General features: G+C 31.5%; 3 protein-coding genes and 1 non-coding gene across 4 annotated transcripts; 2 read left to right on the plus strand and 2 right to left on the minus strand.

The window, feature by feature from the left end:
• Positions 1–9: 9 nt before the first annotated feature.
• On the plus strand, positions 10–1,406 carry LOC121131517 (histone-lysine N-methyltransferase SMYD3; the record flags this gene model as incomplete). Its single annotated transcript, XM_040726941.2, has 3 exons — positions 10–286; positions 366–910; positions 963–1,406. Coding segments are annotated over 3 exons (1,248 nt in total), but the record flags the coding sequence as incomplete, so codon positions are not given.
• A 34,015-nt stretch (positions 1,407–35,421) lies between these two features.
• On the plus strand, positions 35,422–37,673 carry LOC121131514 (uncharacterized). The gene is made up of 5 exons (XR_011784238.1): positions 35,422–35,526; positions 35,589–35,853; positions 36,902–37,118; positions 37,185–37,510; positions 37,568–37,673. It is a non-coding gene; the product is annotated as an uncharacterized protein (transcript).
• A 7,988-nt stretch (positions 37,674–45,661) lies between these two features.
• LOC121131513 (trypsin epsilon) lies at positions 45,662–47,985 on the minus strand. Its single transcript, XM_040726938.2, has 5 exons — positions 47,832–47,985; positions 47,503–47,768; positions 46,258–46,474; positions 45,866–46,191; positions 45,662–45,808 (listed from the first exon to the last, which is right to left on the minus strand). Exons 1-5 carry the CDS (start codon positions 47,896–47,898, stop codon positions 45,779–45,781), a joined length of 906 nt encoding a protein of 301 aa, XP_040582872.1. The 5' UTR covers positions 47,899–47,985; the 3' UTR covers positions 45,662–45,778.
• An 8,232-nt stretch (positions 47,986–56,217) lies between these two features.
• LOC121131516 (trypsin epsilon) lies at positions 56,218–60,303 on the minus strand (the record flags this gene model as incomplete). Its single annotated transcript, XM_040726940.2, is given in 5 exon segments — positions 56,218–56,369; positions 56,433–56,758; positions 56,813–57,029; positions 58,797–59,062; positions 59,126–60,303. Coding segments are annotated over 5 exon segments (906 nt in total). The 3' UTR covers positions 56,218–56,339.
• Between the last annotated feature and the right edge of the window lie 4,460 nt (positions 60,304–64,763).

Raw genomic sequence — 64,763 nt, forward strand, 5'->3', positions numbered from 1 at the left:
GAAATCTTGAGATGTAAACCCTTCTCATATGGGGTTAAAGAGGAACATCGTGATAAAATATGTGACTTTTGCTTTTCAAGTGGACAAGCAAAAATTTCGAGATGTTCCAGGTGTTGCGTCATATATTATTGTGGAAAACAGTGCCAAAGATCCTCTTGGAAGGAAATTCATAAACACGAATGTAAATACTTGAAAATCTTAGATTTACAAGAGCCTCATATTACTTTGCTTTTAATTATTCGAACACTCTGTAAGCTTCGATATGATGGTGGATATTCAAAGAAAGGTAATAGAAAACTGAAAATTTTAACAAATATTTATTCAAGTGCAAAAAATATAATTTCACTCAATTTTGAAAAATTTAGTTTCTTTGCCCAATGGCCGTTCAAGAAGATTTGGTGACCTAATGTCTCACAAGGAAAATGTTCTAATGGATCCAAAGCTTAACAAAATGTTTTTTGTGTTTTTAACAATGATTAGAAATAAGCTTGGTGGAGCATTGGAAACGAATGAATCTGAAGTACTTGATATATTTACGAAAATATCAATAAATTCTGCCTCTATACTAAATGGAAAGTTTTTAAACTTTGGAACATGTCTATCATTAGAATTTTCAGCCATAGATCATTCATGTAGACCAAATGCTGTTTATATGTTTATTGGTCGTACATTAGTTGTTAAAGCTCTGTGTGATATTGCTAATTTCGATGAGGTAAGAATATCTTATGTAGATATAACTCAAACACGGACCATGAGGCAAAAATTCCTAAAAAATCAATATTTTTTTGATTGTAACTGCGAAGAATGTACTGAAGATCCATTGAATCTTGAGAAGTTGAAATCACATAGTCCATGCTGTCCAGAATGCCAAAACTTAGTGGATGGAAATAAATGCATGAGCTGTAACAAGGTAAAATTATCATAGAATTCAAAATATTTAAAAGTATTTGATTTTATCCCAGGAAGTTGATTTGTCTCAATATTATCAATTAAAAGAAATTTTGATAAAGGAAGAAGAAGTCAATGTGAAAACTTGTTTGTTATTTAAAGAAGTGTTTCAGTATTTTCATCCCTTTGACTACGTAGCTTTCAATTATTGCCATGAACTGGTACGTTATGATTACTTACTCACGCAAAATGAATTACAAATTTTGCATGAAAGGATTATTTTGGCAATGAGGAAGTACGTTTATGCCTATGATATATTAATGCCTAAATATTTGATAAATCTTATGGATGTACTTATTTCTAAGAATGAATTAAAATCTTTACCTAGCTTATTATTAGAAACTAAGACAATAATGGATGTTATATACCCAAAAAGTCATTCCATGTTTGAGGAATTAAATGTTGTACGTCTCATGTTCGAAATGGCTAAGAATAAATAATATTGTTATACAAATGAATTACTGTATCTATTCATTTCTAGACCTACGTTTAATCAAGAAATATTTCATAAAAGAGGTAAAGTATTACATTATTTTAATATGGATTTGCAATTAGATTCCTTAATTGGGAATGTAATGACTGTATTTCTCATATTGATAGCTGCCACAAAGTAGCTAGTATACAAACTAACTGAGGTAGGAAAAAGTCATTATTAGGGTTGTGTCAAGTCTTAATTTAGTACTGCAGTCTCTTCAAGTTCGGACTTGGTTCAGTCCTAAAATTTAAAAAGTTCGTCCTTAATGACGTTACTCAAGTTTATTTCTTCTTTTTAAAATCAGGTGTACTTAAGATGACTTTTAAGTTACCTTGATAGTACTGAACATAGGGAAAGAATGGTACTAACAGTCTTAAGCACCGGTCCTGAGACCTGACTGGACCAAATAAATGAGGAATTATACAACACTAGTCATTATACAATAAGTCGAATCTCAAGTCTTTGAATATTTTCATTGAGCACATATTAAGCTCCCAAAAAATAAAATCTTCTCTAATGTAGGGACTCCAACCATCGAGTCAGGAAGAACGTTTGAATTTCATTAGGTGGGTGTGGATGGGGGGGGTAATCGAAAGAGTAACTAACTTATATCCATGAATACTACAATACTGTTTTTAGTATTCCTTACTTATATCCAATGAAAAAATTGATTTGACTTTGGAGTCCAAGTCCTGCTTCTGCAAGCTACAACTCAGGTTTAAGGATATCAGATCAGGGGCTTGATTTTTTGAACTTTTTTTTGGAAAATAAATCTTAAAAAAAGATTTTTACCTCTTTTTTATAAAAATGTTTTCTTCATGAGCGATAATGTTTCAAAAATTATTTATTCGGATGGGGATCTACTTCATTGTCTAGAGATACTTATTGTGGAAATGTGTAAGTTAGATTGGAATGGATTACGATAAAAAGTCCATGAAACACATATTTGTGTTCACATTGGGTATAATTGCACTTTGTAGATTACAGATTTGTTCTTTCTCTAATATTGTAGGTTATAAATCTGCATGCTAAACATTGATTTGATATTTCAAAACCAAATCCAATATTGAAAGTCTGAAATATCTTTACTTAAAGCAAGATACAAAATATTTTGTAGAAAAAAACAAGAATCAATAATACTTTATTCTTAAATGTATTAATTTAAAAATGTTAAAACCTCTCACCCACAAACCAAGTGTTCTCTTTTTTGGTAGTGGCAATATAGTCATTCTATTTTAATATCCATATCACCTCATATCTTTTGAAATTATGTTGAGAAGCTTGTAGTTGTAATTTTGTTTCAACATTACATTGTATTTTAAGCAACTATTCCATTTCTTTACATCTAGTTCCCATGAAGTAATAATTAGGGCATATGAGTTAATTACTCACGGAGTCAGTTTAGAGCACAGAAAATAAGCATATTTATCTATGATTTGGAGTCGAAAATTTTAAAATACCTATATATTTTGAGCCCCTAAAATTATAAATCATAGTAAACAATTTCATTAAAAATACTCACATCGAATCAATTATTCTTAATTTGTAGTTTGTAATAATATTTTGTGATTTTGGCTCTGAATCCAAACATTTGTACTATTCGACTCCAAATCCATTTGACTAATTGTACAAATATACTGACTTTATGAATTAATCTCATTACTATTGAAAGGTCAATCGAAGAATAATATTTCATATTAATTAGTTATTTGAATGAAACTTACTACATAACTATCTTGTACAAACACAAACTGAAGTTGATAAGTTTTACTTTCGCAGGACAAATTCATCAGTTTAAATAATTATTTCAATAATTTAGTTCAGTAAAAATAATATTTCACCCTGAATACAGAAATGAAATGCACATATATTTGCTACAATGTTATAGATACAATTTTAATATAAATATAGTAATTTTTGGATTTAGACACATACAATGAATTCAAGATACATTTGACACTCTTTTATTTGCTCCAGAATCAATATGTCTCTTGCATTTTCTATTTTATTGGAAATTAAAAGAGGGACTTTTAACAATAAAATTAAACGTTTTCTAAGCTATTAATTCAATCAATTTCAAATTAATCGTATAACTTTATTACGCACATATCACATAAAACATGGTTCATTGTTTATATTAGTCTTTCTCTACCCTCCGTCTAAATTCAAATTGAGTTATTTATCTCAGTTTGATCTAAAGTTATGGTCGATTGATTATGCATTTTTCACGTTTTGTGTTACCTTGACCTTTCAAAGTTTAATGGCATATTGCCGTGGCGATATATAATCTTCGTACCAAGTTTGATCAAAATCGATTTGTAATTTTTGCCATAATCTTTGTAACCAACAAAGTAACTAACAAACCAGTTAACAAGCTAACTAAGAAACGAATAGAAAATAATCTCCGCTCAACGAAATTGAGATACATAACTTAATTTGATTATAGGCGGAGGCTTGTGCTCTTCCGAGTGGCTTAATGCAATTTCAAAACCATAAACCATATATAAGTTTCTTATTAATTTCTATAAAACATCAATTTCACAAACATTTTAATGACAGAAACAATAGTTGATATTTTACTTGTACTGATAACGGATACAACAATTCCAGATCTAATAAGTGGTTATGGCTCACCGGTCCCCAGACCTACTTCTAATTGATTTTTTTGTTTTTTAAATAATCTACTGTGTTTGTCAAGCTAAGCAATAACTTCACCTGAAAGTACTATCCATAGACATTAACTTTTTTATTTATACTTAATCTGTTCAGTTTTACCATGAAGTAGCTAGAAGACAAACGTAAAGTCATTGCAGAATTGTTTGAGGGAGCAACGATGCTACGGCAATTATAAAAGTAACAAAATAGGTTAGGAGCACCGTCTATGAAGTCTTCAAACAACTGAAGGCGGCCAAGGGGGTTTCCTATTCTTAATGTTGTTCACACAATGCAAAAAAGCGGACTGGCCAATTCCTAGCTGGAATCAGAGGAAGGCGTCACCTTCTTACCACAAAGATGAAGGACATCAGGTTGCAAAAATTTAATAAACTCTGCAGATTTTTAAATCAAATCCAGGTATTATAAAGGTATTCAGTGATATGTCAAACTTCACCTTGGACCCTGCTACAACCCAAAGAATGCCTGCTGGCTGGCAGAGGATAGTGGTAATGTTCCTCCTGTGATGAAGATCAAGTTCCCGTCCCAGATAATAAAGTTTGGCTTAATAATCAGTGACAGGAATGTCTAGCCGGCTCAAATTTTTGACAACGGTCTCAGCTTGATTTTCAAGAAGACTTAACTTTCTCAGTTGATCTCTTCAGTGTTCTTGGATCTTCTTAAGAATGTTGTGATGTCATGGCTGGAAGCCACATACACTCCAGATACATGGTTAATGTGGGTTCAAGACTGAGAGCCTTGTCATTTTAGAAAAACTACCATGTATTACCTCGATATCCAGTTGCACGTCGTTATCAAATCTGATGAGAGGCCTTTCAACAGCCCTAATCTTACCCTGTTTGATTTCTAGTTGTGGTCAGAACTGAGAAGGAAGGTAAACTAAAATCTTCATAGTTCCTTGAGATCCCTGAAGCTCTATATGAGGAGGAACATATCCTGCTTCAACAAGAAATATGTAATAAAGAGCAGCTTAGCCTTTATGTCCTGTTTACACAAGGCGTGCGACGGAAGTCAACAAAAATATCATGCCAGGTATACATCTTGGGGACTCTCGAGCTTACAATGTTATTGCAACTGCTTATGCTTTCATAATACATTTTTTTATAGTAATGTCTGAATTAATTGGGGGTTTTGGTAATTGATTAGTTCCTTTAATAAATTGGGGGCTCCTTACATATCTTTCCCTCGGCTAAACAATGTAAGATTTTTATTTATTAATTCTTCATTGAGTTTACCGTTAATAAGGGATTCGGTAGAAAGAGAGTCAGGGACTGGTTGAACAATATATCCTCCGCTCTCTTCGGGAGTGTTTCATTCTGGGGCTTCTATACATTTTACGATTTTTTCCACTTAGCGGAGTTTTTTAAAGCACATTGTAAAAATGTTTTTTTATTTATGGTTAAATGTATTATTATTTACAGTTCCTCTCGTTCACTGTTCATTACTGTCTCGTTTAAATTTCACATTTTCATTAAGACAATGCAATGTAATTTAAGAAAAACTATCTATGTGAATTATGTTCAGGATTCGCGTAATCTCGTTCAAATAATTTAGAATATAAATACCCCTCTTAGATTATTTCTACTATGTATTTTTGTTTTAAAATAACAATTTTTTAGAGCATAATTACAATTAAGATACTATGAAATATGGCTTTAATTAATAGTTTATTTTTCTGGTTTATTCTAAAGAATAATAAATAATCCTCTCCAAAACGTTGACTTCTTTTAAATTATATTAGATGAATCTTTAGAATAAACCAGAAAAATAAACTATTAATTAAAGCCATATTTCATAGTATCTTAATTGTAATTATGCTCTAAAAAATTGTTATTTTAAAACAAGAAATAATTCACATAGATAGTTTTTCTTAAATTACATTGCATTGCCTTAATGAAAATGTGAAATTTAAACGAGACAGTAATGAACAGTGAATGAGAGGAACTGTAAATAATAATACATTTAACCATAAAAAAACATTTTTACAATGTGCTTTAAAAAACTTGGTTGACTTCTCAAGCGATACAATAACACAAAAACCCCACATCAAAATCAGGAAAACTCAAATGAAGTGTATGAGCTAGGCTCATGCTTCACTTCCCAGTCACGTATGTCCATTTCTTGTGAGGCTCTTCCTTTCAGAAAACTATTCATGATGATATTGCTTGTGCCTTGCTCTTTTTGAAATCAAATGTATTTTAGCGGTTAAAGGATAAAACAATAGTACAGTCACAGTGACCCAGGTGGGCTATGGAGTTTGGACATGCTACGTTATTGGCTCTGGGCACTTGAAATAGATTTGTACTCTTAATTATATGTATTTATTTATCTCATATGAATTTAAAATTGTATCTTTTGATATTTAAAACGAATGTATTTCTCTTTGTATTCAAATAGAATATAAAATGTCAGATTTTTTAAAAATTACTTCAAATTGCTTGTAGAAACATGTAAAACTAATAGGAAGAATTATGTTAATGCGTTCCATATTTAAAACGACCAATACTGATCTTAATTGAATAATATCTAAGCAAGAGAGAATAAGAAGAAACAGAACCACGAAATCTCTTTCTTTCAAACTGCATGATGGGGTGAAGGAGGAATAAATAAAATGATTTAGCACTTTTTGTGAAAATAGTTAGTGTAATAAATAATTTTGAATGAACCATTGGGAATGAACAAAAACCTAGTAAGTGTTGCTACAGGAGGACTTTAATTTTACATGTTCTATGCTATTACCTAGATTGGGCATATTATTGTTGCGTTGAACACAAATAATAAAATAAACAATATACATATTCTATAAATTCGCTATGCCTCTTTACTATAATGGGAGTTTCATTTTCCATAATAATGTTAACTCGACCTCTACAGCCATCTCTCTCGCATTTCCAATGAGTCTTGTGATATGTTTTATAAGCTACTCAAAAGATGTGGTTGCAGTCATCCACAAGTTTTAGACCGCCTCTTCTCGTTTTTATAAGGCATACCATATATCTTACTCCACTTGTAAATATGAACTAACCAAATTGTTTGGTTATCATTAATAATGTATTTGTAAAGTACGCCACTTGAGGGTGGTTTCTGTACCACATAAGTCTAACTTATAGTCAATAACAATACATAGCAAATATTGAATTCTGAAGGAAATAATTGACTACTTTAAATTGAAGTAATTTACACTGTTATAATTTTACTATACAAAATTAAATAATTGGCTAGACAGTGGAAGAAGATCCCAAATAGCTGAATCCATTACTACTGAAAATATAAAAGTAAAAAGAAACCATGTTTTGATTACAAATTTCAAAAAAATCTTGATGCCATCAGACGTAACCGTCAGTTATAGAATAAGCAAGTCAAAATGCTCAAAAAATTCATCTGAAGATGATGAGGAAAAGGATAATAGTCGTTAATAATAGTTGATAAATGAAAAAATAATAACTACACCTATATACGTATTACTTTTGCAATTGTTCAGCAATGAAAATGAAAACAAAGTTTATTACCATTTGAACAGATGTATCCAACTTATTCATTAAGACTCTTACAGCAACAACTTTAAGCTCCATGTATCCAGCTATTGATAATTTAACTATTCCGACTAGATGGAGTTTAACATCTTTGATCAAAAATGTTCAAATCTAACTCCACGCCTCCGACTAAGTCATCTAGTATTTTTTTTTTTTTTTTCAGATCATAACGCGAGTTCCATTTAAACGATTTTATAACAGGATCGTACAAACTAATAAAAAAAGCATTTAAAAATAAATCATTTTATTAATAAACAGAACTGTATTCGAGTGGGAAAAAGTAAATAAAAATCAATACTCCTACTAGGAGTCTAATGTAAACGATGGAATTACATTTCAAGACCTAACGATGGAATGAAAAGATTTGTTTCGATTTAAATCCTACATGACGTATTTTATGAAAATGAATTAGTCCTGAACCAATTTTAAAACTATATTGATTGTCCAAAATAGGCGAAGAAAGAGGAGAGAAAGATTGATTGCCTTGTCTCAGGGAGCCCACGTTCAGGTGAGCACTCTTGTTGGGACCTTTTATTCGAGCCGCAGATGTAGGAATTGAGAGGCTCTACAATCCGAGCTTTAAATGTGGCTTGACACACCCCTCGCCCTCTAATGGATGAAGACGAACAGGACGTGCCCAGATGCCAATTACTTAGTTTTGTCTATGAGAAGCACGTCCTCAGGATCCTACGCAAACTACCTGTCGTTCATGTGACACCTTGGTTTCCACGGAGATCTTCTCTTCCTAAAAGAGACATAGCCTGCTTGAGCGACAAGAAGAGGTCTAAGGTATTACTGGAATACTACTTCTTAATGGCCTAAAGATGCCCTGCTTCAGTTTAAACACGTAGAAGTTGTACAAGTTTTAAATTATATTAGATGAATCTTAGTCAAAATACGTTATATAAGGTATAAACAATGAGCTGCGCAAGAGATAAAAAAGCCCAAATACAAAGTTAAGACGAATCTAAATTAGAGATAAGAAAAAATATATAGTCTTTTTAGTTACTACACTACCAGAGACGAAAATAATGCAATCCACGGGTATGCTAAAAAAAACTGAAGATTACACCTGACAATTTGAAAAATGTTTTGGAGAAAAGCTGCTTAGCTGTCAGAATGTTTGATTTGATAAGCTGTGAGAAGACCTAAGGGGATTGAAAAGAAAGTAAACACAAAATCCACTCTGTATCTATTAAAAACGTTGACAAAAAATTACTTCAAAGTTGAGCCTAAGCCTTTAGTCTTAGTTCAACAACTATTTTTTATCCTAACTTCCCAATCAATGCTGTATAGCCAAGAATAGTTACCATATTAATTACTTATCTTATTCCGTTTTTAGTAAGTTTGAACGACTAATCAAATGTTCAAATTTGAGGAAAAGGCTCCAGTCCTGAATCCTTTGTGTACTAAAATAGTAAAGCTCTCAATAAAGATGGGAAGAGTCGACGATACGGATCCTTGATATTACAATATTTAACTGCCATGTCTTTTAAATATTTAAATCATATTACCTTCCTAATAATAAAGTTGTTATTGCAAAGAATCGAATTCAATATTATCAAGGATGTCAAAAAATAATTCTATCGTTATCATCAAGACCCAAAAAAAGACAACCCAAATTGTTTAAATGTACATATAATTGTGAGTCATATTACGGAAATTTGATTAAAAATTAAATTAAAATTATGTTTAATTTAAAAATAAAAGTTAAATAATTATATTGCTTGTAGTCCTCCTTATATTAAGATAAAATAAAAAAATATTTCCATTTGTATAAAATATAATGCGTATATAATTGGTAGGTCGATTTTTTAAAATGTATTTATTCTAAGACTCTTTGTACCTACAATTCCAGTATTACTTATTTTTCTTATGAATTGTTTTAAATGAAATATTATACATGTAACACGATCAAATAAATATAACTATTATATATAAATTTTATATCGGATATGAACACGATGTATGTCTCTTACAACGTATAACACTCCATATTGATAGTCATCCAAATCTTGTAAAATTAATGGAACTTTATTCTGGCCAAGCCCTTTCTTCTCACTACGCTATCACAAAGTCAAAGGAGCCCAAAAATTAGGTATTGTTGTCAAACATGAAGAAAACACTTATGGGAAATGATTATCTTCTTGTATTAGACGAAACTACGACCCATGACCGCAATGCTGATAGGCTGGCCTTATTTAATAAATTTGGAAGATGTTAAGATGATAGAAAATGTTATGTATTGAAGTAAAAAGTCATAACAACGTTTTGGGCACCGATTTCTGAGACGAGAAACTAAAGGTTTTCATGATCGATGGTGTAGGACATTGTGTTACGTAAAGTAAAAAGTTCTGAGTATTTTTCGCTAGATGTCTATAGTGATCTATATCTCCCAATTAATGCATTGCATCAAAAAAGGCTTACCATATTCCTAAAGGTTAAGCCTACATTTAAAAAAAGTTCATTTACAGTTTTGTGTTCGGCGGAGGCAGTTGTGTGTTACAGCGTTCAAAGGGGAACTAAGAGAAAAGAAAATTCGAAACATTCATCAGTATCACTACAAACAAGGTGAAAGCTGGAGCAGGCGGCCCCCCCCAAAAAAAAAAAAAATACATTGTTAAGAGACGCAATGCAGTATCGAATTTAAAAGTAAATCGGTGGCTCCAACGATTTTATTCAGGTAATATGGACGTTGAAGAGAGGATCGCTCTGGCAGGCCAATCATCGAAAATATCGATAAACTAATGGGGATCTTCGAGTTTTGAAAATGAAATTGCCTTCAAAATGGACAAAAGTTAACAAATAAAACAGCACATCGGATAAGCCTAAATATGTTAATTTTATTGACAAAATAAAGCGAAAAAGTCGGCAAAACTTTCAATAAACATCAATAAAACTTACATAATACAATCAATATAAGAAGCCCAAAATTAGGATTTATTTATAATAAGATACTGGTATCTACCTATACTCATAATTCTCATTAATCATTATGTATCTTCACTATAGATTCTTTTCATATTCCATAAATAATTATTAATTACTCATTCTAAATAGTAAATATTAAATAGGAATTTTCTTTAAAATCAGTATTTTTAAGGTTTTCCAAATACAATAATTGTCCATGCTTTTTCTAAACACAATTATAGCGATTCTTTTCTCAGAGATAAGCTTCAGCTTTTGCGAAGGGATTTCATGTTTTTCAATTATGTAAATTGTTTCAAATTTGTCTTTTTCCCTGGTTGACAAATCTGCTGAGGGACTAGATGATCTTTTCCCTCCTTTGAATACTAATAGTAATTAATTAATATAATTTGAAGTACATACATTAAACTACATAATATATTTACAAAGAAAAAGTTATCTTCCAAACATTAAAATTAATCGGAACTATAAAAATTACTATTGCTATGATAGTAAAAAAAAATTACAAATAAATTAACATTTCTCAAATATGGTTTGTGCTAGCTTCATGAAATTTTGTCAGGTGATGGATGATAGTTATAGCTTATTAGTATAAAGTGTAAAAATGGACTGAAAGTACCACTTCGAAAATATAAACGATTATCCCTAACTACAATTAATATTAGTTATTATTACATAAAAATGTCTTCTTCTAAATCTGAGTTAGTTTTGCACGTCCTCTACAACATTTTTAACATACCTAATAACAACAACAAAAGCCGACACTCTTTTATAATTGCTTTTTTTGCATCTCGAGTTACAATTATGCCAGAAATAGAGAATATCCACTAAGCAGCAAGCCAACTAAAAAATAATAAAATTGTTATTAATAATTAATATCTCTTTATTGAACAGTATAGAACATTAATATTATTTGATCCAATAAAAAGAAGATCGAAGGACTAGGATCATGGTGTATAAAAAAGGGGATCAAATCCTGAATTGTTATCCCTTCTCATAACCCTTTAAAGAGGAACATCGTGATAAAATATGCGATTTTTGCTTTTCAAGTGTACAAGCAAAAATTTCGAGATGTTCAAAATGTTGTGTCATATATTATTATGGAAACAATGCCAAAAATCTTCTTGGATGGAAACTCATAAACACGAATGTAAATTCTTGGAAATGTTAGATTCAAAAGAGCCTCAAATAACTTTGCTTTTAATTGTTCGAACACTCTGTAAGCTTCGAAATGATGGTGGATATTCAAAGAAAGGTAGTAAAAACTGAAAATTTTAACAAATATTTATTTAAGTACAAAAATATAATTCAAAGAATTTCCCTTGTTATTCCTCAGTATCAACAATGTGTGTTTTATCTAGTTCTCGGACTCCTACCCCCTGGATGACTACACCCAAGCTAGTACCCCTGTCTTTTTACGCTCTAGCATTTCAATCCTTGATCTATCTATCTCCAATAACAATAAATAGCAACCATGCCATCAAATATTCAATCTTTTAACAACCATATCATTAATGTAATCATTAATTCAGTTTAATGACGTAAGTATTTATGATTGATCGGACTTCACTTGACGCATTCACTTGTCAACACTATTTATTTAAACTGTTTCTACTCTTCCTCTCCCTCCAAACAGCTACACCCTGTCATTTTACACACAAACGAGCCCCCCCCAACATTTCACTTACGAGCCATCTATCAGCCCCCCCCCCCAACAGCAATTTCACATTGCATATTACAATAAATAACAAACATAAAACTAAACATTCAATCTTTTAAAACTTTTAAACGTAATTATTACTTTAATTTACTGACATAGGTATTAGTGATGTATCAGGCTTCTCTTGAAGTCATCACTTGTCATTGTTATTTATTTAAAAATTATAATTATTTATTGTTTTGTCTGAGATCTGGTAAATCTTCAGTCCAATTCATACTACTAAGAGTCAAAGAAGTTTCCTAGCCCTCGCCACTTTTTAGGGGCTCTTTAGATACAACGTATTATCTCATAGATTCTAATCATGGGGTGTACAAAGTTGGGTTTTCTACATTATCCAATTTTTCCAATCATCTTAACATGAAGTTTTAATATATCTCATCAAATATGAGATATTAATGATATGCATCTATGTCAGTATTTTGAAACCTTCCATTACGAATATGTCGTTGATAAAACTTGAGAAGATTTTGGATGACTCCTTTAAACTTTTGTAATTTATAAATTATAAATATATTAAAAATTATATATAATTAGCCTATTTAAATATTTATTTTTAATATTCATGACTCTATTTCAATGTATTTAAGAAGTTATCAGAAAATCTCTTCGCAGACATTTATTATAAAATCATTTTTATACTCCTGCCAAAATTGATCCCCAAATTAATTGAATAAAATAACCTTCTGAAACTCAATTTTTTGTCATGGGATTCAGCAGAAAATTTATTTAAGCTTATATGTCATACCTATGGCGACATAATCAGGATATCTATTTCAAAATGAAAATTGTTCTTACTTTAGTATTAAAATTTTGATGATTTAAAGAAGTCATAATTCCAATTCGAACTTGAAAGTTGAATTGCCATACAACCTTTGAACTGGACTTCTCAAAAATAATGATAAAAAATGATTGTAGGTCAAGAGTTTGTGTGGTAGATGGCTCGGGGCTTAAATGCATAGGGGTAATGTCATTGTTGGGGGTAAATATACTGTTTCCCTTTTATCTCTATGTATTAAACCCACCGATGAGGTTGTATAGTAGATTTGGTGCTATAGAATGGTATTTATTGAACTTATTGCTCTATCCTTCTGTTGTGTTCTATAATCCATGATTCCGGAAATTATTTTTATCATATCACGAAATCTTCTTTACAATACACATTTTTATAAAAAGTTATATAAAAAAAAAAATGAAACATCTCTTGAAATAATCATTGTAATGTTTAGTTGCATTAACTTGCCTAATTCTGACTATATTTAATTTTTGGAGCATCAAAGTACTCAAATGAGTTTTGTAAATGATTCCATCCACAGAAGCAATCAGACTTTAGACAAAATTTTGACTAGACCCTCATATCCAAAATACTTGGAGTTTACAACTCTAGTCATCTCTATCAGTGTAAAATAAAAGAAATAAAATGGTCAAATAATCAAATACTATATTAGTAGTGTATTAATTAATACAATCTATCATAATAACGTCTACTAAAACTAAACCACTTCTGCCAATACTACATACGATGAATTGAATAAATTAATTTATGACTGCGTAACCAGAAAAAATATTTGCATGATAATGGGATCGTAAAGCCTATACAAAACAATTTCATAAGCAAGGGCTTCCAGAGGTCATAATATATTGGGAGTTAGCATCACATTTTCGATGACCTACTAAAAAATAACATGCATTTTTTATTCCAATTGCTATCAGCATAGCCTGATAGCAAAAGCTAAGAAGGGTTGTGAATGAACAAGGCTGAGCACAGCATTGATCCGTGAGCCCTGCTCGTTTCCTCATGTTACTACGAAGATTACTCATACCCATCATTTCTTCTGAAAAGCCATCTGCAGACCTCTTTCCTCGGATTGAAGAACATGCGACTCTCAGAGCATTGAACAAGTTGTGTCCACAGAGTACCATTTTTCCTTCTCTCTTGACTCTTCCCTCCTCAGAGTATCCCATGAAACTGTGAATTATCTCCATTGGATTAATCTATTTGCCACTTTCATAATCTGACCAGGGGAATGATTCTCCTAGAGTCATGGAGAGAAAAATACAAATGAAAAAAAAATGTAATGCTTGTTTGACATTATAATGATTATTGAAACTTTTTGTATCTTGGAATGGATTCACAGACTAGTTGTGTACTACTGATGTTTGTTTCAAATGTTTTAGAGCAAATTAGTTTTGTCCTCATTGACGATGATCATTCATTGACATAAACACTTGAATTCACCTTCATAATTACTTTTTCCAAAGATAATGAATTTCTTAAATACACATATTTTTCACTTTTATTTTTGTAAACTTTAATTTCACCTCCTTGAACGTAAATATTTTATTTCAATTCTTTGTGTATTTGAAATTATCGGAAATTAGAAAACATACGGTGGAAAAATGTGTGGAAAATTACCAAAATTATCATAATTTAGATAAATGTAATCAGTGTTTTACAAAACGTATGTTGATTTTTATGGTGATTAAAGTATCTCCATTTTGAAATAATTTAAAATTCCAATTTCAACACTCTGTTTATTCACCCCAAAGAGAGAAATATTCCTTTAATGCCTTATGGGGATCATATTTTAGTACCAGCATCTATAATTAGTAAATTTCTGATTTATCATTTACTTCATTAGTTTCTGTCTTATTAACAAATGCTGTAATTAATTATGATCGAGGTTTCAAAGATTGATTTTTTTAAGATTTATATTATTTATCTGATTTAAAAAGAAATAGGAAAAAGTATAATCGTGAAGGAAGATAGGTGGATGTTTTATTCTGCATAATAGGAGGCAAAAACAGACAGCCAGACCGATAAAAATAAATAATATAAATCGAAGAATTACTTTTCTCTAATTATCATATTTTTCTCATCTCCAAATCGATTAATAAAAGGATTGTCTAAATATTGCCATATCAGAAGGGTTTTGTATGTATTACTTTGATTTAACTATAACAACAGTGTTTACCATTAACCAAAAGTAGTATTTAATACAACTGTAAACTCTTTTTCTTTATTCTTAAAGCCATTTGACGAAGTTTTCATCACGGGCTGTTGGAAATTTAACAATTTTATTTAAATAAAATATCGACTATAAGCTCCTACATGTCGCTGCCTTCAACTTTGATGACGTTAGTAAAAACACTCTATTAAGAACTTTATTATAATATTTTGGAGAAAAATTCAATATTTTCATTTGTTCTTTCAACTCAGAAACAAGTAGAATATTAGTGCCTCAATTTTTGTAGAATATAATATTTATACCAATCAAAGAGTCGTAATACGTCGTTTTTTAAGGGATATTTTGGAATATTTATAGTCCCAATTTCAGAATATTTTTGAAGTTCATAGATATAACAATTTCCTGGAAAACAAAAATCATAAGACATTACTCCTGTGTTCAAATCACAAAATATTTGGGTCTATGTCTCAAATAGTTTTAAAAGTTTATAAAGGATTGGTACCTAATGGTTTAGGAGGAATTTTTTTTTTACTTTATGTCTTGTTCCGTTTCTCTTAAAACTTTGTTTTTGATTGAAAAGTATGGAAAATTACATTCTTCTATAATACATTATAAATTAGACGGTACTCAATTTGGTCATTGGAGGCCAATAACAGTTTGAACACAACCTATAAAATCCAAGCAGAAGTAACTTCACAATAGATGGAGCCTATCCTCAACGAAAAGATAAGGAACACCAAAAAGGATTCCTAAGAATTAGGAAAATAACTGATATATCTAGAAATATTAGGGATTCTGTTGATTCTTTGAAGGAGAATATAAAATTTGGGCAATACGGTACATTTCCACAAGGCATTTTACTCTCTTTAATTTTTATCATTTTTATTTAGCACAGCCATATACAGGCTGATCCATTGAAATCTGAATACTTCCTAATTTAATAATTAATTAAGGTTGGGTAATTGAAATTTATTCATATTCTGAAGCCATAAACAATTTGTTACAAAACAGAACGAATATAAGCTCTCTAGCTGACGTACATGTCGAAAAAATGACAATTGAACGTGATTGACAGTTTCCATTCCCCACTCTTAAGCAGTTGGGCGTCTCTAGAACCACCGTCTAGGTCGTCAGCAAGTAGGAAACGTTGGAAAGGAATAATGGCTCTTTCATCAAGATCAAACTAGACTTGGAGGAGTAAAAGAAAACAGCCCAGGCCAATCCCCTCAAGCCTATGAGGGCCCATGCAAGAGATCTTGGTGTTTCACACCAGACTATCAAGAGAGTTATTAAAAAAATGGTTGGAAAGAGCCTAGTTAGGGTAAAGAGGCCACTTTTGACACCAGTAATGAAAAAAAAAAAAAACATTTACTCCGTTGCTAAACCCTTTTGGATGAGTCTTTTGAAATCTTTCTTGAATTTTCTAACCCCACTACTGCCCTGATGCTGCCTTGATTACAACTTTTGTATGCCTATCAAGGGGAAAGCCTGCAGTGTCTGTCATCCAAACACCGATTCCCTCAAAGTCAATGTAAGCCAGCACGAGGACTACATCCAAAGCAGGTTCCAGGCTGTCTAGCGACACCTGGAAGACATCATGCCAGCTAAAAGCGGCTACATTAATTATGAAAAGAGCGACACTCATTTATTTGTTGAAAATATATTGTTAATTAATAAATTATGTCTGGGTGAAGTGTAAAATTCAAAGTGTTCAGATGTTAATGAACCACCCGGTGCTTCGGCCTAAAATAGCTATTGCTGAAGCATTTTTCAGTCCTATAACCGTCTTTCCCTATATTGGATCATCTACAATCGACATTGATGGTTGTGTAAGTAAGCCTATTCCTCTCAAGAGAAGCTGCAGGCAAGGATGTCCCACAGCACCTTTGCCATTTATTTGTGCAATTGAGGAATTTTGTCTATCTCTGCAATGGAAATATAGAGACTTTGGAATTTTCATGGTATTTCTAAAGAGTTACATAATCACTATGCAGATTTGTCAAAGCTAATCCTGAACGTCAGTTGGTTAGAAGAGCTGAAGTCATTCGAAAGTATTTTGAAAAATATTCCCATAGGTCAGGCTTGATAATGAATTTGGAAGCCAGATTCTTCGACTACCCGTTTAGATTTTAATGCCAAAAATAGGGTTGAAACTTTTGACATTGAATGGCAAAGACACAGATAAACTTACACAAATTGGAGAACAGTACTTAATTTAGCTTATGTAAAAGTTAGAGAATTGAAGAAATATAATCTCTAGGAAAAGAGTCGAACTATATGGTGCTGAAATGATTCCCTGGCTTTATATAAGGCACATTATCTGCCCCTTTTAGCTAAGAAGGTAATTAATGAAGAAATCTCGTGGCGGAATGCACTTTTTCATTCGAAGTACTTCTCTTTTATAAAAAGATATATATTTCTGAAGGGTCGATTTTGATTTCCACTTTTTAGGACTCCTAAAATCCAGATCCCTCATACACCATGGCATTTGAAAATGTTATATTCGAGGGATTCCAAGAGTAATGTTACTGAGATATTTGTAAATTTTAGATCTCCCAAAATCTTAGGACAAATAAATTGAGGGATCTTTTCTAAATATTTATGATGACAAAAAATTTCCTACCCAATTTCAAATCTTGGTTTGCCTTATTTTTTTATAATACTGGTAGTAAGGACTGCAGAAATACTTTTAACTCCTCTATAGACGCTTTCGAAAATATCCCAGTGTTCGAATTGGCTTCAACGTTACATCATCAGTATATAGGTCAATTAGATGTGGAGTCCCACAAAAAGAGACATCAAATCCCAAATACATTTTTGTAATGGTCCTTGTTAGTTCATCGATGGCAGATATAAATAGCAAGGGGGCGACTGGACATCCTTGTCTACAGCTCTTTCTTAATAGAATGGGTTCACTCATCCATCACTCATCATTCTACCATCCAACGAAATTATAGAAGAGCCCTTAGCGAGTAAAGCTCTGATAAAAGACTCATATATTGGCCAATTACCTAAATAAACTTTGATAATCTAGGCTTGGAGATCCTCAGAACTCTCCATTATCTTCCAATGAAAAAATTACTCCTTCTACTAAGCAACAGTCGGACTCGTTAAGGTATATAAGCCCTTGTCGCCACAATCGTAAATTATGATGGTTATTACATCTACAGATGGATATATAAAACCTTACGTCCCATAATTCTTGCAAAACGTCAACCTACTAGTTGTATACTATAATTGATATTTTTAATCCAATGACGTCACAATCCATGCCGCCCGTATTTCTGGTGGGTGCGATTGAAAAGTTCAATTTTATGATTATATATACCTTGCAATGGATAAGGTTGTGTAAGGAGAAATCCCAGCTGGGATTTCTCTTTTTTTTAATTATTTTTGCTTTCGCCGGACATCAAAAATAATATGTGAAAAAAATAACAACAACGACAAAAGATGGAGAAAAGAAGAAATTCAAGGTGAACTACTCACCCTAAATAAATTACACCACCGAGGGAGAACTCCCAGAATTATAAACAGGTATTAACATTGTGATGTCCATTGAAAACGCTCCATTGTCTCTTTTTGTTTGAACTCCATAACCCGATACAGCTTTGAACAAAAAAACTTTTTTTTGAAGCTGGGGTTGTATAATTTTGAAATAATACAGATTGCGACCCGTGGTCTAAGAGTCAATCAGGCCATCACTAGTATCCCTGTAATTATTTTCATAAACATATGAGATATCTGAAATGTATCATTTACTTTATTACTTTCCAAATCAGAATGTTTGTGTCAGGTAAGGAACGGGTTCATTTATTTGACGCATAATTAAATAATATGTGGAGTTTTTTTTGTTTTTTTTTTCAAATATACCACATTAAACTAAGTGATTTTTCAATTAGTATTTAGTGTTAAATTTTTTTAATAATTTGATGCGGGGTTTTATCTGGATTAAAAAAAGGGGAAAGGCTAGCACTAGCACTTAACTGACTTGGACTTTGAGCTCTTCATGATATGAAATTCGAATTGGTACATCAGGTGACCTAAAGAAACTCGACGCAATGTCAAGAAATCCAATGGAAGGTAGAGGAGATGTGACTGCAGATGAAGAGGAGGAGTTGTTGATGGCGTTGATGAGGTATGAGCCTGAGGTGGGAAGAATCACCTCTGGAGAACAACTGCAGATATAACGAGAAAGAACACCATTTCTCAGACACAGCTGAAAATGATGGAGGATGGAGTTCCGAAAGACGATCTGCCTAAGGAGATAGAAGAATACAAACTTATTTGGAAGTGTTTGTATCAAATACGTTGCATGATTATGTACCAGGACAAAGTGATCGTACCAGTACTACTTTGCTAGGAAGTGTTGAAGATATTGTACTCGGCTCATCAGGGCACCTCAGCAATGATACATCATGCGTCATGATGTGTGTTTATCAGGAATCACATACAACATTAGGCGTACGAGGCACTTATGTAAGTGATGCAACTCTTTTTCTCCTTCACTGCCTAGATGTCCACCTATACTCTCGATTGTCCCAAGTACACCATTCGAAGCCATTGTTGCCGACTTTTGTGACATTGGAGGTTACAGGTATCTTGTAATCGCAGATAGATTGTCGGGAATGGACAGATGTGTCCGGTTCATCTGATTTTAAAGAAGTTAAGGGATTGTTGGGTATTGAGAAGTTTTTTCACAACGTTTGGAGTTCCTGAAGAAATATCAAGCGACAATGAGCCGGAATTCGCATCTTATGAAACTGCAGAATTTTTAAGAAAATTGGGGATCACTCACCATACGTCCTCTGCTTATTTTCTGCAGTCTAATGGAAGAGCAGAAGTAGCAATTAAAAAGTCAGGAGAATACTGAGACAATATTGGTTGGAACGGAAAATTGAATAGTGATCAATTTGTTAAGGCTATCTTAACTGTGAGAAATACACCCAGATCCTGAAATTGGAGTTTCTCAAGCCAGAATAATTTTTGGTACACATATGAAAGACTGTTTGCCTCGGTTGGACAAAAAAGAACAAAAAAAATTAATTCCAAAGTTGAATCCGAATGGCGAGAAGTGTGGTACTTAAAGGAAAAAGTGATGAGAGCGAGGGCAATAAGGGTCTATGCAGGCATAGTGGATGGATCATGGAGAAGGGAAATCCTTGAGTAGAAATGACCATGTGATTATCTAGAACCAGCATGGAACTTGGCCAACTAGATGGGATTGATCGGGTAAAGTAGTAGGAGTTGGAAGTCACGATCAATATACAGTAATGGTAGATGGTTCTCGACGATTGACTAGAAGAAACTTGACCACCCATTAAAAGAATCTGAGAATGACAATAAGGGAATTAATTGTGATCACAAAGTGATCGAACAAACAGAGTGACAACGACGATACCACAGGGAATACCTAGAAGGTCGTCGAGAAATAGAAGAAGAAAAAAGTTTTATGAACTTGACACTGGAATTTACCTAAGCCAGGATGAAAGCATGTGATATTTACTTTTATGAAAATAAAATGAATATTTTATTGTCTTAAAATATCAGGGAGGTGGATGAAGAATTATAATACGTTAACTGGTAGCCTTACAGTTTATTTAATTGAGAGTAAATCCTGAAGGGATCAGTTGAGTTATGTTTTAAAAGAGACTCCATGTGGAGGCTTTATTCACATAATTATATATTTTATTATTAGTAAGTATATTGATTATTTAATTAATGACGGGTAATATTTAATTATAAATATCTTTTAGCATGTAATCATCTTGAAATATATTGTTCGTTCAAGAGGATTTTTATTCACGTAGTAAGTAATCTAAGTAGTAATGATTTTTGATTTTAACTGAACAACTAGTATAATACTACACTACAAATATTTAAAATTATCTTATTGATATTACTTTTGTAAACTTTACAAGGTTTATCAAAATATCATCAGATAGTATGGAGGCTAAAATATCAAAATAGGGTTATACGGACTAAAGCATTGAACGTTTAATTTTTAAAATTTGTCTAAGCAGTCTGGGTGTTTTCTTTCAGCTACCCATAGTTAATAGTAGTCACGGCTAACAACCATTATATCGATATCCTGCTTTGTTAGTCATAATTTTTTGATGAAGTGGATATAGTATAGTATATAGTGATATGAAGTATATATAGAATAGCAGCGGATTTTACATTAGTAGCAATCTAAAGTTATACACCTTAAGTTAAAAAAAGGAATAGGAAAAGTAAAAGAAGAACTTAAAAGCGAACAAATTAATCAAATTCACCAAACCTCCATTAAAATTACATTTTTATAACAACAAAAAGTTACATTGATTTTGAAGGATCTTTCAGGAGTATACTAAAAAGTTCCGGCAATGAAATCTATTTTAAATAGATCTGAAGCAATTTTATAAAATTTGGGGTACAGAAAGTCCCATTTTACTAATGAAGGGTAAAAATGATATTTTTTGAATACGGAAAAGGAAGAATCCAAAAAACACTGTTTACGTGTAAAATAACTTTTACAATCTAAAATAATAAATATTTTAGCAATTAGTGGCATCAAATCTTAATGTAAAATTTCTAGTTTCTAATAGAAATTTCGCAGGGAATATTATCCGACAAAACAACTAATTATTTTAGCTTATATTCTACAGAACTTGTTTGTAGAAATGCTGATGTTATCTTCGATGTGTGCTTAAGTTTCTCATATTAATTAAGGTTAATATAAATACAAGGTTATACCATAACGCCTGTACGATTTATATTTGACTTCCACCATGCTTTTTAACATTGATGTCATAGTGTATGAGTAATCCTTCTTCCCCAGCAATCTATACGATACATCAAATTGAAAATTCTAGCAAGAGCAATTACATGATTGTCTAACCTTGTATTTCTATTAACCTTGGTATTAATAAAGTTAATTCTGTAAATCAAAACTTTAACAGCTCATATCTTATCCATTTCAAAAAATAATTGAAATTTTTTTTCGAGGTAATATTAACCATTAAACAAATATCATTTCAATGGCATAGAAAATGTGCGTCATATTTGGAATTTAACACAATTTTAGAATGAAATACATACATTAAGTGCAATATATATTTTGAGAAGTTCCATGGAACAAATCCATCATTGGCAATTCTCCCTGCGTGTTCCAACAAGATGGAGCTCCTGCCCACACCACAACAAAACCCCAAGAGTGGCTCCAGGCCAATATGCACTTCTGGGCAAAGTACTTCTGGCCGCCTTAGAGTCCATACTTGAAGGAGACACCACAACAGCACCTGCTCTTTGAATCCCTCCATCAACAAGACATGGACCTCTATGAGAGCTGATTACATCCAGAGAGTATGTAGTAGCTTCCACCACCTCCTGGAGCTCACCATCAATTCTGAGGGCGGATACATTGAATAAAACATGCTCTTAGCGTTACAATTAATAGCCAATAAACCATTTTCCTAATTAAACCAGGATCCTGCGATGGACTTCAATAATTTGTTTGTTAAAATGGGTAAATAATAACGGTTGGCCCGGTACACTTTAAAGCTGAAAATAAAATGGAGTTAATTCATAATTTGATCAAACTTTCGGGGAAAAAAGGCCAGTTTCAATTTTTTTTTGTACATTTATCCTTTTTTATTTTTACTAAGTTGGCTGTTTGCTTCAGAAACATAACATTTAGCTTACATATTTAATAATTTTTGATGCAATTGCATTGAAAAAAGTACTGAGTAGGTTGTTATTTCTGTATGACGATTTTTAAAACTATGTTACTTTGTCAGGAAATTGATTTGCTCTCACACATTTGAAGAAATTAGCTTGGATACGCCTTGTGTAATAGTTTACGTATATTGTACATAATAAAAAAATCGGTTAAATTAATAATATGTAATATATATTTTATGTAATTGAAATAGTAATGGTTTAGTGGTTAAATTCTCTATCAAATCAATTAATTATTTTTTGAAATAGGTAAGATATGAGGTCATTTTCATAGATGAAAATAATACTATCCATTGATATGTTAAAAAAACCCATAAAATTAACGTCGTCAACTTAATAATTTGAAGAATATTTAGGAAAAAAGCAGCATAGCTGTAATAACGGGTCATTAAATTAGCTGCAAACAGCTATTAGATGAAAGAAATAAACACAACCCTTACTCCGTATCTAGCAATGATAAAGGCAGGAATTACTCCTCAAACTTTCTAGCATTTTTTATGTTTTGGACTATAAAAATTTAAGGGAAAATCAAGTAAGAAACCCGTCTTCGTATCCCTGGAGGAGTCATATAAGAAGTTCTTGTCATATGTTAAACTATAGTCAGGACTGTAGGGGCTGACCCCTTCCCCAAATGAAGGAATTTTTATTTTAGACTAGTAAATATTTATAAAGAAATAGGGGTTAAAAAAAATATATACAGGGTTTGGAAGCAAAACGTGGACTGTTAATAAATGCTAATTATGTAATTAAAATACAGAGGTTTTGTGATTTTTCCTGCATGGATTCAAAGACTAACTGTGTACTACTGATGTTAATTAAAATGTTTTAGAGCAAATTAGTTTTGCTCTCATTGACGATGATCATTCATTGACACAAACACTTGAATTCCCCTTCATAATTGCTTTTTCTAAAAATAAAGAATTCATTTAATACACATGTTTTTTACTTTTATTTTTGCAAACTTTAATTTCACCTCCTTGAACGTAATTGTTTTAATTCAATTCTTTTTGTATTTGAAATTATGGGAAATTAAAAGACATATGGTGGGAAAATGTGTGGAAAATTACCAAAATTATCATGTTTAAGATAAATGTAATCAGTGTTTCATAAAGCGTATCTTGATTTTCATGGTGATTAAAGTATTTCCATTTTTAAATAATCCAAAAGCCTTATTTTAACACTCCGTTTATTCACCCCAAAGAGTGAAATACTCATGTAATGCCTTATAGGTAATATATTTTAGTGCCACCTTCTACAATTAGTAAATTCTTGATTTATAATATACTTCATTAGTTTCTGTCTTATTAACAAATTCTGAAATTAATTATTATCGAAGTTTCAAAGATTGATTTTTTTGTGTTCATATTATTTATCTGATTTAACTGGGAATAGAAAAAATGTAATTGTGAATAGATGTTTTATTCTCCATATAATTTTTTTTTTTTTTTGATAATTTACCAATTGAAGAATCTACATATTTTTTGCAGTTGTTATTATATTTTATGCATAATCTAAGCGGAGAGCAGGGATGAATTTCATCTTTGAAAAGACATTGAACGTCTTTATAAAATATTTGCAATTTTCGAGAAATAACATCTACATAATTATCAAAGCACCCGGGTATTTTTTTTTTTTTTTTAACGACTGTCAAATTTTAAATCCTCATTTTATAAAATCATCGTATTCAAACGTTCTTATGAATGAGCCTGTGATTGTTTAGATAAATTTTACACAATATTTTTTTATCAGAAAATCTGCTTTTAGGATCTCCATTATTTTGAGTTATTCGGATAATAAGCAGTTAGGAGGATCTTGAAAGTGAATTGGAGGTATCATTATATGGACTGGAGGAGTTCAGAGTTTGCAGTTTCTCATAGAGAGGGGAGCTGGGGGTTATAACCACTTGAAAAAAAATGGGAAGATTCAAGTCAAAAATTAGTAAAGAAATTCACAAGAAAAAAATAATAAACTAAAAAATCGTGCACACATCCCTGGTTCGTCTCTTATTTAGAATCGTGGATGGGGACTCAGCGTACATCTGTGGACTCAAGGCTTGCTCTCATCATGTGATGTTTTGTAACTCTATCTTGTATCCATCATGAACTATGACAATATAATTACTTTTAGGAATACTCTGTACTGGAGTCGTTACATGCAAATCCGTCTCTCTAAGTCTTCCAAAGGCAACAATATATCCTTCTCGAAGTTATTCCATTGTTATTATAAGGTTGGATGATTGAATTTCAATCTTTCCACTTATGAAAAATATGAGAATTGGGTAAAATTGTAAATAGTTCACAAAATTCATTTATTATGTAAAAACAATTTTTTGGAGGATCAATATTTTGTAAAACTACAGATAGTTTTTAATTTGTTTTTGAGGGTATTTATATCAAATGAAGTACAGTGTGCTAGATAATTTTTTGTCAGGACATTTTTCATTTGAAATTATTTCTTTAAATGCCATTTTGCCTTAAGGATATTTCTCCCTGATATATAAATAAATGATATTTATACGTATTTCTTGTTATTTTTGTTTAAAGTTGATGTTCCCTTGCAACCCTTAACCTATAATGGTTTTTTAACCTTTAAACTGCATTTTCTTAGGATTGCATGATCGTATATAACAGATAAGCCAATATTTAAAATCAAAATAAAATTTCGCCAAATAATAAATTAACTACTTTTTGAATTTTTTTTTCTTAAAAAAAGTATACGAAAACTTATTAATAAGGGTAAATATTATTATAATTTAAATTGCTTTACTACATACAATTAATCACCTTGAAATGTCTAGTTATTTATTCATCAAAAATATTATATAGTATAATTTTCTTAATTTCATACTCAAGTTCGATTTTGTAAGAATATTCAACACCTATAAATGTCTAGTTCATTACTCCTCTAAAATATGATTTGTATATATATCCTACATAGTATTAAAATAATTTATGCTTAGAAAAACAATGATAAAAACGCATTTATTTCAAAAACGGAGACAGATACAGGCTTTAGACAATGATAAAAGGTGTTCAGAATTTTGAATTACATACGTAGAGCTATGTTTCATTCAGATGAGATCAGAATCTTGGGCTCTGAAGGGCAAGTGTGATTTTTCGCTAATAAGTTCATCAAAGTTTTTTTAATGTATAAGTTGTCGGTTCGAAAATGTACCAAAAAAATTAAAAATCAAAAAAAGAATTATCATACATACAGAAAAAGGGATAACGTTGTATATTAAACATGAATTAAAAAAGGGAATTAGGAAGAAGATGGCAGAGTTCATCTTAGTATGTATCTTTAATCTGCATTATGGTTGAAGAAGGAACATGTCAAGTCAGCAATGGCAATGTCAATAAATAAATCACAGGGTCAAACATTTGAAAAATTGCTCTATATTTACCAAAATCATTATTTGTACATGGTCAATCATATGTTGCATTTTCAAGAGTGTCAAAAAGGGTGCAGGTTTTGATTATACCATATTTACATCAAATGGACAGAAACAACAAAAAATGTTGTATACCAGAAGGTTTTACAATAGAAATTTACCTAATATATAACTATAATTTATAGTAAATCATTTTTGTTTTGAATTTTAACAGTAGCATATCATGGAGTATGTTGAGTTATTTTCGTCAACAGGATCATCAATGGGAGAACGAGAGAGTGAGTCTCCTGAGAATTCTCAGAACCTTTGATGTAGTAGATTTTGTAATTGAAAATGGAAAGTCTCATTGCATACCTTGCGATTCGAGTAGATACAAATTTGGGTAACTCTTTGGCAGGATTGAAAATATACTTAAGTAGCTAATGATCAGTTCTTATAAGGAATTATCTACGCATGAGGTAACGCTGAAACTTGTTTAAACAGTATATAATTCCTGTCGCACCCTTATCTATTTGTGAGTAGTTATGCTCAGCAGAAGTCAATTTCTTCGAGGCAAATGCCACAAGTTCCATCATCCATTCGGGAGAGAACGGCTCCTAAACCAAGTGGAGAGGCATCAGTAGTGAGGACTACAGACAGCATTGGATCGAATTGTATGAGGCATGGGGACTCCACTATCTTCTTCTTAATTCCAGAAAAACTTTCTTCTGCTTCATTTGACCAGGAAAACTCCAGCGAACTCTTTGTGAGCTCATGAAGAGGAGCTGCGACCGTAGAAATATCTTGAATGAGCTACCCATAATATTGCACACATGGGCTTGTATCCCATCGTCGTCGCCAGATATTATGTTCTTACATAAAGATATAATCACTATATTAATATTAAGTCTCGTCGCCAAAACAAGGGGTAAAAGAAATATAAAAGATGTGACTCCAGATAGTTTAAAAAGAGTATATTATATGGATGCACTAAAATACACGGACTAAAATACATAAAAGCTAAAATACAGGGGAGTGAGCCGACCCACAGGTAAAAAGGGAGTGACCATGTTAGACATATAAACTTGAATAATACATAAAATATTAAAAGGTACACAAAGATAACTTATATATAAAAAGGATTGACAAGACACAACACATAAGAAATTGAGAAAATGTTTCATAATGGAGTTAGGGAAGGGGGGCTGTAATTGCTACCTAATATCCATTCAATTTTAAAAAAAACATAGCCAAACTTGTATTAAAAGGTCAAGCAAGACAATCCGCAGGATTATATTTATTATTATTCTTTTTGGCGGGAGGGAGGATTATTTTTTTAAATTAAATCCAAATATTAATTATTTTTTTTTTTTTTAAATCAAAAATTTAAAATATTAATTTTTTTATTTTAAATATTAAATTTTTGTGAAAAAAATTCAAAAATTAACAGCTATTCACCAAAAATTTAAAACATGAAATTTGGCAGTAATGTACAATGAATATATAAGTTTTTGTTTAATTTTGTTATTATTTTTATGTTTGTATTTAGTGCATATTGTGAATAATAAATCTCAAAACGGTTAATCTCCTCACTCGACCCTCTCAATGAAAATTCAAATACCAACTGAAATTATAAACACAGGATTTTTTTAAATATTGCAGCCAATTGGTTTATTTACTTATTTGGTTAATTTTAAGAATACATAGCTATGCTTCAAAAATAAAAAAAATTGTTTCATTCCTGGTTTATGTATTTCAAGCCTTAATAGTATCTTTATTTTTGTGTTTTAAGCTATAAGAAAACTTTCTGAATATATTTTGTCGGCAAATTTGGCAATCATTCTGGAAAGCAAATGTTCCTCCTAACTGACTTTTACATCTTTTTAAGGAATCTATGTAGCTTCGATGAAAAAGCTTATTGAGCCAGCAATTTTCTTCGTCAATGACATTCTCAGCTAACCATGGAATAGACGTTGCCTAATAAAGAGAAGCAGGAAGAATTTGGTAATTAAAGAGTTCACTTCTTTTTTGGAGATTAAATTTCTTCCATTTCTAAATCGAAGAATTAATAAAAAAAGTTTAGATCAGTCCACCTAAATTACCTAAATCCAAAGAGCTCAAGAAAAATATTTCAACAGAGAAATATAAATTCTTAAGAAGAAATGACTTGATAGTAAAAATAAGTTACCTAAAAATTCACCTGTATTCTGGGATGAGCAGGAAGAGGTGACGTGTGACATATTTTAATATACTCTATTGAAAAAATAAAATGAAAGGCCTTTTTTCCCAAATGATCTTATATGTTTAAGAAAAAAACATTTGTTAGTAAGCTTATTTAATAATATTTAAACAATGATTTTTCGAAAAGAATATCATATATTTTTTTGAAAATAGTGTTCATATTTCATTTTATTGACTTTTTTTATTAAATTTATATTTTTTTTAAATTTCTAAAATGACTTTTTTTACAGTTATACATATATTTATATGGTATTTTAATATAAAAAAATATTTTTGTTGTCTACATTGTAAAAATTGTAAAGAATCAAAGTTATGACTATTCATTGTATGAATAATAAATGTAATATTTGAGTGTGTGTAAAGAAAAAGATATATATTCAATATATATATTTTTTAACGAATAAAGTGAAAAGTGATCGTATTAATAATTACTAATCCTTTGTACAAAAAGTATTTTATGTGGAATTTAGTTTTTATAACAATAATAACTAGCATAACTGTATATAACATGCATCTTTTCTTAAACTTTCTATAAATGAAGACTATAAAAATCTACTTTATATTTTTTTTTATAATCAACATTTATTGCAAGCCAATATCAATGGTATAAATTGATAAAAAATTTAACAAAAAGTATAATACTATTACTAACATTAATGTTAGCTGAAACAAATACAATACTACTGTACGTCTGCTAAAGTATTATGAAAAGTTTGTGGCTTGTCGACTCTGCATGCCTAAAGGTCATAAGTAAGGGTGATAATTTTGGTAAGAATAGAAAAGCGTGCGAGGAGAAGAGAAGAAATACTTATGGCATCATTGATTAAAAAATATACATTTTCTTCTATCAATCAATAACGTTATTATTCCCGCCTTTATTATTCAATATTAATATAATAATATTAGATGGGGATAGTGGATAGAGAACTGAATAAAATGCCTAAAATAACGTCGCCTTCTGTCTGGATTTCTGGAAATGGAGGCCTAGGAATTTGGAAAATACTTACCGGATGAGAAACAGATGGTTTGTCGGATTTGTCGATATAAATTTGCCTTTAGTCCCCTGTCTAGAATTACACGCCACTCATTATCCTCATCTCATAACTAGAGTATGGATATTCATCTATAAAATCAATTTAACGATGAATACATCAAGTCAGACTTTAACTTTGATCTCACAACGATGCTTATTGCATGTAATATAACTTTATTCATTGCTAATCATCTACATTCAAAAAATTTATAGAGAAATACACGGGTAAACCTATCCCTTCCCGAGGAACCCTTATTAAATTAATGGAGGATGTTGGTAGAAATACATATAAAAATGTTTTGAGTCATCCACACCAAATGACGATCAAGTTATCAGTAAAAAGTATTTACGAATATCGAAATGGAACTCTGAATTTTGTACTATCTCACAGTAAGTATTCAATTTTTTTTAAATCTAACCATAAAATATGATTCTATTTTAGCTAAACATATCAAGAATTATGATACACAACTCAGTAAAGGGCAAAAACAACTGCTTAAATGGTCACAACAACGGGGGGTAGTAGCTTTGGATGGTTTGCAACTAGTTTGTCTGAGACTACTTACTTCGCTTTAAGACTTGGGTATGATCATTAGGTTTTCCAATATTACATAGTCAATAAATATTACTTTTTTATCACTTAAGGCTTAGCTATGGTTGATGGGCTCCAAGAAATGGTGTTTAGAAAACTCATAAAAGGCAAAAACAACTGTTTAAATGGTCACAACAACGAGGGTTACATTGGGTGTTGCATTATAATTAACAATTGTGTATATCCTTCATGATAATAGTATGTTGTTATATAAGCATACCTAAATAACGGGGGAAAATCTTTTTTGATGCTCTTAATAGGGAGTAATATCGCCGGACATTACTACGTAATTAGCTTTTGCTCTAAATCTTTACGATGAATTTATTTCTAACATTTTTTTATTAATATATTTATTGTCTAATTTTATGATTTTGACATTTACTTTATTATTAATAATTAGTTAGATCTCATCGGTAGAGATATATCTATCCTGTGCACAATTGTATATAGCAACTTCCACATGAAGAAGAGGGGTGATTATCTTTTTGATTAAACTCTTACGTCTCGCTTGTGTATTGCAACCTAAAGTTATGACATATTTAACTGAATTCTGATGTTAGAACAAGGAAAAATTATCCGGATCAATCTATTATTTCAATATTCTGTATTTATAATTTATTATTATTAATAGTTATATGATTTTAATTGTTTAATTTTGTATATTTAACATAAATGTTAATGGTTTATTTTTTAGTATGTAGATTATATTTAATTAAAGCCTTCCTTTTTAATCTTTGAGCTTCAAATATATTTCAAATACTCTACTTTGTCGTTTCATTAGCTATTATTCTGAGAATAAGGTTCATAATGAATTACAATTTCATGGAATGTAACGTTTTCAAATCTATTGTAACGGATAAAAAACGTCAAAGTCAATTATACGTAGTCATTAGTCATTCATACGTAGCTTCATTAAACATTTTGCTAATAAATACATTCGTTATACCCTCAAAGATCATAATAAAGCAGGCAGATGATAATCACATCAGTATTTTAAACAATGATACCATATGTTTTTTTCCCCCCTTCTCCTTGCACGCGTTTTTCTCTACAATATCATCAACTATAGTCATAAGATATAAATTTGAGGTTGTGTTGATTTTTAAAATTGTTCCGACATATTAAAGTTAATATTTTTTTGTATCTACGTGTATATTATGCTGGGATATGATGAAGAAGATATAAGCACACAAATAGAGGGATGAAGCACAATAATAATACATTCAAGGCTCCAGTTTAAATAATATTTCACCCAGAAATGAAACATTGTCCCTCTTCTATTTGCTCCAAGATCACTGTGTCTTTTGTATCTTCTATTTTCTTGTTCATTAACTATATCTTTTAACTATGATATTAGACGTTTCTTAGCTCATTTCTGGAATATCATTTACATCATCTTGCTCCAGAAGATGTCAAATTCGTATTTCACCTTTCGTAAGATTAAGGAGTGTGTTTTGGGTACGAAGATTCCCTCTTTTTAATTTAAATCTACTCCTTTCTACAGATATTTTCAATCCATATCCCCTAAGGATTTAGGAGTATCGGTTCCATTCCTGCAACTTACGATACAGCATTAATCTGAGTAGGGAAAACGTCATTTTACTGTAACTTCAATTCGAATCTCAAGTCATGACAAAGACCTTGACTATTTTCATCGAGTCCTCAGAGTTCATTCATGTGTATTACTATAATATACTATATAGAGTCCATAGTATGAACGCTTTTCCTGAGTCCACGATATACTACCTTTAGAGCCTAATACGAGTCGCAGGACTTGGCTATGGAGTCCAAGTCAAGACTCGAGTCTTCAAAATATGGACTCAAGTTCAACACGAGTCCAAGTTCCCACCTCTGGCAATAATTGACCACCGTATCTTAAATAATACATTTATTATTATAATAACAATTAATAAATCCTAAATCTATAATTAAAAACTCATTTTCTCTTTGGAGGGATATTCTATTCAAATAAGGAAAAATCAAAGAACAAAATAATTTCTTATTTCTTCACAGCAATTTTAGAGTGTGAGGCGTCCTTCATCCCTGCCTCTTTATTAGATCCAAGTATGATACATGGGTGTTATTAAATGAAAAAAATAAATAAATAAAATAAACAATGCATTTTCCTTGGCCTTTTGTCGTGAAATTTCCTCAATAAACTTATACACTGTTGAATAAAAGTTTTCAAAGCCTATAGGAAGCCATCCTCCTTTACATCGAATAGCATACATTATGGTAAAAAATCGTGATCATCCAGTCCTGTATAGTCACATCCCCCCCGTATTCATTTTTCATTTTTTCTTTCTAGGATGATATGGAGTCCCATGGTCCTCGAGCAGGCGTATAGAATAATTATAGAACTGGTTACGGTGTGGCCAGACTTCAATCTTGTGCATGGGAAGCCCTCTCATTCTTAATCTCAAAGATCTGTTGAAAGAGCTAATTGAGACATCCAGGACATTGGTATGATGTGGCAGCTTAATAATATGACAAATAAGTGGGCTGACGGATTGTAGCAAATGCAATATGCAAAGAATCGCTGCTTTCACTCTGTTATTGGGCGAACTCCATAACAAACAATGTATGACCATCCAATACATGTCGGACTTGAAGGATTGCATTTATCAAAGGAGTCCAATATGAGCAGGTTGTAACTGGTCAACAAAAGTCTTCAGCACCATGCAGTTACAGTGTTCGCTATGGCAATCTTCTGAGGACCGCCAAGAACAACAAAGAGGAGCTAATAAAAAGCAAAAAGATCAATCAACCCGAATGATGCAACTCTCCTCACGGCAGTGAAAGGGGGCCGAGGTAGGACAGTGTGTCAAAGTCCCAGTTCCAAGCAGTGACCTTGGAAAAACAGATGCCTGCAATGTCTTGGTAGTTGTGATAAATGTAACAAAGATAGGATATTATAAAATAGGCACAAAAAATGGCGTCTTACAACAACTCTATTTCAGAAGCTAATTAGAGACATACAGGGAGTCATTCCTAAGTATAAATGAAGTTCCCAAAGAGACTGAAGTCACTTTGCAACAGAGCGCATCAATTCTGTCGGATGGAAAATGACAAGGATTTAAGGGGTGCAATTGCACAAACGCCAACCGTTGCGTAACAAATATGTACATTTGCAAAAAAAAATGTCAACTTCTGTAGTAGCAAATGCAATAATAGCGATTTATGTTGCAATAAATAGTTTATTCTGTTATTGTTTAATGTTTATTACCCATGTAAAAATAGTTCAATACAAACAATCCATCTTCAGAAAGATGAATTTAGAAATGATTATATTAGATGCTAAAGATTCTTTTGAAATAAGTTTTTTGGTTTTTTGAAGTTTTGAAAAAAATAATCAATATATATAAAATATACAACTGTGTAGTTCAAATATTATTAAAAAGGATGAACTTATTCATTAGATCATTACTTGTTGCTGTAGTAATCGTGATATGCCCACATTTTAGCACGTTCATTCAAATTGCTCACCTGTTAGGCATATATTATATTATAAAAAACAACTGAACCTGTCAGTTGTGGAGAAAGCTGCAAGAGGGTCATTGACCACAACAAAAGTTTCACATACTTTAACAGAACCCTCGAAGTATAACAGCAAAATCGTAAAGCCATTGAGAAATTAGGCATTAGAAATTTAGTCTAAGTATCCAATTGATGTTACTGGACGGTTAGATGACTTAAAAGAAGTCCACCCTTACTCTTTGAAAAGTGCCGAGGGTATGGTCATTAATGTTAATTTAAAATTGAAGGGAATCGATAAAACAAATTTTAACAGGAGAAAGAAAGTTACTATAACGTTGATTAATACTTTTAAACGTATCAAAGAAATCAAGGCAGTTGAGTTGTTAAAACAATTTGGCGAAATAACTGGTTACTATACCAAAAAGAATCCGTCCGACAGAGTGGCTGAGGATAAACATCAGAGCTATAAAGAGGGATGGAGATTATGTAGTGGAAATTGTGGCCAACCCTAATATGATTCCTAAGATTGTCACTATTGATGTTTGTCTAATCAAATTAAGATTTAAAGGAGCTCAATTGCAGTGCCAAAACTGTTTTAGCTTTGGGCATAACAAGCTCAACTACGAGAACGTAAAAATTAAAGCTCAGGTTTATGATAAGTCTTTAAAAGCTTCCCTGGCTTCAATGGACTAAGCAGATAATAATATATTGAAAAACAGTTCTAATATGATAGATAAATGAGGCCAGAATTCTTCTGAGGAGTAAAGGATTCATTAGTCTCTAGACCTCTCACTATTGAGAGTATATTGACTGAAGAAAGCACTAAAGAAGGTAGTGATAATACTCTTATGCCAAATAATTTACCAGAGAACGTGGAGACAAAGGAGCGTTTATTTTAGGCTAGTGCTGTCGATGATGCTGAAAAATCAAGCAAGACGGTTATAGTGAAGTTTTTGTGTCCATACAGAATGTTTGATAAGTGATAAGAATGGAAGAGAAAATGTAAATGACATCATTGAAGGTGAGGAAGAACAGTATAAATTTCAATGAAAATGCACACGTTATAATTTTATCTTTTTTTCAGTCAGGGAATACCTTCTGAAAAGATTTTTCAATCCAATCAGAGCCATTCTTTATCATGGAACTTTTAATATTATGTTAGATGGAGAACAGAGTGTAGTGTTTTGTAAAAGGTGCAGACAAGGATGTCTGGTCTCTCCTTTACTTTTCGTTACTGCAATAGAGTATTTAAATGACTCCTTGAAATGCAAGTATGGATGATTCGGAATCAATTTATGTGGAAACAGACACCTAATTGATCTATACACGGATGATGTTACTCTAATAGTAGAAAGGAATTCTGAAAGACAACTTTCAAAAAGGATTGAAAGACTTTTGTCCTTTTTTGACTAATTCTCAAGTATTTCAGGACCCAAAATAAATGTGGAAAAAACTTATATTTTCTTAAGATTCCCAATATACACTCGATCTTCTTCATAGGATTTACATATATCTATATAATATAAAAACACTTGTACGCTTCTCATTATTGAGAAGTATGATTTTTTTCATTGGGTGTAATGTATTATTTACATATATCTATATAATAATAGCAATACTTGTATGCTAGAGCACTCGAATCTAAAGGTATTGTTGTATACAGAACTCATCATATCCGAGCTACACATTTGTGTCTCCTCTAAAATATTAGGTTTTAGAAATGAGATAGATATTGCACAGTAGATTTTGAGAGTCCAAAGCTAACATACATATTAAAAGACTAGAGAATGTGGAGCTTACTTGTACTTGTTATAACCCTTAGTTTTTCTAACTTTGTATATTCATTTTCTACAGGTTAAATAATTATTTTGTTCTTTTTATATTGTTCAACACGCCTTCTGTTTATATATTGATAGTCTGGTATCAATCATGTGGTTTATCCCCTTTAAAGCAGAATAGGGGATGCACTCCAAATTCGAATAGGATAATAAACGGAGTAGTGGCAGAAGAAGGGGAAATACCTTGGCAAGTAGCCATTATTATTGTACATACGGGCATTATGAGAGCTAATTGGTGTGGAGGATCGATCATCAGTGCGAACTATGTTTTAACTGCTGGCATTGTTTTGAGGGAATAACTCAGGACGGTGTTAAATATTCTTATGATTTGGAATTGAATTCAGTAAGTATATATTAGTATATTTCATTCTAGTGACATATTTTGCTGTTCAACAATCTTGCTACAAAAATATTATATTCGTATAAGTATATAAGCGGAATTGCCCCTAGTAATTAGGGAAAACCTTGGTTCAGTGAGTGAAAAACAAGGAGAGCGATTTCACCTAGATATTAGCACAATGTAAAATCAATACCAAGGATTTTGGTATGAAAGCATAACGGCAGACCATTGATGAATCCTGTATTGTCACAATCCAGCCAAAATATACAAAAGGAAGACACATTCACAACGCTTTTAATCTTTTGTATATTTTGATTTGTGTTCCAAAAATGAGACTTTTTGCATAAAGTTAGATCTATGTCAATAATAATCTCAAAAAATTGATAAAAATTTAAAACCACTGTTTTTCAAAAACTCTGTACGTGCTAAAAAAAATCAGATTTAAAATCAGTGCAAAAAATGTGTGTAGCATGTGCTATTGAACCATTCGTGGGAGCGGGGGATATTATCTCCCTCTAAAGAAGAATTATTGCCTATTTTTGGCTTCAAATGATTTAAAAAGGCATCATAAAATATATATACATATATAAATATAATATTTTCCTGCACTAATGTTTTTTTTTTTAATGTAGAAGGTCTCCTCCTTATAGTAATAATTAAGTAGTGCCATGTGTCTCGCTCCTGCCTTCTCCTTTACACTCTTACACAAATCTCATCTCTTATTATTCTGTCCTCAAGAATGAAATTTACAGCAGGTTATATTATATATAGTACACCCGCCATCAACATTTCATTAAATACTACTAGATTGTTATTTCTTAGATCAAAATATATTTATGGTATACATCATGGAACACTATATGCAGTGTACTTGGTGAATTGTTGTCATAAATACAGACAGTCAGACTTTCATATAAGTACATAAAAACCAAATTAACTAAAGTTTACTCAAAAAATGATGGGGATCGCACTTGTGATTTTTGAGCTGTACAAAATCTTTTGTATTTGCATAGAAATATTTTTCTCATTTTTACCACTGTTCCTTTTGTAGGTATTCGCGGGAGGAAATCTAGAAAGGCAATCAGGAAAAGAATATAAGATGAGGAAGATTTTAGTACATCCAGCCTTTAAAAGGACAAAAGTTGGCGTTGTCAATGATATAGCAATCGTAACAATGATGGAGGATTTTGAATTTAGTTCAACCGTCCAAGTTATTTGTTTACCGTTATTTAATTCTTCAATTCCCAATATAGGATCTACTGTTGTAGGTAAGGATGAATAAGTATTTCGTGTTTACCTGAATAAATAATTGAAAAATAAACCAACTTTAATAGCTAGCGGATGGGGTGTAACGAGCTCTAAATGTACTTCATTTACTCCTAATCTTATGAGAACCGACTTGCAAGTCTACAGTTTTGACAGTCCAAGTTGCAGAGACTATTTACTACCTTACGCTCCAATATATTCAATCATGTGCATTCATAATCCCTTATCTTGTACTTGCCTTGGTGATTCAGGAGGTCCAATAACATTGGAAGTGGACGGAATATGTACATTAGTAGGCGTTACTTCTCAAGGGTATCAATGTGGAGAGGAGGGGTTTGGTTCCTTGTATATGAATGTTTCACACTTTTTGGATTGGATCACTGATAATATTTCAGTAAGTTACTTTCTCTAAATTAAAAAAAAATTAAAATATCGTTGATTTTTTATTCAGGAATCTTGCTCTAAACCGATAAACAAATAAAACTTGTTGACTAAGTCATGCCAGGGATTATATTTATTTATTTATTTTGAAATATATTTTCTTTTACTTTTAATAATGTACGTATTATGTACCTGCACATTCCACATAGATCTTTGTGTAGTAGCCCCTACTTTATGCTTAATTATTATAGTTTTAGATAATAAGATAATAATTTATAAGATAAAAAATAAATACAAGTCCCACTTCGTAAGTCCTAGGATTTGATGGGGCTTCTTCGACGCGTAATTACTCCGGGCAATACCGGGTACTATCGCTAGTTAAATAATAATAACAGCGTATGTTGTTTATTACATTTAGTGCCATATGTCTTGTTCCAGCCTTCTCCATATACTCTTTCTTTCGCTAGAAAGATATTAACCGGAGATGAAATTCCTGTGTATAATGGATATGTTAAAAAAACAGAAAATCAACATGGTAACCCTGACAATTTGAAGAATGTTTTAGAGGAGAGAAGGAATAACACTCATTGTATTTCATTAGATCAGATACAATCAGCTGTGACAAGGGAGGAAGGAGAGAAGGAAATAAATGTCACAGTAGAGAGTGAAATACAGTAGAACCATTGATTCTCCTACCATAGATTAAAATCCTATTCTCTCCTAGGAAAAATTAGAATTTTACTGATGGAGATAGTAGCATTGAATATTTGAAGAGGTTGCGTGTTTTCGAAAATATGACGCCAAGTCATACAATCTATGGTACCGTGACCGGTGATTTCATTCCAAGTAAATTCATCCTGTGGTTTTTCATTCCTGGACATTTCATTCCTACTTTGAAGAAGGATATTTAGTGACATCATAAGGTTTATGTTTCTAGACTAGTTAGCAATTTATAGGTTGGGCTATAGAGGGAGGGGGTATTGGCAGTGGCTTTATAGTATTTATGGAAAGAGAAATGACGTCATGATAAAATCATTTTGTAGGAGATGAAGAAATTTGTAGGCACTAATAAATTATGAAAGGAGTTTCATATTTGTGTTATGGAGTTGTTTAGGCTTGAGTTTGTGCAATTGGTCCGCTTAAATCCTTGCTGTCTGTTGCAAAGTAACTTCATTCTATTTGGGAACTTCATTATTATATAGGAATGACTCCTTGCATGGCTCAAATAGGTTTCTTATATCGAGTTGATTTAAGACGCAATTTTTGTCCCTAATTTATAATATCATGTATTTGTTACATTTATCACAACTACCAAGACGTTGCGGGCAACCGTTATTCCAGGGTCACTGCTTGGAACTAGGACTTTGACACACTGCCCAACCTCAGCCTCCTTTAACCAACGCGAGGAGAGTTGCATCATTCGGTTCGCTTGTTCTTTTTGCTTGTTATTAGCTCCTTTTTGTTGTTCTTGGCGGTCCTCAGCAGATTGGCAATGTGAGCACTTTATATTTGTCAAATCATCGTCATTTCCCCCAATGACAATGCTATCTCCCAGTCCCCAGTTCCTACCGTAGTTTCGTTATCGCCTGCTGAAGTAAGGGTACAGGGGGAGGGGGTAAAAAGTAACATTCTGACTCCCATTTTACTTTGAATGCATCCATTCCCATCGCTTTCTTGTCCCAGTACCTATGAAAAGTACCTCGGAAACTGACGGCATAGTATCGAGGCGAAGCAGTCTATCTCCGGGAGGAACTATATTTTCGTTAACATATTGAATATCCAGGGACATAGTACAAATTCCCAAATACTCAAAGCCTCCCTAGATAAGAAATCTGCTTTTACATTCTCCTTTGAGGGTATCCACACAAAAAGTAGTTTGATCTCTTTTTCCTCCAATCTTTTCCAAATCTGTACAATTAGATTGCACAGCCTGGAGTTTCCCGTTCCTCCCATATTCTTTAAATAAAACAGAGTGGCTATGTTATCAATAAAGAAAAGAACAGAAATATTTCTATCAATAATTCAGTGCTTAACAAAATTACTCGCAGGTCCAGCTTATTTATGTGAACGTCGTGCTTTTCATTCCAAATACCCTGGGATGTGTGTCCATCAGACAAAGATATACTATATCCTCTTCGGAACGCATCTGTTCTAACCTCTAAGACTGGGTAGAACGGCCGTGATAATGTACTATTGACATTTCTCCTAATAAAGGTTGACCACCACTTTAATTGCTCCTCTGCACTCGTAGAAATATCGATTGAATCCCTTCTTGGAAAATTTCAATCTCCCCACTTTAACAAGGACTTTATATCTCTATAATATACACGCACCAGTGCAACCACCGGTCTAATGCTCTCTAGTAAACCTAAAAAACCTTTGAGCGTTCTTCAGATAGATCTTATTCTTTTCCAGAAGAGAGATGGCAAGCTTGCTTACCTTCTCTTCCTTATCACGTGGGAGAAAAACCTGAAATAGGTTTGTATTCCATAACAGACCCAAGTACCCGATAGTTAAAGACGTCTGCAACGAGCTCTTTTTAAAATTAATAGAAACCCCAAGAAGACTAATAATGCACGCATATAGACAGGTATCTCTACGAGCTAAACTGTGTGAATCCCCTTGTAATATGATATCATACAAATATATGCTACACGATATATATAGCTCACCCCAAAATAGTTGATAACGGGTCTTAGTAACTTAGTGAATACCTGTGGAGCAGATGAGAGTCCTAAGCATAACTTTCTGAATTGGTACATCTTTCCCTTCAAACAGAAACTGAGATAAAGTCTTTTTTTTCATTAATCTGAAAAGAATTATATACGTTCTAAAAATCAATAGAACATTAAAAAAAAAATATTTTGAAACAATGTTTCAAAGAACGGACCGATTCCATTTTATACTTGGGTTTAAATATAAATTTATTCAAATCCTTTAAATTTATTATGACCATCCAACTTTCTTGTTTTTTTTCTTAATAGCAAACACACCAGACCAGATATTTTTATAAATTCTTGTTTTGGAAGTCATATTTGAGGTTTTTGTGTTTGAGTGGAGACGGACTTCCAAAGATTTGCGAATTAGCAGAAGGAATTATATGACGGTTTATTTCTCCCTTATTTTTGAAACACCCTTCCTTTGACGAGACTCTCTTAGAGGAAATCCCCATACCGAAAGTAGAGTGAATAATTAAAAGATGCCGAGGGACTAAGAGGTGTGCAATTTTGGAAAATTGAGTGACGTAGAGATATTCGTGGATTCGGTTTCATACCCAAAATAGTTCTTAGGAATACATGATAAAGTAGAATGATCCTGACAGAGATAATGCAAAGAATAAATCCTTTTACTTTCAATTTTCTCAATAATTTCACTTTCAATGGAAATTTAAACGGAAGTTTTCTCTTTCTTTTTCTAGAATCTGACTACAAAGCAAAAACTGCGAAATTTGCAATAGAAAGAATTTTAAAATACAATTTTTCAGAGTGTTACAAATGAAGTGACGCCAAACGGAAGAAAACGTACACCCACAGTTAAAGCTCATGGCAAAGATAAAGTATAAATCACGGAACTTTAAATCTTCTCACTCAAAGATTGTCAATGAAAATTCAAATGCCGATAAAAGGATTTCTTTATTCTAACTGATTTTGCAAAGGAACAGGCAGCCCCAGCTTGAGTCATGAAACACTAGATATCTACACGAATCATAGAGCAAAGTAACACATGTCACTGTGTGAAAGACATAACAAAATTCATTTTGAAACGTCAAAAAGTAAGTAGGTTAAATTTCATTCATGATTTATTTTGCTTAAATTTCTATAAAATACATTCATTCTCATATGGAAATTCTATGTACTTCAAACAATATTGGCAGATACTTTGTCTAAGAAAGAATTTTTCCTTTGTATAATTTGAAAACAAACTATTGTTACTGGCTGATGTTATGAAATGCGAGTAGATGAGATGAAAATAACGAAAGCACAAATATATTCAACAAAAGTTAATGCTGAAATACAAACAGAAAAATTATCGTTCTTAGACAAATTAATATCAAATTCCCGTAATTTGAATAAAATTATCAATACAATAAAAAGAATCAAGCGGTTAGCTTTAAAGATGAAAGAGCCGAGATGGGTAAGAGTTCAAAAGTTTCATAACCATGTCAGAAGTGATATGGGCGGAAATTACTTAAATCCAAAGAGCTCAAGAAAAATATTTCAACAGAGAAATATAAATTCTTAAGAAGAAAGGACTTGATAGTGAAAATAAGTTACCTAAAAATTCACCTGTATTCTGGGATGAGAAGGAAGAGGTGACGTGTAACATACTTTATTGAAAAATAAAATGCAAGTCCTTTTTTTTCCAAATGATCTTATATGTATAAGAAAAAACATTTGTTAGTAAGCTTTTTTAATAATATTTCATTAATGATTTTTCGAAAAGAATATTATATATTTATTTGAAAATAGTGTTCATATTTCATTTTATTGACTTTTTTATTAAATTTATATTTTTTTAAATTTCTAAAATGACTTTTTTTACAGTTCTACATATATTTATATGTTATTTTAATATAAAAAAATATTTTTCTTGTCTACATTGTAAAAATTGTAAAGAATCAAAGTTATGACTATTCATTGTATGAATGATAAATGTAATATTTGAGTGTGTGTAAAGAAAAAAATATATATTCAATATATATATTTTTTAACGAATAAAGTGAAAAGTGATCGTATTAATAATTACTAATCCTTTGTACAAAAAGTATTTTATGTGGAATTTAGTTTTTATAACAATAATAACTAGCATAACTGTATATAACATGCATCTTTTCTGAAATTTTCTATAAATGAAGACTATAAAAATCTACTTGATATTTTTTTTTATAATCGACATTTATTGCAAGCCAATATCAATGGTATAAATTGATAAAAATTTAACAAAAAGTATAATACTATTACTAAAATTAATGTTAGCTGAAACAAATACAATACTACTGTACGTCTGCTAAAGTATTAGGAAAAGTTTGTGGCTTGTCGACTCTGCACGCCTAAAGGTCATAAGATATAAATTTGAGGTTGTGTTGATTTTTAAAATTGTTCCGACATATTAAAGTTAATATTTTTTGTATCTAAGTGTATATTATGCTGGGATATGATGAAGAAGAAATAAGCACACAAATAGAGGGGTGAAGCACAATAATAATACATTCAAGGCTCCAGTTTAAATAATTATATGCATATGGGTTTTTTAAATGCCCTCACAGAAAAAAATTTAAGGCAGTAAAATAATATTTCACCCAGAAATGAAACATTGTCCCTCTTCTATTTGCTCCAGGATCACTGTGTCTTTTGTATCTTCTATTTTCTTGTTCATTAACTATATCTTTTAACTATGATATTAGACGTTTCTAAGCTCATTTCTGGAATATCATTTACATCATCTTGCTCCAGAAGATGTCAAATTCGTATTTCACCTTTCGTAAGATTAAGGAGTGTGTTTTGGGTACGAAGATTCCCTCTTTTTAATTTAAATCTACTCCTTTCTACAGATATTTTCAATCCATATCCCCTAAGGATTTAGGAGTATCGGTTCCACTCCTGCAACTTACGATACAGCATTAATCTGAGTAGGGAAAACGTCATTTTACTGTAACTTCAATTCGAATCTCAAGTCATGACAAAGACCTTGACTATTTTCATCGAGTCCTCAGAGTTCATTCATGTTTATTACTATAATATACTATATAGAGTCCATAGTATGAACGCTTTTCCTGAGTCCACGATATACTACCTTTAGAGCCTAATACGAGTCGCAGGACTTGGCTATGGAGTCCAAGTCAAGACTCGAGTCTTCAAAATATGGACTCAAGTTCAACACGAGTCCAAGTTCCCACCTCTGGCAATAATTGACCACCGTATCTTAAATAATACATTTATTATTATAATAACAATTAATAAATCCTAAATCTATAATTAAAAACTCATTTTCTCTTTGGAGGGATATTCTATTCAAATAAGAAAAAATCAAAGAACAAAATAATTTCTTATTTCTTCACAGCAATTTTAGAGTGTGAGGCGTCCTTCATCCCTGCCTCTTTATTAGATCCAAGTATTATACATGGGTGTTATTAAATGAAAAAAAAAAAAAAAAAAATACACAATGCATTTTCCTTGGCCTTTTGTCGTGAAATCTCCTCAATAAACTTATACACTGTTGAATAAAAGTTTTCAAAGCCTATAGGAAGCCATCCTCCTTTACATCGAATAGCATACATTATGGTAGAAAATCGTGATCATCCAGTCCTGTATAGTCACATCCCCCCCGTATTCATTTTTCATTTTTTCTTTCTAGGATGATATGGAGTCCCATGGTCCTCGAGCAGGCGTATAGAATAATTATAGAACTGGTTACGGTGTGGCCAGACTTCAATCTTGTGCATGGGAAGCCCTCTCATTCTTAATCTCAAGGATCTGTTGAAAGAGCTAATTGAGACATCCAGGACATTGGTATGATGTGGCAGCTTAATAATATGACAAATAAGTGGGCTGACGGATTGTAGTAAATGCAATATGCAAAGAATCGCTGCTTTCACTCTGTTATTGGGCTAACTCCATAAGAAACAATGTATGACCATCCAATACATGTCGGCACTCAAATTATGTTCCTCTACAATTGGAACTGTCGTAGTTTGAATAACGGAACCTACAGTTTTCTAGATGTGAATTGTACGACGTATAGTGACTGGAAAGGAATGAGCATAACACAAATATGACACTCCTTTCATAATTTATTAGTGCCTACAAATTTCTTCATCTCCTACAAAATGATTCCGTCTATCAATTTATATATTTTTTCGGCTAATGAATAGAAAAAATGATCCATCTTCCTTAGGTTTAAAAAAAATATTTTCTATTAATTAGAAGGGTCATTTTTGCCCTAAAACTTCAAACCCAATTTGAAGATAAATAAATAGTCCTAGTATTTATTAGTTACAACAAATTTCTTCATCTCATAAAAACTGATTCCGTTGATCAATTATTATATTATTTTCACTAATGAATATAAAAATGTTCCATCTTCTTCTGTAATGCATTTGCCTAATTATGAAATAGCTATTTGTTGTTTTAGTGACGTATAGACTAAATGTATTGAAAACAGATGCAGCTGTTCCTCTTTCACCTTTCGTCTCAAGTTGTTGATCATCAAAATAAGTAATCAGTCCCCTTTTCATTAGTCCCAGACTCCTAGTACTAATAGACGATGAAGAATAAGAGGAGTAATGACTGGATTTACTTATATTTCCTAAGCTATAAATAATATCAACGGATCGGGATTCCACCCCTACTCATTATTAAAGTTTTATCATGACGTCATTTCTCTTTCCATAAATACTATAAAGCCACTGCCAATCCCCCCTCCCTCTATAGCCCAACCTATAAATTGCTAACTAGTCTAGAAACATAAACCGTATGATGTCACTAAATATCCTTCTTCAAAATAGGAATGAAATGTCCAGGAATGAAAAACCACGGGATGAATTTACTTGGAATGAAATCACCGGTCACGGTACCATAGATTGTATGACTTGGCGTCATATTTTCGGAAACACGCAACCTCTTCAAATATTCAATGCTACTATCTCCATCAGTAAAATTCTAATTTTTCCTAGGAGAGAATAGGATTTTAATCTATGGTAGGAGAATCAATGGTTCTACTGTATTTCACTCTCTACTGTGACATTTATTTCCTTCTCTCCTTCCTCCCTTGTCACAGCTGATTGTATCTGATCTAATGAAATACAATGAGTGTTATTCCTTCTCTCCTCTAAAACATTCTTCAAATTGTCAGGGTTACCATGTTGATTTTCTGTTTTTTTAACATATCCATTATACACAGGAATTTCATCTCCGGTTAATATCTTTCTAGCGAAAGAAAGAGTATATGGAGAAGGCTGGAACAAGACATATGGCACTAAATGTAATAAACAACATACGCTGTTATTATTATTTAACTAGCGGTATTGCCCGGAGTAATTACGCGTCGAAGAAGCCCATCAAATCCTTGGACTTACGAAGTGGGACTTGTATTTATTTTTTATCTTATAAATTATTATCTTATTACCTAAAACTATAATAATTAAGCATAAAGTAGGGGCTACTACACAAAGATCTATGTGGAATGTGCAGGCACATAATACGTACATTATTAAAAGTAAAAGAAAATATATTTCAAAATAAATAAATAAATATAATCCCTGGCATGACTTAGTCAACAAGTTTTATTTGTTTATCGGTTTAGAGCAAGATTCCTGAATAAAAAATCAACGATATTTTAATTTTTTTTAAATTAAGAGAAAGTAACTTACTGAAATATTATCAGTGATCCAATCCAAAAAGTGTGAAACATTCATATACAAGGAACCAAACCCCTTCTCTCCACATTGATACCCTTGAGAAGTAACGCCTACTAATGTACATATTCCGTCCACTTCCAATGTTATTGGACCTCCTGAATCACCAAGGCAAGTACAAGATAAGGGATTATGAATGCACATGATTGAATAGTTTGGAGCGTAAGGTAGTAAATAGTCTCTGCAACTTGGACTGTCAAAACTGTAGACTTGCAAGTCGGTTCTCATAAGATTAGGAGTAAATGAAGTACATTTAGAGCTCGTTACACCCCATCCGCTAGCTATTAAAGTTGGTTTATTTTTCAATTATTTATTCAGGTAAACACGAAATACTTATTCATCCTTACCTACAACAGTAGATCCTATATTGGGAATTGAAGAATTAAATAACGGTAAACAAATAACTTGGACGGTTGAACTAAATTCAAAATCCTCCATCATTGTTACGATTGCTATATCATTGACAACGCCAACTTTTGTCCTTTTAAAGGCTGGATGTACTAAAATCTTCCTCATCTTATATTCTTTTCCTGATTGCATTCCTAGATTTCCTCCCGCGAATACCTACAAAAGGAACAGTGGTAAAAATGAGAAAAATATTTCTATGCAAATACAAAAATCACAAGTGCGATCCCCATCATTTTTTTAGTAAACTTTAGTTAATTTGGTTTTTATGTACTTATATGAAAGTCTGACTGTCTGTATTTATGACAACAATTCACCAAGTACACTGCATATAGTGTTCCATGATGTATACCATAAATATATTTTGATCTAAGAAATAACAATCTAGTAGTATTTAATGAAATGTTGATGGCGGGTGTACTATATATAATATAACCTGCTGTAAATTTCATTCTTGAGGACAGAATAATAAGAGATGGGATTTGTGTAAGAGTGTAAAGGAGAAGGCAGGAGCGAGACACATGGCACTACTTAATTATTACTATAAGGAGGAGACCTTCTACATTAAAAAAAACATTAGTGCAGGAAAATATTATATTTATATATGTATATATATTTTATGATGCCTTTTTAAATCATTTGACGCCAAAAATAGGCAATAATTCTTCTTTAGAGGGAGATGTTAATATCCCCCGCTCCCACGAATGGTTCAATAGCACATGCTACACGCATTTTTTGCACTGATTTTAAATCTGATTTTTTTAGCACGTACAGAGTTTTTGAAAAACAGTGGTTTTAAATTTTTATCAATTTTTTGAGATTATTATTGACATAGATCTAACTTTATGCAAAAAGTCTCATTTTTGGAACACAAATCAAAATATACAAAAGATTAAAAGCGTTGTGAATGTGTCTTCCTTTTGTATATTTTGGCTGGATTGTGACAATACAGGATTCATCAATGGTCTGCCGTTATGCTTTCATACCAAAATCCTTGGTATTGATTTTACATTGTGCTAATATCTAGGTGAAATCGCTCTCCTTGTTTTTCACTCACTGAACCAAGGTTTTCCCTAATTACTAGGGGCAATTCCGCTTATATACTTATACGAATATAATATTTTTGTAGCAAGATTGTTGAACAGCAAAATATGTCACTAGAATGAAATATACTAATATATACTTACTGAATTCAATTCCAAATCATAAGAATATTTAACACCGTCCTGAGTTATTCCCTCAAAACAATGCCCAGCAGTTAAAACATAGTTCGCACTGATGATCGATCCTCCACACCAATTAGCTTTCATAATGGCCGTATGTACAATAATAATGGCTACTTGCCAAGGTATTTCCCCTTCTTCTGCCACTACTCCGTTTATTATCCTATTCGAATTTGGAGTGCATCCCCTATTCTGCTTTAAAGGGGATAAACCACATGATTGATACCAGACTATCGATATATAAACAGAAGGCGTGTTGAATAATATAAAAAAGAACAAAATAATTATTTAACCTGTAGAAAATGAATATACAAAGTTAGAAAAACTAAGGGTTATAACAAGTACAAGTAAGCTCCACATTCTCTAGTCTTTTAATATGTATGTTAGCTTTGGACTCTTAAAATCTACTGTACAATATCTATCTCATTTCGAAAACCTAATATTTCAGAGGAGACACAAATGTGTAGCTCGGATATGATGAGTTCTGTATACAACAATACCTTTAGATTCGAGTGCTCTAGCATACAAGTATTGCTATTATTATATAGATATATGTAAATAATACATTACACCCAATGAAAAAAATCATACTTCTCAATAATGAGAAGCGTACAAGTGTTTTTATATTATATAGATATATGTAAATCCTATGAAGAAGATCGAGTGTATATTGGGAATCTTAAGAAAATATAAGTTTTTTCCACATTTATTTTGGGTCCTGAAATACTTGAGAATTAGTCAAAAAAGGACAAAAGTCTTTCAATCCTTTTTGAAAGTTGTCTTTCAGAATTCCTTTCTACTATTAGAGTAACATCATCCGTGTATAGATTAATTAGGTGTCTGTTTCCACATAAATTGATTCCGAATCATCCATACTTGCATTTCAAGGAGTCATTTAAATACTCTATTGCAGTAACGAAAAGTAAAGGAGAGACCAGACATCCTTGTCTGCACCTTTTACAAAACACTACACTCTGTTCTCCATCTAACATAATATTAAAAGTTCCATGATAAAGAATGGCTCTGATTGGATTGAAAAATCTTTTCAGAAGGTATTCCCTGACTGAAAAAAAGATAAAATTATAACGTGTGCATTTTCATTGAAATTTATACTGTTCTTCCTCACCTTCAATGATGTCATTTACATTTTCTCTTCCATTCTTATCACTAATCAGACATTCGGTATGTACATAAACTCTATTTGGGGCAGTATCACAAAAAACTTCACTAGAACGGTCTTACTTGATTTTTCAGTATCATCGACAGCACTAGCCTACAATAAACACTCCTTTGTCTCCACGTTCTCTGGTAAATTATTTGGCATAAGAGTATTATCACTACCTTCTTTAGTGCTTTCTTCAGTCAATATACTCTCAATAGTGAGAGGTCTAGAGACTAATGAATCCTGTACTCCTAAGAAGAATTCTGGCCTCATTTATCTATCATATTAGAACTGCTTTTCAATATACTATTATCTGATAAGTCCATTGAAGCCAGGGAAGCTCTTAAAGACTTATCATAAACTTGAGCTTTAATTCTTACGTTCTCGTAGTTGAACTTGTTATGCCCAAAGCTAAAACAGTTTTGGCACTGCAATTGAGCTCCTTTAAATCTTAATTTGATTAGACAAACATCAATAGTGACAATTTGAGGAATTATATCAGGCTTGGCCACTTATTTCCACTACATAATCTCCATCCCTCTTTATAGCTCTGATGTTTATCCTCAGCCACTCTGTCTGACGGATTTTTATTGGTAAAGTAACAAGTTATTTCGCTAAATTATTTTAACAACTCAACTGCCTTGATTTCATTGATACGTTTAAAAGTATTAATCAACGTTATAGTAACTTTCTTTCTCCTGTTAAAATTTGTTTTATCGATTCCCTTCAATTTTAAATTAACATCCATGGCCATACCCCTGGCACATTTCAAAGAGTAAGGGTGTACTTCTTTTAAGTTATCTAACTGTCCTCTTACATCAATTGGATACTTAGACTAAAAACATGCCTGTCCAAGACCAAATTTAGAGTTAGCACCTGCTAATTTGTGTTTTTTAAAACTATATGTCAAAAACATTGACATGTTATAAATTTTCTTGTCTAAAAGGTGTTTCCTCTTTGTCTTCAATGAGGAACACAAAAGTATGCCACATAAATCTTCTATTACTATTCAAGGTAATTAATTTTCCTTCCTTGGCTTTTTCATTTTCTTGCGTACCTAACGCTCTTTAATAAACTGTACGAGGGCGTGCCCTTTGATTTATGATCAAAGGTTGGGTGATTACCCATCCCCACTGCTTCCTTGAGCATCAAAGACCCTTTAAAAATTACAGTTTTTAAAATACTTCTAACAATAAACTAAAAAATTATAATTGCACCAAAAATCCCGCTGCTGTCTAGTTATTCTAAATTTCTCAATGGCTTTACGATTTTGCTATTATACTTCGAGGGTTCTGTTAAATTATGTGAAACTTTTGTTGTGGTTAATGCCCCTGTTGCAGTTTCTTCACAACTGAAAGGTTCAGTTGTTTTTTAATAATATGATATATGCATAACAGGTGAGCAATTTGAATGAACGTGCTAAAATGGGGGCATATCAGGATTACTACAGCAACAAGTAATGATCTAATAAATAATTTCATCCTTTTTAATAATATTTGAACTACACAGTTGTATATTTTATATATATTGATTATTTTTTTCAAAACTTCAAAAAACAAAAAACTTATTTCAAAAGAATCTTTAGCATCTAATATAATCATTTCTAAATTCATCTTTCTGAAGATGGATTGTTTGTATTGAAATATTTTTACATGGGTCATAAACATTAAACAATAACAGAATAAACTATTTATTGCAATATGAATCGCTATTTTTGCATTTGGTACTACATAAGTTGACATTTTTTTGCAAATGCACATCTTCTGGAGCAAGATGATGTAAATGATATTCCAGAAATGAGCTTAGAAACGTCTAATATCATAGTTAAAAGATATAGTTAATGAACAAGAAAATAGAAGATACAAAAGACACAGTGATCCTGGAGCAAATAGAAGAGGGACAATGTTTCATTTCTGGGTGAAATATTATTTTACTGCCTTAAATTTTTTTCTTTTAGGGCATTTAAAAAACCCATATGCATATAATTATTTAAACTGGAGCCTTGAATGTATTATTATTGTGCTTCATCCATCTATTTGTGTGCTTATTTCTTCTTCATCATATCCCAGCATAATATACACATAGATACAAAAAAATATTCACTTTAATATGTCGGAACAATTTTAAAAATCAACACAAACTCAAATTTATATTTTATGACCTTAAGGCGTGCAGAGTCGATAAGCCACAAACTTTTCCTAATACTTTAGCAGACGTACAGTAGTATTGTATTTGTTTCAGCTAACATTAATGTTAGAATTAGTATTATACTTTTTGTTAAATTTTTTATCAATTTATACCATTGATATTGGCTTGCAATAAATGTCGATTATAAAAAAAAAAATATCAAGTAAATTTTTATAGTCTTCATTTATCGAAAATTTCAGAAAAGATGCATGTTATATACAGTTATGCTAGTTATTATTGTTATAAAAACTAAATTCCACATAAAATACTTTTTGTACAAAGGATTAGTAATTATTAATACGATCACTTTTCACTTTATTTGTTAAAAAAAAATATATATTGAATATATATTTTTTTCTTTACACACACACAAATATTACATTTATCATTCATACAATGAATAGTCATAACTTTGATTCTTTACAATTTTTACAATGTAGACAAGAAAAATATTTTTTATATTAAAATACCATATAAATATATGTAGAACTGTAAAAAAAGTCATTTTAGAAATTTAAAAAAAATATAAATTTAATAAAAAAAGTCAATAAAATGAAATATGAACACTATTTTCAAAAAAATATATGATATTCTTTTCGAAAAATCATTGTTTAAATATTATTAAATAAGCTTACTAACAAATGTTTTTTTCTTATACATATAAGATCATTTGGAAAAAAAGGACTTGAATTTTATTTTTCAATAAAGTATGTTAAAATATGTCACACGTCACCTCTTCCTGCTCATCCCAGAATACAGGTGAATTTTTAGGTAACTTATTTTCACTATCAAGTCCTTTCTTCTTAAGAATTTATATTTCTCTGTTGAAATATTTTTCTTGAGCTCTTTGGATTTAAGTAATTTCCGCCCATATCACTTCTGACATGGTTATGAAACTTTTTGAACTCTTACCCATCTCGGCTCTTTCATCTTTAAAGCTAACCGCTTGATTCTTTTTATTGTATTGATAATTTTATTCAAATTACGGGAATTTGATATTAATTTGTCTAAGAACGATAATTTTTCTGTTTGTATTTGAGCATTAACTTTTGTTGAATATATTTGTGCTTTCGTTATTCTCATCTCATCTACTCGCATTTCATAACATCAGCCAGTAACAATAGTTTGTTTTCAAATTATACAAAGGAAAAATTCTTTCTTAGACAAAGTATCTGCCAATATTGTTTGAAGTACATAGAATTTCCATATGAGAATGAATGTATTTTATAGAAATTTAAGCAAAATAAATCATGAATGAAATCTAACCTACTTACTTTTGAACGTTTCAAAATGAATTTTGTTATGTCTTTCACAAAGTGAGGCCTTACACGTGTTACTTTGCTCCATGATTCGTGTAGATATCTAGTGTTTCATGACTCAAGCTGTGATGATTAAATATCAATCACTATTGGCTCGTAGACGTTCTTGCTAGAAGTCAATCCAACTATCCCGAATTAATGCTCCATATAGTTTTGTACTGCCAAATTTTTTTATGTCACGCAAACTTGTGTTTGGATACATAGAGGCATGTACATCCCTTTCAACTTGCCCATGCAGAAAAGGCTTTTTTATGTGGCAGTATTATATGGCACTGCAATTGAGTAAAGGCAGTATTTATATGTGAGTGCTTTAAACACTAAAGTCCTTTGAACATATTATTTTTTTTGCCTTAAACTCAACAAATATCAGCGATGATCCCCCCAGATAGCGTCGTTTTTAATTCTGAGTTACTTTAATTTTTGAATCTGAGTCTTATGCATATCTGGCCATATAATCACCTATTGGTAACCCTGATTATATTCGACTGGTTTTTTTCCGTGTAAAAAGAAAGGTGGTTTTTTTCAATTCATTAATTATAGTATTCATTTGAAATATAAACTCTGTACCGAAACACATCTGTAATTATTGTCTAGTATTTTATTATAGAGTAAGTAATACAGTCCATTAATCCTTATTAGTCCATTAGTCCTTGGTTATTGAGAGAGGCCAAAATCCACTCAAATGAGTAGGCCGAAGACGTCGCAGGTAGAATTAGTCTTCACCTATTGGCGAGCTTGAATGGAGTAAGACGCCTGCCCAATTGTTGATCACCCACCCAGATCGTAAGCGGCTGGTTATAGTCCTGCCTTCTTAGTTCTTCTCTCGTTCATCTTTAGCTCTTGTCTCACGTACAAGATGGGGCTGCTTGTTCCTTTGCAAAATCAGTTAGAATAAAGAAATCCTTTTATCGGCATTTGAATTTTCATTGACAATCTTTGAGTGAGAAGATTTAAAGTTCCGTGATTTATTCTTTATCTTTGCCATGAGCTTTAAAAACTAAGGTGGGTGTACGTTTTCTTCAGTTTGGTGTCAGTTCATTTGTGATACTCTGAAAAGTTGTATTTTAAAATTCCATCTATTGCAAATTTCGCAGTTTTAGCCTTGTAGGCAGATTCTAGAAAAAGAAAGAGAAAACTTCAGTTTAAATTTTCATTGAAAGTGAAATTATTGAAAAATTGAAAGTAAAAGGATTTATTTTTTGCATTATCTCTGTCAGGACCATTTATACTTTATCATGTATTCCAAAGAGCTATTTTGGGTATGAAACCGAATCCATCAATATCTCTACGTCACTCAATTTTCCAAAAATGCATGCCTCTTAGTCCCTCAGCATCTTTTAAGTATTCACTCTACTTTCGGTATGGGGATTTCCTCTAAGAGAGTCTTGTCAAAGGAAGGGTGTTTCAAAAATAAGGTAGAAATAAACCGTCATTTAATTTCTTCTGCTAATTTGCGAATCTTTGGAAATCCGTCTCCACTCAAACACAAAAACTTCAAATATTTACTTCCAAAACAAGAATTTATAAAAATATTGGTTCGTGCATGAGCAAATTGCCAACGGAATCCTTTTATTAATACAACAAACTGAAGACTTGCCTCAGTTTTATTGTCTCTAATAAGTTAAATAATTGAAATTGAGTTCTCTGTTAATATTCAAAAGGATTTGTTCTTTGTGAAATGAATTTCAATTTAAAATACAAGCTTATCAAAACATTTAAAAAGGAAATTCATCTTGTAGAGATTGCCATTTCTAACAAAGCTTTAATTTTAATTCCTGTGAAACACTATTTTACATCGCTTTGTAGATATACAATTGTTATGTCTGCATCCATTTGCTCACAGAATAGGGCCAAACCTAACTGTGGGATCTCCTTTAAAGGAAAAGGCAATAGACAACGATGCAATTAAAATAATACTTTCTGATATAAGACATCCAACCCAAAAAAAGCATACTTATCTTTTTTTTAGAATTTTTAAAGAATACTGCACACAAAGAAATTTGGACCCTTTCAATGCCATCTCAGAGATAGTTTTGAATTATTTGGCTTTCTTAATAAAAGAGAAGAAATTGTCTTTTAGTGGGGCTGCGAGTCATAAATCGACCATTATTAAACACAAAGTAAGGGGAAATTGTGTTAACTATTTAATCTGAAACCACTATAACTGAGGTACAGGGAGACTTGGGATGTACAACTATTATTAGAATTTTTAAGGAAGCTTACTTTAGTAGCTTTGTCTTCTATTTGCAGAGTTTGTTCTATGAAAATCATGAAGAGTAACGTCAGGATAAATAGGGATAATTCAATTTTTATCCCTTTGATGGTTTTAGAAAAAAATTCTAGTATGAGACATCTCAGAGATGGCGTTACGATAGCTAAATTCGATGAAATGGAATTAGACCCCGTTAGTCATATTTTATTATGGAGGGATGTAGCAGTAAAGGAAAGAGGAGACCCAGGTTTCCTTTTTCCTACATTAGCAGGACCCCTTAAGGGAACTGAGACACAAACTCTCAGTCGGTGGCTGAAGGAGCTTATGTCTAGAGCTGGAGTTAGTACAGATAAGTTTAAGCCTCACTTTTCTAGAGCAGCGATTGTTGCGTTTAGGTACAATGAAGGCTGCTCAATACAAGATATTATGCCGGATTCTGGATTCATGTCCAGAGACTCATGTGCTTTTCAAAAAATTTATAATGTTAACATCTATCTTATTAATAGGAAGACGCTAGAAAGCGAGGAGGAGGTGATAAAATGTGACAAGTCCTGTATTGTTTGAAAAAAATTATTTATGTTAATGGAAAATTTATGTCAAGTGTTTTTCTGAATTTTTGTTATTTTATCCAAAAGAATATATTTTGTTTTATTACTGTTAAAGTAAACAAGATTCTGTTGGTTTTCAATTTCTTCAAGCTCTTTCTAAAAAGTTTTAGTATCTTCTTCCATGTCTAGATGAGTTTGATGGATGGTATCTAATAATATCAGAGACTCAGTCCCAAGTACCTTAGGTTGTCTAAGGAATCTTCGATTAGAACACTCTATTTAGGAAGTGGATGAAATAATCATATGCACACACTTACTAAGTAGATTTAATTCCATTATCTATTTATCACAACCTTCACAATGCAAAGTGGATCAAATTATGCTGTTCTATAATATAAATTTTAATGTCTAAGTACCCGGACCATTCATCCAAAATTTTGTTCGCAAATTCTGCCAGTCTGTAAACTTGAAGTAAATATTCACTCCATTAGTAATCTTGTCAACACAATATTTATATCCAATTGCATTCATGTGTTCTAATCTTATTAAGTTCCTAATCTTTCATTCTGTTGAAAGAGGAAAAGCTGAAAGAAGATAGAAGTTCACAACATTTTTGTACGTGGTATAAATTATGCAGCAGATTGCACGAGCTATCACTAATGCTTCAATTTTATTTTGATATATTATAATTATTTAAGTATTTAGTAGAAATACGCTTGAGGACATCTTAACCTTATAATCTCCCTCAGAATAATTTGATATTATTTGATTATAATTCTTTGAGATAATTGGCAACGTATACTAATATAAAATTAAAAATAATTTTTCAAAGAAAAATATAATAACCATTAATATTTCAATAATTAATTACTTTATTTTTCAAAAGTGGCACAACCTTTTCTTATAAATTTGCATTGTGCCTTCTCAGATATATAGTTATTTTTTCTTTCTTTTAATTAGTAAAATACTTTGTTTTATCCCTCTAGCTTTAGTTCTTTAATTCCTACCACCCCTTAATTTTTTTTATAATTATTAAGTTTCTGTATTCAAAACACGCGGATGCACTAGAAAATATCTTTGGGAGAAAGAAGAAGCCCCATCAAATCCTTGGTCTTACGAAGTGGGACTTGTACTTATTTTTTTATCTTATGACTGCCAGGAGCAAATTTCATTGCCCATCATGACAGCTAAGCTACTCCCTTACAAAATATTCTATAATAACTATAATAATTACGCATAAAGTAGGGTCTATTCTACAAAGATTTATTTGGAAAGTGCAGTCACATAATACGTACATTATTAAAAGTAAAAGAAAATATATTTCAAAAATAAATAAATAAATATTATCCCTGGCATGACATAGTCAACAAGTTTTATTTGTTTATCGGTTTAGAGCAAGATTCCTGTATAAAAAATCAACGATATATTTTTTTTTTTTTTTTTTAAATTAAGAGGAAGTAACTTACTGAAATATTATCAGTGATCCAATCCAAAAAATGTGAAACATTCATATACAACGAACTAAAACCTAGCTCTCCACATTGATACCCTTGAGAAGTAACGCCTACTAATGTACATATTCCGTCCACTTCCATTGTTATTGGACCCCCTGAATCACCGAGGCAAGTACAAGATACGGGATTATGAACGCACATGATTGAATTTTTTGGAGCGTAAGGTAGTAAATATGTTTGGCAACTTGGACTGTTAAAACTGTAGACTTCCAAGTCGGTTCTCATAAGATTAGGAGTACATGAAGTACCATTAGAACTCGTTATACCCCATCCACTAGCTATTAAAGTTGGTTTATTTTTCAATTATACTATGGTAAACATGAAATACTTACCTACAACTGTAGATCCTATATTGGGAATTGAAGAATTAAACAATGGTAAACAAATAACTTGGACGGTTGAACTAAATTCAAATTCCTCCTTCATTGTTACGATTGCTATATCATTGATTATACCACGGTATACCCTTGCAAAGGCTGGATGTACTAAGACCTTCCTTATCTTATATTCTTTTCCTGATTGCATTTCTAGATTTCCTCCCGCGTATACCTACAAAAGGGACTGTGGTAAAAATTTGAAAAATATTTCTATGCAAATACAAAAGATTTTGTACAGTTCAAAAAATCCAAGCGCGATCCCCATCATTTTTTCATCAAACTTTAGTTAATTTGGTTTTTATATACTTATATGACAGTCTGTCTGTCTGTATTTATGACAACAAGGCACCAAGTATACTGTATATAGTGTTCCATGATGTATACCGTAAATATATTTTGATCTAAGAAATAACAATCTAGTAGTATTTAATGAAATGTTGATGGCGGGTGTACTATATATACTATAACCTGCTGTAAATTTCATTCTTGAGGACAGAATAATAAGAGATGAGATTTGTGTAAGAGTGTAAAGGAGAAGGCAGGAGCGAGACATATGGTATTACATAATTATTACTATAAGGAGGGGACCTTCTACATTTAAAAAAAACATTAGTGCAGGACAATATTATATTTATATTTAAAATCATGTATATTTATTTTATGATGCCTTTTTAAATCATTTGACGCCAAAAATGGACGATAATTCTTCTTTGAGGGAGATGTTAATAGCTATTAATTGATTCATGAGAGTTTCTAGGACAATGGGAGGGTTATTATTATTTGTAGCTTTTACTAAAAGGGCCCAACTCCCTTTCAGAGCTTGATTACCTGCAGCAATAGCTGCACCCACTCCTGTATCCTCCCTAGTTCACTCTTCAAGTTTAGTTTAGTTAGTCAACGCATTTTTTGCACTGATTTCAAATCTGATTTTTTTCACTTTGTATATCAACTTTGATTCGGTCTCACTTTATGGACTGTTTTTTTTTCGGTTTCAATTTATGGACCAATTGTTTTTGGTATCATATATTGTGAGAAGTCATTTAATTTTTCTAGATCAACTGTCATTCATTTTTTTTTAAATCTCAAATGTACGCGATGAGTTCTAGAACAAATACTGTCAACATATAAGAAACAGCAGGATCAAAATTAATGCTGAGCTGTCTCTGTTTAAACTTCGTATAACGTCAGTGTACTTGAAAAAACATGTCATGTTATATACAGTTTATCTGTATAATCGGCCTAGACCAATTTTTTGGGACCCCACTAGACCGATTTTTTCCTTAGAACCGATCTAGACCGAGCTTTTTTGTTGGATGGAATTAATTCAGTCCATCTTAAAATATAATGGTCTCAGACCAGAATAGGATTTCCAGACCCAAAACCCAACACAAATAAGTATTATGGTATTGAGTAGTTACGTCTGATTGTGTTTATGAAACACAGAGAGTAAAACTGAGAATATCGTAATTGGAGTTATCTTCTATATCAATGGTTCTCAAATGGGGGTATGCCTACCCCTTGGGGTATTGGAGACACTCCAGGGCGTACTTGAGATTTTGAAAGAATATTTTAGAAGTAGTACTAAATAACTCAGGGATATTCGCAGGGGATGGGCTGAAGGGACTGTAGGTCTCCCAAATCAATGAATTTTTGTTTTATTTTAAAAATTTAATTTTCTGTGAATACCTATGGATTTCTCAATTTTTCTCCAAAAAAATTAATATTTCAACTTTTTTTTTTAAATGAATTTTTGGTAAACAGCTATGGATTTTGTATTTTTTTTTTCGATTTTTTTGAGAATGGATATGGATTTTTATTTTTAGATTTCTTGAAAGAAAAATTGTAAAAACTAAGCCCCTCCAAAATATAATCCTGGTACTGAAAGACTGTTGAACAACAAAAAATGGCACTAGGATGAAATATACTTATATATACGTACTGAACTCAATTCCAAATCTTTATCATGTTTAACACCGTCCACAGTTATTCCATCAAAACAATGAGCCGCAGATAAAACATAGTACGTACCAATGATCGATCCTCCACACACACTATTCACCGTAATACTCTTAAATTCAAAAACAATGGCTACTTGCCAAGGTATTTCCCCTTCTTCTGCCGCTACTCCGTTTATTATCCTATTCGAATTTGGAGTGCATCCCCTATTCTGCTTTAAAGGGGATAACCCACATGATTGATACCAGACTATCGATATATAAACAGAAGGTGTGTTGAATAATATAAAAAAGAACAAAATAATTATTTAACCTGTAGAAAATGAATATACAAAGTTAGAAAAACTAAGGGTTATAACAAGTACAAGTAAGCTCCACATTCTCTAGTCTTTTAATATGTATGTTAGCTTTGGACTCTCAAAATCTACTGTACAATATCTATCTCATTTCTAAAACATAATATTTCAGAGGAGACACAAATGTGTAGCTCGGATATGATTAATTCTGTATACAACAATACCTTTAGATACAAGTGCTCCAACGTACAAGTATTTTTATTATTATATAGATATATGTACATTATACCTAATGAAAAAAATCAAGTATGTATTGGGAATCTTAAGAGAATATAAGTTTTTTTCACATTTGTTTTGGGTCCTGAAATACTTGAGAATTAGTCAAAAAAGGACTAAAGTTTTTCAATCCTTCTTGAAAGTTGTCTTTCAGAATTCCTTTCTACTATTAGAGTAACATCATCCATGTATAGATCAATTAAGTGTCTTTTTTCACATAAATGGATACCGAAGCACCCATACTTGCATTTCAAGGAGTCATTTAAATACTCTATTGTAGTAACGAAAAGTAAAGGAGAGACCGGAAATCCTTGTCTGCACTTTTTACAAAACACTATCGGGTCACTCTGTCCTCCATCTGACATAATATTAAAAGTTCCATGATAAATAATGGCTCCGATTGGATTGAAAATCTTTTCGGAAGGTATTTCCTGACTGAAAAAAAGATAAAATTATGACCCAATTTTATAAGATTAATTAAGAATTGTTAAAGGTTTCCTTTGAATAGTCGTAGTTCCATCTCCCTTTTTTGAAATGAGAGATATCCTTCTCCGAGTCAGTCCAGAAGGACGTTTACCTTTTCTTTCCATTTGAGTACACACTATTTTCTTGTAATGTTTATGTAATAATTTGAGAATAGCCTTTGACTCAGAGACTATACTATTCTCTGTAATAATATTAATAATTATTTTGGTGGAGAAACCTTCCTTGATGAAAGAGCTTTAAATCATTTGTAATAGTAATTTCAGTGTCAATTTTCCTCAGCATATCCCCTTCGGCGATTTCTAAAATACCAAATACGAATAAACTGTCACCCATAAAGGTTCGAATAAATAATGACCCATTGTTCATTATTTCTTCAACATCCGCCTCTAATCTTTCTCAAATTTATGAACGATAAAGTTGCGTCCCGAACTAGCTTTATTAAAGTATTTTAAAGTATTTTGCATGAATTTGCTGGGTCGTAAGATTTCCAGAATTAAATTTTTGGTTTTGTTTCATATTCTTCGAGATCCATGATCAACTAAGGGATCCTATTTACAGGAATTTTGAAGAGTTCTAAATTAATCATTTTATGATTGGAAGAAGGTTCAAATATGTACATATGTTGCTCTCTTGGTCAGAAAGAGCAAACAACTAGAGACAAGAGCAAGATCGATCCTCTACGACAGCTTACCATTTTTCCATGAGTAGGAATCCCTTTCCGCATTCGATATCCTAATCACATTACGTAGTTTTAGTTCGTTCATTAATTTCAATAATACTGAGGTATTCGGCTTTTTGTATAAATATCAACACTAAGGTTACCAACCAAAATTAAAGGGAATTTTTTTTTGGTTATTAATAATAGACTGGAAAAAAGAGGTTGATTTCCTATTAGGTCCATATGCGTTGATAATGATAAAAATGATAGAAAAATATTAGAAGATATTTTAATGTTGTGCCTCTCAGTTTTATTGGCATAATGCTTAAAACATACTGAATTTCCAATTGGCTGAGCCCCAAATGGGATGCTCTCTCTAAAGGGACTGAATCTTGAATGGAAATACACATAATAAGTAAGAAGGCATAAATGACAGGAGCGAGTACAAGTAGATAGTATTTTTGATTTGACATCTTGTAGACAAATTATGTCTAGTTTTAAAGAGAATCTTCATCATTGCACGTCAGCAGGACCTTCGTTTTCTTCCCCCTTTAGTATTAAGTGACCCTATTCTATTAATACCCATATTTCTTTTAATATCATCCAAACGTCTTTTCTCGAAGTAGTGGTTGTCTTCTTTGATTTGATCCTCCCTATCATGAAAAATACTTTTAGTTCACATGTTTTACGTTTAGAAAAGCTAATATGATAATGATGAATTAATTTTTATTTTTCTTTAGTTTTTATTAACTGGGGTATCTCGTTCATGACTATATATTGTATCTATGTATTAGTAATTTGAATTCATATTAAAACATTATATGGTCACATGTAATGCAAGTTCCCGCTTTAAGAGCACATTTAAAGTAATTTTTCCTATGAAATTTTATTAATATCTTGCCTGTAAGAGGATCTTTGTGTACAACCACTTATCAAATTCCATGGAAAAACTTGGTACCGAAAGCAAAAATCCAGAAGATATATTGGCAAACAATGGGAGTGAGTGGATCACTTCAAGGAAACACAGAGGTCAAAAGTCACCTATGTAAGGAATTGGGGTCTTAATAATATATATTATATTTTGAACTACATATATTAAAACTGCTCATCTTGCAATAGCGATGTTGAAATGATGCCTTCAGCTCTCCTGATTTCATTTCTATAGGTATATAATTGTATTCATCAAAGACGGTACATGCAAATTTGCAAATAATTAAAAAGTTATGCCTTTAGGTATATTGATTCGTAATTTTATCTTTTCTTTGCTTGAACGTCCTATCCAAAAAAGAGATGCCAAACCCAGACGAAGTGTATTTAGTGATAAAATTGATTTTCTTATAAAACAAAGGATCTCATCCTACAAGGAGTCAGGCAGTTCCTTCGCTCCAATAGAAACAACAAATTATATATGTATTAGCTGTTAGCTGGTAAAAATCTTCCCACACTTCTTTTTGGTCGTAAAAAGACGACTTCGAAGGAAAAGAAGCTACTGACAGACCTACTTCCTCAAATTTTTAAAATTTATCTTCCTCAGGACCTCCTTCTAGAAATCAAACTCCTGCAAAGCATAATGACAAGAATGTTCAACTAGATCTCCAACAGTCGGCAGTTAAGTCTTACAATTATGTTCCAATCCAATAACTAAAGATTAGCCAGAAAACCGTTTGGAACCATGTAAATCGGATAATCTTAACTATGTTAATGTTATTGTTAAAATAAAGCCAAAACACGCTCGGAACTTTTTACTTCACCTATTATAATGTTGACTGTAGTAGAACTAGCGGATATAATTTTTACATACAACCAGGCTTCTAAGGGTTCCATTCTCTTTAATACATTTTATTAGCGTTCTACCATACGCTAAAATAAAGTAAGGAAAATAAATTGGTGTTACAGGCTATATGAAAGGGTGAAATGGTAAGTTGAAGTAAACTCTCTTATAAAAGCTAAGTGAAATCAAATCATAAAGTTGATATTAGGTCTATGTTTTAGAAGTAGTCATAATTTAGAACTATTCAAACAAATACTAGTTTCAAAATTTTACCAAGTCAATTAATTAATTAAATATGTTTCATTTGGTTCAAATAGGGTCTTATGGATTAAGAATCAGGCTTTAAGTTTTAAGGTTGATTGATAATAAAGATTTTAACATAAGCTGATTTCATATAATAAAATTTATACGTATTTGGTCCAAGCCAAACTCCTGTAAATAAAAGCATGTTCCAGTTTAGTGTTCAACTACATAGCTAAAATAGGGGTATAAACGGGCCAGATACCGGGGGCAAACTTGATACTTACAAGCTTGTATGATATTGATTTGAGAGGTTCTGTGACTGGAAATTAGAACTGTCTGTAGTTTTATAGGGATCCATGTATCTTAATTTCCTTCAACCCTCTAATGCATATTGGTAGTCTGTACAATAAAAAAGTTTTAAATTTAGCATATCTTGACTTGCTAAGGACTAAGGCACTTTGATTTTGTAACATCAAATTTCAAGTATTTAAAACACTGGGTTTGATGCATTTCAGAAACTACCTTTATTTTTTTACCTATCACCGAAATTATTGCTTGAAGTCTTTTCTTTGGTTATTTTGTATATTTTTCTATGTATAAATACTCCTCTTCACCTCCCGAAACCACTTTATAAATTTTCAACCATAGTTTGTATTATAGATCGACTAGTCTTTGTAATTCCATACTTATATGCATTTGTCTGGGAAATGAGGCTAACCTCAAGCGATTTCTAGTTAATTCTTTTTTAGTATCAACTTATATATATATATTATTTATAATTTAGAATTAAGTCGACTTTTTATAGGTTTTTGTGATCGATGCTAAAAATTACAAATGAGAAATTAACTTTCTTTGGTTTTCAATATGTAGTAAAAAAACCTTTTAATCCTATATTTTCTCTCGCTGAAGCTAGTTATTATTGTTATAAAAAATTAAATTCCACATAAAATGCTTTTTTGAACAAAGGATTAGTAATTATTAATACGATCACTTGTCACTTTATTCGTTAAAAAATATATATATTGAATATATTTTTTTACGTTCACAAACATGCAAATATTACATTCATACAATAAATTGTCATAACTTTGATTCTTTACAATTTTTTTAATACACACTAAGGTACACGTTTCATAAAGAAGAAATAAATGAATTTATTTCGATATTAAATCATTCCTCCCAAATCTGAAAGAATTGCTATTATCGAAGTGTATGTTACAAATGAAGATTCTCAAAACTCTTTTATTCTTACATATATATATTAAAAATACATAAAACATAAAAATGTAATTAAAAATTTAATACAGACAAGAAAAATAACTTTTTATATTAAAATACCATAAAAATATATAATTGATTGATTTTGTAAAAAAAAGTCATTTTATAAATTAAAAAAAAAAAAATTTAATAAAAAAAGTCAATAAAATGAAATATGAACATTATTTACAAAAAATATATAATATTCTTTTCAAAAAATCATTGTTTAAATATTATTAAATAAAAAAGCTTAGTAAAAAAAGTTTTTTTCTTATACATATGAGATCATTTGGAAAAAAAGGCCTTGCATTTTATTTTTTTAAAAAGTATGTTAAAATATTTTCACAAGTCATAATTCCAAAATATGTCGAGTAGCATTTATATAACTAAAACTACGGACTTGCATAACCTTTTCAATTTTATTCTACTCAATGTTCTTATTACTTCTGATTCGGATTTAATTGCTTTGTAAGCAGACGAAAATCACGAAAAACAACACTCTTTTTGTTTCATTCCTAAAAAATTAATGAACATAGGTTGAAAGTCAAGTCAAAATATGATATTTCACTACTTCGAGCCTCTTTACGAATAAATCGAATCCAAAAAAGGATAGAGAGAGTTGTTTTGTTTGTAGGGAAGTAAAAGTAACGAGATGGCACATCTTCTACAACTGCTCGAGGATCTTTGGACTCCGTACCATCCTAGAAGGAAAAAATTAAAGATAAATACGGGGTGGATGTGCCCATACAGGACTGGATGATCACGATTTTTTACCATAGTGTATGCTATTCGATGTAAAGGAGGATGGCTTCCTATAGGCTTTGAAACTTTTATTTAACAATGTATAACTTTATTTTGGAGATTTGACGACAAAGGTCCAAGGAAATTGCATTGTCTATTTTATTTATGTTTTTTTTTCATTAAAAACACCCACGACTCGGATCTAATGAAGAAAGAGGGATGA

The sequence above is a fragment of the Lepeophtheirus salmonis genome, unplaced genomic scaffold (assembly GCF_016086655.4).
Source record: "Lepeophtheirus salmonis unplaced genomic scaffold, UVic_Lsal_1.4 unplaced_contig_783_pilon, whole genome shotgun sequence".
Classification (NCBI taxonomy): Eukaryota; Metazoa; Arthropoda; class Copepoda; order Siphonostomatoida; family Caligidae; genus Lepeophtheirus; species Lepeophtheirus salmonis.

Excerpts from the sequence above, each read along its gene's own strand:
- LOC121131513 (XM_040726938.2), bottom strand. The coding sequence starts at position 47,898 with ATGTGGAGCTTACTTGTACTTGTTATAACCCTTAGTTTTTCTAACTTT. Across the intron at positions 47,769-47,831 it reads TGTATATTCATTTTCTACAG|TCTGGTATCAATCATGTGGT; the intron begins GTTAAATAATTA and ends ATATATCGATAG. Across the intron at positions 46,192-46,257 it reads TATAGGATCTACTGTTGTAG|CTAGCGGATGGGGTGTAACG; the intron begins GTAAGGATGAAT and ends CAACTTTAATAG.